Source organism: Dasypus novemcinctus, unplaced genomic scaffold (assembly GCF_030445035.2).
Source record: "Dasypus novemcinctus isolate mDasNov1 unplaced genomic scaffold, mDasNov1.1.hap2 scaffold_133, whole genome shotgun sequence".
NCBI classification, from domain to species: Eukaryota; Metazoa; Chordata; class Mammalia; order Cingulata; family Dasypodidae; genus Dasypus; species Dasypus novemcinctus.
The window spans coordinates 387,938-460,026 of record NW_026688152.1 but is presented as its reverse complement, the minus strand read 5'-3'; the positions used below and the strand labels follow the sequence as shown (position 1 = coordinate 460,026).

The 72,089-nt window shown below is 38.6% G+C and overlaps 1 pseudogene; it reads right to left on the bottom strand.

The window, feature by feature from the left end:
* Positions 1-28,331: 28,331 nt before the first annotated feature.
* LOC139438517 (olfactory receptor 2G2-like) lies at positions 28,332-29,259 on the bottom strand (annotated as a pseudogene).
* Positions 29,260-72,089: the final 42,830 nt, after the last annotated feature.

Below are 72,089 nucleotides of genomic sequence, written 5' to 3'. Positions count from 1 at the left end.
ATGCTAAGGGGAGGGGCCTCAGATGTTATTGACTACCTCACCAATGGTGGGGATCAATGGTGTGGCCTGTTTGGAATATCCAGGACCCCTCTCAATTCTCGGACCGTAAGGTCAAGTTCTTGGAAGTTTCTCACTGCCATGTTGTCTGTCAGCCAGGTTGTCTGCTGGGCCTGCTGCCTTTTCCCTTTCACTATACTAACTTGCCTCAACTTCTTCCTCAGAGAGTTCATGCCCTTATTCCTAAGGGAATTCTCAGGAGCATTGGTTATTCTTCTGTAGCTACTTCCTGTTGAAGAACCAACTTTTGATTTTGTTGATTCTATCTCTTATTGTTTTCTGTTTCATTGATCTCTGTTCTCATATTTAGTTCCTTTCTTCTGCTTACTTTGGGTTTAGTTTGCTTTTTTCCCCCTACTTCTTCTAATTTTGAGGTTAGGTCACGGATTTGAAGTATTTTTTTCTTTTTCAATGTAAGCATTTAGATTTAGAGTGTGAGGTTTACGTCGCTAAAATTTCTTGAGTCTGATAACTGCACTTAAGGTGATTAAATAAGTGAATATCCTTCCTAAGAGACATAAAAGGAAGAATTGTGTTTGAGGATTACATGTACAACCTGCTTGTGATCAATGCAGCCCTTGTGTGAACAGTCAAGAGAAAGATGAGAGTGAATCCAAAGATCACACAGACAGAATGTACATCCTTGAAATCTAATGACTTTAATATTCCAATATTTCTCAGGTTTTAAAGATGAAATTAGTAAAGTGAGTTGAATCTCTGTGCAGGGCCTGTCCTAACCCCTGTCATATTCATAACACACATTTCAAGGCCAGGCAGACACAAATTAAGGAGGGCACTGACAGTTGGAGTCTCATCTGATCACCATGCGCTGGCTTAGGTGTCCTAGGCCACAAAATGAAAAGTTTATGTGGCCAGCATTGGGGGTCTGCAAGTCCTCTACCATGAAACCTCCCAACAAATAATTCAGATGGTTACAGGTATGGGAAGACACTTACCTCTTTCTTTCCCTAGGCAGTTGGGAAAAATCTAGGGTGGCCATCCCTGCTAGCCTACGGAGCTTAGCCCATATCCCCTGGGTCATGAGATGTGATCACTGATTTGTGGGTCAAGGTGTGGGAAAGATGGAGGCATTGTTTTTCTATACCCCTTCCCCACCTCCCCTGAGGTCTGCCTTGGTTGCCAGGCAGTTGGATGTTCTGGGCAGGATGCTGACCATGGGGTTCTATCCCAGCAACCTGAGGTGACTAAGCAGAGGCCTTGGGAGCCTTGTATGATCTGCTGATAGTCATGATGCTCTGTGCAATCCCGATCTTGGTGACCTTGTGCCTGGTGTTGGCAGCTCTGCTAGAGGACTTTATACAAAGCCTAGATGTCCAGGGAATGCTGTGGAAATTGGTAGCTTGGATAGTTATAGTGGGGATTTTTATTATTAAATCTTATTATGATGGGAGGAGAGACAAAAAACTGGCCACTGACATTTCTGCTCTTCTAGAGGGAACATAACAAATTGTTGATAAGTTTCACCACATTGAAAAATAATTTGGAGACCTTAACTATAGTAGAAGACAAACTCAAGAATGAAGTATCAGAAATTGTATATGTGAAACCCATGAATAAAGAACTGGAAATCTACAACTCTTTACTTGGACTTAAAGTAGACAAGTCTAGAAAATCATGGAAACAAGAAACATCTAAATGTTTACAGGAAGTTCACCTGATGGTTGACACTACAAGCAAAACTCTGACCTTAGAAGACTCAACAAGGCAAATCCAACATCAAGTAGTTCCAACCAAATCCTCCTTCAAAATCTCTCAGGCAAATATAGAACAGCTTTCCACATCCATGACAGGAGCTTTGGAGGAAAATTCCAGGTTTGAAAGAAGCATAAAATTCTCTTCACAGGAATCTCAAAAACCGAAGGTAAGCTGGATACATTTACTAAAGAGAGAAAAATCTCAGGAAACTCTAAAGTACCTATGAAACCACTTCTTAGTAATAAAGTGGGTCAAATCAAACCTCCAAATGAGCACTTGCTTAAGATTTGTGATTCAGCTGCTGTTCTTGAGGAAAATAATATAGATCTTGGGAACATGGAATTGGATATGCTGAAGATATCAGAAAATGGAGACCTCATAGTGGGAGAATCCAAAGGAGTGTTGATTGATGCTGTGGAGTTAAATACTTACTTACAAAGTCTTAAGGAAAAAGAAAAGAAAGGCATGCAAAATTAGAAGAAGAAATTATAATAATCAGTGAACTTGAAAATCATATAGAAAGATTTCAAACTGAAAAAGCTTTGTTCCAGTTAGAACTCTCCTAACTGGAAAGGGAGAGGCAAAACCTCCAGCAGAAACCTCAAGTCCATCCACATCAAGAAAAGGAGATAAGTTTTAATCGAATTGTCAAGTTAAAGAGAATTTACCCCATAAAGATGGAGGAATATTTTTCCAAAGCAAATAAAGACATCAGCAATGGACGTGAAAAGCTGAAAACTTATAAAATTCAAACAGAAATCACTGCAGAAAAAAGTTGATAGAATCACTGAGTATTATGAAAGCCTTATTTCCCAGAGGCATAAAGCTCATGATATGGAAATAAGAGCTGTGATTCCTGGGAGAAACCAATTTCAACTGAGAAAATAAAACACATCCATGGCACAAAAACTAATCAAGGAAGAACATAAAGTTTCTGAAAATTATCATTCCACCCCTCATGTTTCAAATGGAGCATTTGGCAGAGTCCTGGAACCACAACCAGGACCCCTCTGGATCAACAGTTCCCCAAGGAAGGAGGAACATCAGGCTGAAATGGTAAAGCCATGCCCTGTGTCAACCAGTTACCACACCCCGGGGTCCCTGAAGTTGGGTCAACCCCATCCAGAGTCAGCAGGTGCCACAGGAGGTCAAGACAGATCTTGTCTTGTAGCTCCTTTCACAAGCAGAAGCAACTCAATAGAATCTTCTTCAGCCCTCTCACCTGATGGGGGAGCAGCCAACCCAGGCTCTGTTCTTCCACATTGCCCTCCTGTCAAATGTCAGAGGTTAAGAAGGAGTCCCAGGAGGAATGTTCTGAGAAGATGATATGTTGTGCTTCCCCCTATTCTGGAAAGTGAGGAGGAAACTCCCCAAGAGTCCATTTACTAAGGGAATTCCTTGGCTCAACACTAATCTCTACTGGTAACAACAATGTATCAACACCAACCTCTTGACTCCAGCTTCTGTTTATATAACCTGGAAAGAAATGTAGCACCTGCTCTGTGGATCCTGACTCCAATGAGTCGTTGTGTTGAATGTCTCAACTGATACATTTTATTTTTTCTCATTTAGTCTTATTCTAGTAAGAGATTATAAAAATGGTTTAATTGGATATTAGATAAGTTATAGCTATTAGTATATTTCATAACTGTATTATATAATATGAATCTATAAATTTATTCTATTCTATTTAAATATTGTTTATACTATTTATTTATTCCATTTAATTTTAATTATATTTCTAGGTAGGTTTACTTGTCATTTGTAACATCAACTGTAGTAGAGTTTCATATGAGAATGTTTATTTCTGTATATCAGGGGGTCAATACTCTCTGGTTATAACATTAATGAAATTTACCATTATAAAATTTGTATAATTAATAAAACAATGTTCATATAGCTTCTGTGTGCTGTTTTGATTAAACATAAGAAGGTGGGGTGTGTTTACCAATAATATACAACTTAATCCATTTTACTTACTAGAAAGACCTATGTTTCCTGAACAGTAATTCATCATGTGGTGACCTTTATTTATTTGTCATATTTCTGTATGTCTGCATTACTTAAAAGGTATTTTGGAAGAAGTCTATCAGGCACATGAAAAATGTTTCCACATGGACCACATATTTGTCCTGTATTTAGGTCCCATGATTTCAGGGAACCACCTGCCCTATTTATCCCTGTTTACCCAGCATCAAGAGTAGTTCCTGATAGGAGCAAGGACCCATAAATAATTGTTAAGTAAATGACAGGAATCAGTTTTTTAAGTGTGCAATACTTTAAACTCATCTTTCTGAACCCATTCATTTCCTTTCCCTAAAATATGTATAACAGCTTTATTGAGGTATGATTCACATACTGTTGTAGATTGAATTATCTACCCCAGAAAAACAAAACCACATTCCTAATACCAGTCCTGTTGGTATGAACCTATTGTAAACAGCACCTTTTGAAGATGTTATTTTTTTTTATTAAGTTGTGGCCAACTGAATCAGGATGGGTCTTAATCCTATTTTTGAAAACCATATAAAGACAAAGTCATGGGGAGAAGCAGGAAGTCAGCAGGAACACCCAGATATGAAAAGACAGGATATACCCTTGGGCTTGGAAAGCCAAGGAACCCAAGCGTTTTCAGATTGCCAGCCAGCCAGAATGCTACAAACTCCTCTTAGAGAAGGCAAGCCTTCTAGCCTCTGAAACATTCAGCCAGTATAAATTCCTGTTGTTAAGCCAACCTATTGTGCGGTATTTGTCATAGCAGCTGTGAAAACTAAGACACATATCATACAATTAATTTAAATTGTAAAATTCATTCTTTTTAATACAGTCTCAGAGGTGTGATAATGGTATCACTGTCAATTTTAGAACATTCTCACACTAAAAGAAACTATAAATTAGCAGTCCCTCCCCATTTCTCCCCAAGTCACCTAGTCCGATGTAAACTTTAGTGATTTCTATCCCCATAACTATACCTCTTTTGGACAATTCATATGAATAAAACAATACAACATGAGGTATTTGGTAGAAAATATTACAGAATTATAGGGTATGAGTTGAATGATTTTAAAACAGCTCTTACAAGGCAGAGGACTGTGTGGATGTGGGCAGAAATTATTTAGATTGGGGAATGTAGCAAGGACACTTTCTTGAAGAGAGTCTTGAGGGGCAAGCTCTTTGTCTTGATTCTTAAGCCGTTTAGATCTTTCACAGTTTTAATTTCCAAGAGCAAGTATTCATGGAGCATCCATTTACACTACTTTGGCTTGGTCTCAGTATTGTTTAACATAAGAGAATTATCTTGGCTTTAGTTATTAAGCCCTTTAATTTTTTTCCAATAAGATATCATTTTTATTTGTGTTATCTATATTAATTAGTGCCTCCTCATAATATATGACAAGGATGTGTTGTTTCTGATTTTAAAACAAATGCTTCCAGTAATTCCCTATTATACTCTTGGATTTATTTAAGGGTTCTATAATTAGTGAGTTTTCTTTTCTATTATACTTTTTACCTTTATTTTTATTACATATTTATTTTTATTACTACATGTATATTGTATTATTTGGAATATTCAATTAAATATTCATTATGGATTGCATCCTTTACTATTATAAAGTATACATCATCATTTCTTGGCTTTTTTTTTTTTGTCTTTTGTTTTTCTCTTTTTGTATTGCCCTGTATTCATCTTTTGGGAGCACCCCCTCCAACTCTCAGTTGACATGGTTTAAGTCAGTTTATTCCACATGTGGCTCCAGGGTGGTGATACCTTCCAAGGGTGACTGGTCAAAGTATGAGTAACTGCAACAGGGATGCAAATAGAAACAAAACTATAAAAGTGAGCAAGAGCACAGGGGATTTGATCAAAGAGAAATAGATTGTCCAATTTTTTTGTTGCTAAACTGGAAATTGATACTCCTAGAACCGATGGTGTTGGGTCCATCCTGCCTTATAAAGAAACCAATATAGATGTAAGCTTCAGAGAGAAGTAGATAGATCCTTACAACATTTCTGAGGAACTAGATCAAGTCACAACTTCAGTTATCAGTACCTTTTGACATTTAATCAATGTGATCCAATAATTACACTGCTTTGGGGTTGATTTGTGTTATTTACCACTAAAATTACCCATTTCAATACAAGAAGCAGTTTTTCTAGGGTCCTATTTTCCCCCTCAGTGTCAAAGATGTCTTCCACAGAACACATATCATTTTAAAATTCATTGAAAGTCTTTGGTTAACTTCTAGAATTCTAAAAATGTTGACTCTGACAACTTTTGCTGGGCTTTTTTTTTTTTTTTTTTTTTTGCTTTTATGGTGGGGTAAATTTTCAGAGGCTCTTAATCCACCATTTTTCTGATATCCTATACAAGATTGTTTATCATAGCATTGCTTATAATACAAAAAAAGAAGAAACATACAAATGCTAGTCAACTCATTTAACAACATATGAAGCCTTTAAAAATAATCATATATGGAAATATTTGTGATATTTTTTATCATGACTCAAGATTTAAGAAAATAACTTCAGCAACATTTATTGCTCACTTTCACATGTCAAACATGTGATACATGCTTTGCATGCATAATTCCATTTTATTTTCACAACAGTGTCATGAGGAAGATATTAAGATATCCATTTCACTGGTGATGACTGAAGCTTAAGGTTAAGTAGCTTTTCCAAGGTCAGAAAGGGAGCTAATGTCGGATCAAGTATCCAAACTGAGGTATGTATGACTCTAACAATGTCTCAATGTCTAAAACCCTAATCTTCTAGATTTCCCCACTCCTTTCTTCCATGCAGCCCTAGAGGCTCTTGCATTTCCCTCACAAGGTAGATATATCTATTTATCATAACTACTTAATTGTTAGACTTCCCATTAAAATATGGGCTTCCTAAAGAGATGAGCTACCTTGATCATTACAGTGTCTCTCAGATCAAGCACTCAACATGAATATTATAATTATTTTTGAGTTATCAACACCAAATAAGTAAATGAGTTAATGGGCATATAAAATTTTTATTAGTTTTGTGATTGGTAGCATCATCAAAATTGTATTCAATGATAAAATGCACTACTTGCAGATGAGAGGAAAAAGCATTTGAATTGTCTGCATGATATTATTAGCATGAAACATTCTTCAGGATTCCTAATAAAATAGGAGATAGCAGGTGCTGCTCTAGCTAAAGAAGTCTTAAGAGAGACTATTTGAGAGACAGATATACATTATAATAAGTGAGGTTTAGGGTGCAAACTATAAGGTGAGTTAATATCTAAGAGACAGAAAATGCCTCTCTGGTGAAAAGGTGATGTTTAAGTTGTGACCTAAATATAAATTGCCAGGGCAGCAAAAGAGAAAATTACTAACTGAGATAATAGCACATGCAGTGCTACTGGGGTATGAAAAAATGTAATAAACTTTAGGTACAAAAAATAGAGGGATATAAGAGGTGGAAAAGAAAACTGAAGTCTCAGGAGTAAGAAATGGCTCCCAAGGTTACATGGGGTCTTTATATGTTATTTTAAGTATTTTGAATTTGCTTTTAAAGACAGTGGAGGTCACTGAATGGGTTTAAACAGATAATTAACATTCCTAGAATTACATTTTAAAAAGAGCAACCTGGCTGCACCGATCCTGTAGAAATAAAAGAGATCACAAGAGGATACTATGTTGGGTAGAGACCCATATAATGAGAGTGAAGATAGACCCACAACCTGGGGAGGACTAATGCCATCAAATAGAGGGAACTGTATCTCTCAAGAGAAATGGTGGCTCCCAGGGCATTAGGGCAGTTGAGCAAGTCAAGCCCTCAACACTGTTGCAAGTATCTCTGAACATGGCTCCTCAAGAAATGAAGATTGACTGTTGTGGTCACCCCTCGGGCTGAAGTGTGGTTTGCTGGCCTGGCGAGGGGAGCGGCCGCGGTAGGCCTAATTCCACTGCCCCCATAATAGGGTGGCTGGTCGGACTCACCGCCACCCCTGAAGGGAGCTCGGCATGGGCGCAGAGTGCCCTTGGGTCTCCCCTTCTCGGCAGCCATGCTTCCGCGGCCGCCCCTCCTCCCAGATAGCGCCACACGATGCCTTCTTTCTCCCTGCGCAGGCGCAGGGCGGAAAATTCCAGTCTGCCCTTTTCCCCTCCCCCGACAGCAGCAACAGCCAGGCATGGGTGGAGAAATCCAGTCTGCCCTTTTCCCCTCCCCCAACAGCAGCAACAGCCAGGCGTGGGCGGAAAAATCCAGTCTGCCCTTTTCCCTCCCCCAACAGCAGCAACAGCCAGGCATGGGCAGGAAACTCAAGTCTTCCCTCTACCCCAGCAACAGCAGCCACCAATCCCTAAACCCTGCCCCTTCCCCCAGCAACAGCGACAGCCAATCCCTAACCACCACCCCTCCCCCATCCAGTACCGCCCACTGACCTTTCACCGGCAACCAATCAGAACAGGGCGTGGCTTTGACCAATCAGCCTTCCCCAGCCCCTATAAAACTGTTGCCTCTCCCTCAATAAAGTGGACTTCCGTGTTTACCTTGTCTCCACGGTAGTTCTTCTGCCGTGCACCCTCCAGTCCTGAGAGCCCCCGACAAGGGCCTGGCCTCCCCTGTCCCCAGTTCATCACCTGCTTCTCTGGGCAACCCCTTCGTCGCCTGCTTCTCCGGGCGACCCCTTCGTCGCCGGCTTCGCCGGGCGACCCCGTCAGCCGAACCGCGCAACCCCTTGTGAGACCGATCCCTCGTCTGCTGCTGGACTGACCCCTCATCCCAAGTGGGACCGACCCCTCATCCCAAGCGGGACCGACCCCTCGTCCAGAGCTGGACCGACCCCTCGTCCGCAGCCAGACCCCACCTCTACCTACCGAGCAAGCCGCTGCAGACTGTCACTGTGGGGCCCAAGGGGAGGGGGAAATAGATGTTGAATAGATGGAACCAACGTAACTGTGAGGGTAATAGAAATGTTTCACAAGAGTACACAAGGATGGATATAAAACATGTAATATTACACCAAAAACATATAGGGGATGACAGACTAATAATGTAAACCATAATGTAAAACATAGGATAACTAAAAATTTAGAAAACTGTATAGCCTAAAGTATAAGCCACAATGTAAACACAGATGTTACCTTGTTTGAAAGCTATTGTCTCAATATCTGTACATCAGTTTCAGTAAATACGATATGAATAAGTTAAAAGATTATCGCTGTGGAAGGGAAAAGGTTTTATAATGGATATGTGGGAGTACTGTATATTGTATATATGAATTACTGTGATCTAGGGCTCTCACGAAGAGAAGCTCAATAATTAGGAAAAAAGAAAAGAAAAAGATAGGATGTAGAATTTTTCCAAATCAATATGGATATTCTATATCTAACCTTTAAACTCATCGCTATATTCCATTTTACTATTAAGGGAACCTGACATTATATTGGGCTTCACTTTTCAGCAAGTTTTGGATCACAGAGTGGTTCAACAATGGCAGCAGAGGAATACTGGTATGGGATGTTATGGACAGGGGCCATATGGTTGACAAGGAGTTATACAGGTCATGTGTCCAGGGTGCATGGAAATGTTTGGATATACTCACAGTGGAAACAATTAAAAACAACAGTTGGGGAGATACTGGGTTCCTGCCTGGGAGGGGCTCTGTCATGGTCCCTAGGGGAGCAGCAGCAGTCCCCCAGGTGCAACGGCAAGGACCAGGAAGGAATGAGGGTCCAACAGTGATCCCCTGATACTAATGACTATGCTTGTGAGCCTATACACCTGAAATAAGAACAAGGCCTAGAGCAGCACTGTGCCTAAGAGTTCTCTCCTGACAGCCTCTGTGTTACTCAAATGTGACCAGTCTCCAAGCCAAACTCAGCATGTAAAGGCAATGCCTTCCCCTCAGCATGGGACATGACACCCGGGGATGAGCCTCCCTGGCACCAAGGGATCACTACCAAGTACCAGCTGATGATGTAACTAGAAAATGACCTTAAATTAAAGGTTCAACGTGGACCAGCAGAATACCCCTGTCTACATATAATAACAGGAGTTTAAAATGCTGTTTGACCTAAAGTAAGGGGGAAATGGAAAGGACAAATGAGTTTATATGGCTATGAGTCTCTTAAAAAGAATCTGGAGGTTGTCAGAAGGATTGCCCTTATGCACACCTGAGTAGAGTCTCAGAGACAGATAAAGTAGATACAACCCCAGGTATTGGTTCTTCTGAGGGCTAAAGAGGCACATAGGTTCTATGGTCATGGCAGATGGAGTTCACTGCCATGTCAGTTGGCCCTTCTTTGGAGTTGGTGTTTCTGCATGATGGAGCTGGACTCAGATGTGATCTCTTTTCACAAGCCTTTCATGCTACTTTACTGGAATTGTAGTTGGTGCTGGGGTTTAAGATATATCTAGGGGATTTGAATCTCTGGACTGACAATATGATAGCCAGGCCCTGACCTCAACAGACTTCAGCTCCTACACTCTGGTTTATTGGATTTACTCCACTCAGCTAAGATGGAGTTGAAGAATGTCAACATGGAGCCTAGAGTGCCTACAACTGAAAGCAGGAGGATTGCATCCAGTATCCATGTGGAATCTAAGCCCCCTCTTGACATAGATGTGGAATGGACACAACCAAACCAAGGTCCACAGGAAGGAGGAATACAGTAAGGATTAGAGTGGACTTAATGATATTCTATTCATGAACTACTGTAGTTAATAATCGATAAAATGTGGCATTGGTGTGGAAAAAGTGGCCATGGTGGCTGCTGGGTGCAGGGAATTGGAGGAAGAGATGAGATGTGGAGGCATTTTCGGGACTTGGAGTTGTCCTGAGTGGTGCTGCAGGGACAATTGCCGGACCATGTATGTCCTCCCATGGCCCACTGGATGGAACGTGGGAGAGTGTGGGCTATGGTGTCGACCACAGGCCATGGGGTGCAGCGATGTCCAGAGATGTACTTACCAGATGCAATGGATGTGTCATGATGATGGGGGAGAGTGGTACTGTGGGGGGAGTGGTGGGGTGGGGGTGGTGGGGGTCAATGGGGACCTCATATTTTTTGAATGTAATATTTTTTAAAAAATGAATACATAAAATAAAATTAAATTAAATAAAAAAGAGGATACTATGAATACTGTATACCAAAAAACTAGATAATATAGATGAGATGGAAAAATTCCTAGAAACACACAACCTACAACGACCCTAGAAGAAATAGAGTACCTCAACAAGCCACAAGTGAAGAGACTGAAACAGGCATCAAAAACCTCCCAAAGTTGAGACCAGATGGCTTCATAGGAGAATTCTACCAATCATTCAATCTAAAACCAATCTTTCACAAGCTCTTCCAAAAAAATTGAACAGGAAAGAATACTACCAAAGTAGTTCTATGAAGCCAACATCACTCTAATACCAAAGCCAGATAAAGATACAAGAAAAGAAATTTACAGACCAATATCTTTAATGAATATAGATGCAAAATACTTACAAACAGAATCCAAAGGCACATTAAAATAATTATACACCATGATCAAGTAGGTTTTTTTTCTGTTTTAGTCTTTTTTTTAAATTGATTTTGTAATAATATTACATTAAAAATATATATATATGAGGTCCCTTTGAACCCTAACACCCCCACCCCACCTCTCCCCCCCCCCCCCCAGCAACACTCCTTCCCATCATCATGACATGTCCATTGCATTTGGCAAGTACATCTTTGGGCACCTCTGCACCTCATGGTCAATGGTCCACATCATGGCCCATACTCTCCCCCATTCCATCCAGTGGGCCCTGTGAGGATTTACAATGTCCGGTGATTGCCCCTGAAGCACCATCCAGGGCAGCTCCATGTCCCAAAGACGCCTCCCCCTCTCATCTCTTCCTGCCTTTCCCCATACCCATCAGCCATCATGTCCACTTTTCTCAATCCAATGCCACCTTTCCTATGTGGACATTGGATTGGTTGTGTCCATTGCACCTCTATGTCAAGAGGAGGCTCAGATTCCACATGGATGCTGGGTGCAATCCTCCCACTTTCAGTTGTAATCACTCTAGGCTCCATGGTGTGGTGGTTGTCCTTCTTCAACTCCATCTTAGCTGAGTGTGGTGAGCCCAATAAGTCAGATTGTAGGTGCTGGAGTCTGTTGAGGATCAGGACCTGGCTATCACATTGTCAGTCCAGAGATTCAAATCCCCTAAATATATCTTAAACCCCGACACTAACTGCACCTCCAGCACATTAGCATGAAAGTCTTATGAAGAGAGATCCCATCTGAGTCCAGATTCATCACACATAAACACCATTTCCAAAGAGGGGCCATCTGACCTGGTAGTTAACCCCATCAGCCATGACCATAACTCCCATGGGTCTCTTCAGCCCTCGAAGGAACCGATATCTGGGGGTTGTATCTGCTTTATCTGTCTCTCAGACTCTGCTCAGTTGTGCATAAGGGCAATCCTTCTGACAGCCTCCAGACTCTTTTTTAGAGACTCGTAGCCATATAAACTCATTTCTCCTTTCCATTTCCCCCTTACATTAAGTCAAACAGCATTTTAAAGTCATGTTATTTTATGTAGACAGAGATATTCCGCTGATCCGCGTTGAACCTTCTGTATGAGGTCATTTTCCAGTTGCATCATCAGTTGGTAGTTGATAGTGGTCCCTCGGTGCCAGGGAGGCTCATCCCCGGGTGTCATGTCCCACGCTGGGAGGAAGGCATTGCATTTACATGCTGAGTTTGGCTTCGAGACTGGCCACATTTGAGTAACATGAAGGCTGACAGGAGGAAATTCCCAGGCACAATGCTGCTCTAGGCCTTGTTCTTATTTAGGCTTATCAGCTCACAAGCATAGTCATTAGCGTCAGGGGCTCACTGTTGAACCCTCACTCCCTCCCGGTCCCTGCCGCTGCACCTGGGAGACTGTCGCTGTTCCCCTAGGGACCACGACAGAGCACCACTGGCCAGGAATCAGTACCCCCCCTGCTGTGGTTTTTAATTGTTGCCACTATGAGTATATCTAAACATTGCCATGCACCCTTGACATATGTTCTGTACAGCTCCCTGTCAGCCATATATCCCCTGTCAATGGTATCCCATACCAGTATTCCTCCATTGCCTTTGTTGAACCACTCTGTGATCCAGAACTCCTGCAAAGGCAAGTTCACTCAGCGACCATCTTGCCTCCTCCGATCAAGTAGGTTTTATCCCAGGTATACATGGGTGGTTCAACACAAGAAAATCAATTAATGTAATAAACCACAATGATAAATTGAAGAAGAAAAATCACAGGACAATCTGAATTGATACATAAAATGCATTAGACAAAATACAGCATCCTTTCTTGATAAAAATATTCCACAAGATAGGAATATAAGGAAGCATTTTCAATATGGTAAAGTACATATATAGAAAGGCTACAGCTAACATTGTACTCAATGATGGAAGACTGAAGGCTTTCTCACTGATCAGGAGCAAGACAAGGATGCCCAGTGTCACAACTGTTAGTCAATATTGTGCTAGAAGCTCTAGCTAAAGCAATTAGGCTAGATAAAGAAATTAAAGAATCCCAAATAGAAAAGAAAGAAGTTAAACTTTCCCTATTCACTGATGATATGATCCTATATTTTGAAAACCCTTAAAAGTCGACAACAAAGTGACTAGAATAGATGAGTTCAGCAAAGTTGTGGGATACAATATTACTATGCAAAAAATAATAGAATTTCTATACAATACTGATGAGCAAACTGAGAAGAAAATCAGAAAAAAATTTCTGTTACAACAGCAACTAAGAGAACAAATATTGAAGAGTAAACTTAACTGAGGACATAAAGGACCTATTTCAGAAAGTTACAAAACATTGCTTAAAGGTACTGAAGAAAATTTAATGGGGATTTCCATGTTCATGGACTGGAAGACTAAATATTAAGATGTCAATTCTTCCCATACATATTTACAGATTCAATGCAATCCCAATAAAAATCCTAACAGACTTGTTTGCAGAAATAGAAAAACCAACTATCAAATTTACATGGAAGGATAAGGGGCCCCGAATAGCCAGAAATGTCTTTTTAAAAAAGAATAATGAAGTTGGAAGATTCTCATTTTCCAACTTTAAAACATTTTACTTACCTACAATGGTAAATACAGCATGGAACCGACATAAAGACAGAAAGATCGACCAATGGAACTAAACTGAGAACTCAGAGATCACCCTCACATCTACAGTCAAGTGATTTTTGAAAAGGCTGTCAAACCCTCCCAACTGAGTAAGAACAGTCTATTCAATAAACGGTTCTGGGAGACCTGGCTATCTGTAATCAAAAGAAAGAAAGAAGACCCCCATCACACACCTTATACAAAAATTAACTCAAAATGGATCATGGACCTAAATATAAAATTGATAATCATAAACTCCTAGATGAAAATGAAGGAAAACATCTTCAAGATTTTGTGGTAGGCAACAGTTTCTTAAACCTTAAAACCAAAGAATGAGCAACAAAAGAAAAAAAAAATAGATAAATGGGTCTTCTTCAAAATTAAGCAATTTTACATCTCAAAGAACTTTGCCAAAAGGTTGAAAAAGCCATCCACTTAATGGGAGAAAATATTTGGAAATCACATATCCAATAAGGGTTTAATATCCATAATATGCAAAGAGATGCTAAAATTAAGTATTAGAAAGGCAAACTATCTGATTAAAAAAAGGCAAAAGACACGAATAGACAATTATCCAAAGAAGAAACACAAATGGTGAAAAAACAAATGAAAAAATGTACAACTTCACTAGCTGTAACAGTTTGATACAGTTATGAATTCCACAAATAGATATTGGATTATGTTTGTAAACTGGTCTGTACCTAGGCATGATAAAATTATGATTAGGGCTTTGATTGGGCCATGTCAGTAGGGCATTGGCATGGCAAAGGACAGAGTTGGAGCATTTTGATGTTGAGGTTTTTAATGTTGGAGTTTTGATGTTGGAGTTTGATGCTGAAGTCTTTTTTATTTATTAATTTTTTACAGTTTTTAAATTAAAGTTAATAGATCACAAAGACCATTACATTAAAAAACATAAAAAACACAAAAAACATAAGAGCTTCCCATACACCTCACTCTGCACCCTTCAAACCATTATTTCTGTAAATTGTATTTTTTGAAAATAAATACATCACAAAAAAGTTACATTAAAAAATATAAGAGGTTCCCATTACCCCAACCCCCCACAACACTTCTCCCACACCAACAACCTCCTACATCATTGTGGCACACTTATCACACTCGGTAAGCCCATTTTGGAGCATGGCTGCATCACATAGATAATAATTTACACTGTAGTTCACACTCTACCCCAGTATATTCAATGGGTTATGGCAGGATATGAAAAGTCCAGCATCTGACCCTGCAGTATCATTTAGGACAACTCAAAGTCGCCAAAATGACCCCACATCACATCTTTTCTACCTTTTCCCTGCCCTCAGCAACTACTGTGGCCACTTTCTCCACCTGAATACTACAATTTCTTCTATTACTAATCACAATAGTTTTATACTAGAATATTATAAAGTCCACTCTAATCCATATTTTATTCCTCCATCCTGTGGCCCCTGGGATGGTGATGTCCCACTCCACCTCTAGATCAAGAGGGGGCTTAGATTCCACATGGATGATGGATGCAATTCCTCTGCTTGCAGTTGTTGGCATTCTGAATCCCTGGTGTGGTGGTTCACCATCTTCACCTCCCTGATAGCTGACCTGGGTAAGCCCAATGAACCAAAGAGTAGGAGTTGCAACTCTGCTGAGGCTCAGGGCCCAGATAGCACATGGACAGTCCAGAGATTCACATCCTCAGAGTATGCACCATCCCTAGCACCAACCACATGTTCATTAAAAGTGACAGAAGAGGCATGTGTAAGAAGGTCACATCTAAGTTCAGCTCCATCACACTCAGGAGCACAAATTCCAAAGTAGGGCCCTCTGACATGGCACAGAACTCCAAATCCATCTGCCATGACCATGTACTCTGTGGATCTCCATAGCCTTTAGGAGAACCAGAACCTAGGGTTGTATTCACTTTGGCTTTCTCTGGGGTTCTGCTGATGTGTTCATAAGCATGACACCTCTGGTGACCTCCCAGCTCTTTTTGGAAGACTCTTAGACATTTAAACTCATTTTTCTTTGCTATTTCCCACTTTTATTCTAGGTCAAAAAGCAGTTTTTAACACTTGATCCAACATGTATGCTGAGATATTCTGCTGGCCAGTGTTGACCCTTTTATTCAAGGTCTCTTTCTAGTTGCAATACCAGTTAGTGATTGGTAGTAATCCCTCGGCACTAGGGAGGCCCGTCCCTGGGAGTCATGCCCATGCTGGGGGTAAGGTAATGCATTTACATGCTGAGTTTGGATTAGAGAGTGGCCACATTTAAGAACATGGAGGCTTTGAGGAGGTAACTCTTAGGCACCCAGCAGCTCTAGGCCTAGTTCATATTTCAGGCACACAGGCTCGTAAACATAATCATCAGTATCAAGGGCTCATTATTGGGCCATCCTTCCTTGTTGGTCTTTGCCATTCCACTTGGGAGGTTATTGTTGTTCCATTGGGGAATGTGACAGAGCTCCCCCAGGTAGGAACTCAGCACTCCCTCAATTGGAGTTTGTAACTGTAACTACTGTAAAAACCCCAGAATATATCAGAACATTTTTATGTCCCCTATATACATGCCCTGGAGAACTCCCCCAACTCATGTGACCCCCATCAATAACACCCCACACCAGTGTTCCTCTCCTGCCATAGTTGAACCTCTCTGTCATCCAAACCTTCTTCAACAATGAATAATATATTGACAAATTCAATTAATAGGAAATTTAAACATAGTGATGGGTTTAAAAGTTTAGAAATAGAATACATAATAATTTAGAAATACTAAACTAGGGAAACGGACTTTGGCCCAGTGGTTAGGGCGTCCGTCTACCATATGGGAGGTCCACGGTTCAAACCCCAGGCTTCCTTGACCCGTGTGGAGCTGGCCATGCGCAGCGCTGATGCCCGCAAGGAGTGCCTTGCCACGCAAGGGTGTCCCCCGCGTGAGGGAGCCCCACGCGCAAGGAGTGCGCCCGTGAGGAAAGCCGCCCAGCGTGAAAAGAAAGAGCAGCCTGCCCAGGAATGGCACCGCCCACACTTCCCGTGCCGCTGACGACAACAGAAGCGGACAAAGAAACAAGACGCAGCAAATAGACACCAAGAACAGACAACCAGGGGAGGGGGGGAAATTAAATAAATAAATAAATCTTTAAAAAAAAAAAAAAGAAAGAAATACTAAACTAAAGTAAAAATAAATTGGTGTATTAATAAAATGAAAAATATTATAAAGCTTTGTTTCAAACATTTTGCCTTTCATCACTGTAATAGGTATTGCCCTGTATGTACAGTGGCAAGGAACTTTCTTTAATTTCTTCCTCAGTATCTACATCCTATCTTTTTTCCCCTAATGTTTAATTTTGTCTTCAAAAAAATTTTAAATCACAATAATTTACATACACAATACAGGGAACTCCCTTATATCCAACATCAAACCCTTTTCCCCTTTCCCCAGCAATGATCTTTTTACATGTTCATGTTTTATTTGCTGCAGCTGAGGTACAGATTTTGAAACATAGCTGTCAAACATCGTTTCATTTTGGTTGATATTATAGTTTTTATTTTAGACTGTACAAATTTCTAAATTTTTAGCTTCCTTATATTTTACATTATAGTTTACATTTTAGCTTACAGACTTTTATACACGTTTGGTGTAAGTTAACATGTCCTATATCCATCATTGCATGATCTTGTGGAGCACTTCCATTGCCCCCCAGTTGCTGTGCTTCCATCTATTCTATAGCTCTCTCTCCCTCCCCTCAGGGACAATAGTGACAATTTCCACTACTTGAGGGACCAGATTTACAGATACTACAACAATGCTGAGGGCTTGGCATACTAGATTGTCCTAACTAGTTGGGAGCCACCGATTCTCTTGAGAGACACAATTCCCTCTATTTTGGAACATCAGTTCTCCCCAGGTTGTGGGTACACTTCCACACTCATTGTATGGGTCTCCACCCAATGATATAACACACTATGACAAAATGAGCACTCACTCCCTAGAAGCTTGTCCCTGTATGAGATTCCCCCCTTAATCACCTTAAACACATAATCCTCCCTTATTATATTTTCTAAAGAGTTTTCTCAACATTATAGCTTCAAACATATACGTGACATTTTCCCATATTCAACTGTCCCCCCCAGACCTCCCCCAAATTCCTTGGGCCATATGACACTTCCACCCAACCCTAGCCCCCCTCAGGCCCCACCCAAAGGTATTCCCATGCCCCATCTTGTCCTTTCCCTGTTACAAATACATACGTCCAACTTATCATAGACTTTACCCATGTAAGCATCAGCTTGCAACCTTCCTCTCCCCCACAAATTCCTTTAAGCCTATCTTCAAGTCTCTAGCTCTCTGAGGCACCTTAGTTTGCTGGTTTCATATCAAAGAGTTCATATTGGATTTGACCTTCAATGTCTGGCTTGCTTCACTCAACATAAGGTCCTCAAGATTAGCCCATGTTATCACATGTGCTTGTACTGTATTCCTTCTTATAGTTAAGTAGTATTCCATTGTATGTATATTCTACATTTCATTTATCCATTCATCTGCTGATGGGCTTTTGAGTTGATTCCATGTTTTGGCAATAGTGAATAATGCTACTATGAACATTGATATTCATATAATGGTTTGTATCCTTATCTTCAGTTCCTCTGGGTATATACTCAGCAGTGGAACAGCTGGGTCATATGGAAAATCTATAGCTAACTTTTTGAGAACCGCCAATCTGTCCTCCAGAATGGCTGGATCCGTCTGCATTCCCACCAGCAGTGGATGAGTGCTCCCATTCCTCCACATCCTCTCCAGCACTTGTAATCTTCTGTTTTGTTTGATAGCTGCCAGTCATTTGTGAGTAATATTGTATCTCATTGTAGCTTTGATTTAGTCCCTAAGTCCCTGCTTGATTTTTTTCTTTTTATCGATCAATTCTACTATCTGTTTGATTTCAGAAGTACTGTGTTCCACATAATTAATTCTTGCCTCTGCCTCTTCAAATCTACTATTATTTCCTGAGAGTGTATTTTTTTATTTCTTGGATTGTGCTGTTCATCCCCATCATTCCGTTATCTTTTTGTGCATGATTACAATTTCTTCTGTATGCTCTGCAAGTGTTTCCTTAATATACTGAATCTCTTCCTTCACTTTACTGAATTGGTCCATGATACATGTTTTGAGAGCTTTAATTATTTGTTTGGTTTTCCACTTTTCTTCCTTATTTTTTAATTTGTTCATTGGACTGGGCCGTGTTTTCCTGATTAATGGTATGGTCTGTAGTTTTTTGTTACTGTCTGGTCATCATTATATCTTGTTGAGCTTATTCATTATTCAGTTGATTAGATTCTTCATCTTGGAATTTAATTGATGTAACTAGATAATGACCTTGAATAAAAGGGTCAACTTGGACCAGCAGAATATCTCAGTCTACATATAATACCAGGAGTTAAAAATGCTTTTTGGCCTGAATAAAAAGGGGAAATGGAAAGGACAAATGAGTTTATATCGCTATGAGTCTCCAAAAAGAGCCGGGAGGTTATCAGAGAGGTTGCCCTTATGCACACCTCAGCAGAGTCCCAGAGACAGATAAAGTAGATACAACCCCAGGTATTGGTTCTTCTGAGGGCTACAGAGACCCACAGGTTCTATGGTCATGGCAAATGGAGTTCAGTGCCATCTCAGTTGGCCCTACTTTGGAGTTTGTGTTTCTGTGTGATGGAGCTGGACTCAGATATGATCTTTGTCCACAAGTCTCTCCTGTTACTTTTACTGGAATTGAAGTTGGTGCTGCAGTTTAATGTATACCCAAGGCACCTGAATCTCTGGACTGACCGTGTGATAGTCAAGCCCTGAGCCTCAACAGACTTACAGGTCATACTCTGGTTAATTGGACTTACCTCACTCAGCTAACATGGAGGTGAAGAAGGTCAATCACCACACCAGGGAGCCAAGAGTGCCTACAATTGAAAGCAAGAGAATTGCATCCAGCATCCATGTAGAATCTAAGCTCCCTCTTGATATAGATGTGGAGTGGACACAATCATTCTAAGGCCCACAGGATGGAGGAATAGAGTATGGATTAGAGTGGTCTTACTAATATTCTATTCATGAACTATTGTGATTAGTAATCAAAGAAAATGTGGCATTGGTGTGGAGAAAGTGGCCATGGTGGCTGCTGGGGGTAGGGAGTGGGAGGAAGAGATGTGATGTGGGGGCATTTTTGGGGGCTGGAGTTGTCCTGGGTGGTGCTGCAGGGACAGTTACCGGTAATTGTATGTCCTCCCATGGCCCACTGGGTGGACTGAGGGAGAGTGTGGGCTATGGTGTGGACCACTAACCATGAGGTACAGTGGTGGTCAGAGATGTATTCACCAAATGCAATGAATGTCTCATGATGATGGAGGAGATAGGTGCTATGGGGAGAGGAGTGGGCTGAGGGAGGTGGGAGTTATATGGGGTCCTCATATTTTTTTAATGTAACTTTAAAAAAACAAATAAAGACAAAAAATAGTTGTTCTTTTTGCGTGTGTGCTAAGTCTTCTCTTTGTCACTTTGTTCTTATTCTATTTCCTTGCTGTTGGCTAAGTTCCCTTGAAGGAAAATATTAGGGACAGACAAAGTAAATGAGGTAAGAAAATAAAATGTAATAGTAGTATTGCTAGTGAATGTCAGCAGAAGAATCATGTGAGATCTGGGAGAATGGATATTGAACTCACATAAGCTGTGTATAGTTATAACCTAAAAAAATGGAGTACCTATAATGAGATAGTAAATTGAATATGGGGAGAAATATAGTATGAATTAAAAGGCCAGTATGGTGAGGAGAGAGCAAAAGAGAAAAGAAAGGATAGTAAAGGGTGAATAAAATAGAAAACAGATTAGAGATATTAGAGATAAAATGTCAGAAATATTGGGGGCTAAACAAAGAGAGGTGGAATGTAACAAAAACAATAAAGGATAGAGGATAGAATAATGTAAAGGAAAGGGGAGAGTGTTAGTAGCCAAAATCAGTATACAGAGAAGAGAGGAAACTGAAGATGAGGAAGCACAGCAAATAAGAAATGTTGCCTGCAGCACCTAATATAAAAAAAAAGAAAAAAGAAGAAAAAAAATTTCAAAAAAGCAAGCCAAAAAAAAAAAAAAAAAAAAAGAGAGAAAGGGAAAAAAGGGCCATGGGGAGATAAAGAGGAAAGAAAAACAAGAAAACTGACAAAAAAGACCGAATGAGGCCTCAGGCAAGGATTCCTCTTTGCAATTGAATAAACTGCTTAGGAGTCTGACCTTCCCCCTTTCTCCGTCCTCACCTCCCTCTCTCCTAGGGCCACAGCAAGGCTGCATGAGGGCTCCTGTAGGAAATCCAAATGGGTCCCTGGTGAACCAACTCACCTCAGAAAATAATGTCTCTTAATTTCTTGAGAGAGAGCACACACCCCTTGCCAGGAACCCTAAATATGCTATTGGAAGCCTGCATAGCACATCCTACTGTCCTTCTCCCTTAGGTGTGCTACAGGGGGGCTAATTAATTTTTTGATTCTACTTTCTTCCAGACCAAGTTTCCTATCCCAGGGCAGTTAGGTAAATCAGGGTCTCTCAGCAGATTCACCTCTTCTCTCTTCTTAGACTCTCCCCAAGTCAGCTGATATGCTCCTCCAAACTCAATCAAAGGGGGTGACCAGAAAATTGAACCTGCACTCTTTGGGCCCCTCTGAACCTCCTCCCTACACCTTCCCACTCCTGGAGTTAGTCCAGGACCAGAGAGGTAGGGCAATGCCAGATTTCTGGGAGTGCTGGGCTTGGGAAACAAAGGCCTGGGAGAATGTGGACTTGGGGTATGTAGGTCTGTGAAATGTGGGTTGAGGGATTCGGGCACCATGGGCTTGGGGTTCATGTATTTGGGGAACATGGGGCTTGGGAATGTTGCCACATGACCAGAAGCTTTCCTGGAGTGCTATGCCCTCAGCCCTAGGGGGAAGGGATTTACCTTCCAATGACTTCCAAGTTCAGTGTTAGAAACCCACAGTTCTTCCTTGAGCAAGCACTAATTCTGCTGCAGCCTCTCCAGATCAATGTCCAGATACCCCCTGCCATGTAGGTTCCTGAAACAGTCTGCTCCATCAGAATTCTGTCACCATACAGCCTGTCCTTTGCAGGGTAGATGATGACAGTGTACTTGGATGCCATCTTGCCCCACCTCCTGATGCTTAAGTCTCAAGCTGGAGCCCCAGAAAGTAAGCACACAGAGGAAAGAGAAGCAAGCCCCAAGCAGAGAGGAATACTGAGTCTAGAAAGAAGCATGCCCTGGGAAGAGAGGAACCCAGGAAGGCTGAGCCCTGGCATACACCAGCATCCATATTGCTCCAACACGTGGACATAGACTTTGGCGAGGGAAGTAACTTTTGCTTTATAGCTTGGTGTCTGTAAGTCCTACACAAAATAAATACCCTTTATAAACGTCAGCAGATTTCTTGTATTTTGCATCAGCACCCCTTTGGCTGACTAATACACTAGTGATTAGGAAAATGGACATCAAAACTACAATGAGATATCATTTCACCCCTATTAGAATAGCCACTATTAAAAAGTTGGAAAACTAAAAGTATTGGAAAGAATGAGGCTAGATAGGAAAGCTTATTCTTTGTTAGTGGGCATGTAGAATGGTACAGCCACTCTGGAGAACTGTTTGGCATTTTCCAAGTATGTTGAATATAGACTTGCCATGTGACCCAACAATATCACTACTAGGTATATACACAGAAGAATTGAGAGAAGTGACATGAACAGAAATCTGCACACAGATGATCATAGTGTTATTATTCACAGTTGTCAAAAGATGGAAACATCTCAGGTGTCCATCAATCAATAAATGGTTAAATTGTGTATACACACATTGGACTATTATGCAGCTGTAAGAAGAAATGAAGTCATGAAGTGTACTTACGACATGAATGAACCTGGAGGACATTATGTTGAGTGAGGTAAGCCAGACAAAAAAGGACAAATACTAGATGACTGCTATTATGAGCTAAATATATTGCATAATCTCATGGAGTTAATAATTAGAATATAGGTCACCAGAAACTAGAATAAGGGTAGAGAATGGAACGCTGGAGGTTAATCTGGGCAGAATTGGTAAAAAGGTAGTTTGTAAATCTTTAGAAATGAATAGAATTGTTGAAAGCACATCATACTGTTTTTAACTAGCATAGATAAGGGTATGACAGTGATTGAAAGGGAAAGTCTAAGGACAAGTATATTAGTAGCAGGAAAGCTAAAAAACTTAATATGGAAGTGTATAACAGTGAAACCTCATGTCAAATACAATCATGAGTAATAATGCATATATGACTATTTTTAAAAAATACAAATACTAACAAACTAAAGAGAAAGAAACAAAATAGCAACTATGTACAGCAGAAGCACAGAGAGATGAGAGGTGACTATTTTGTTTGCTTATTATTATTGATTTAATGAAAATACTTTCATACTGATTGAAGTAATAATGCAATGCACAACTATGTGATTGTATCAAATAACATTGTGCACTTTGGATGGGTTTATGCTTTATTAAAATGTATCAATAAAATTGATTGTTAAAAAATGTATCAAAGACATAAATATAAGAATCAAAACTGTGAATCTCCTAGAAGAAATATTAGGGAAGTATCTTCAGGACCTTGTTTTAAGCAATGGCTTCTTAGATGTAACACCAAAAGCATGAGTAAAAAAAGGAAAATTAGATGAATGGGATGTCATCAAAATTTAAAGCTTTAAGCATCAAAGAACTTCATCATGAAAAGTAAAGGACAACCTACAGAACGGGAGAAAATATTGGGAAATGATATATCTGATAATATTCTGAATATATATATAGAAATCCTACAATTCAATAACAAAAGATAAACAACCTTATTAAAAAATTGGCAAAAGACTTGAATAGTCTTTACTCCAAAGAAGATATACAAATGACCAAAAGTACATGAAAAGATGTTAAAAATCATTAGCCATTAGGGAAAACAAACCATAACCACAATGAAATACCATTTCACACACATATAGAATGACTAATATTATTTTAAAAATGGAAAATAACAAATATTGTAAAGGATTCAGAGAACTAGAACCACTTATTCATTGTTGGTGGGACTGTAAAATGCAGCTGCTGTGGAAAATGGTTTTTTAGTTCTGCAGAAAACGGTTTGCCAGTTTCTCAGAAAGTTATGTACAGATTTACCATAAGACTTGACAAGCCCACTTCTAGGTAAAAACCCCAAATAACTAATAGCTGGGACTCAATTGGTTATTTGCACACCAATGTTTAGAGCAGCGTTAATCATAATTCCTTAAAGACGAAAGCAACCTGTGTCCATCAACAAATGAGTGAATAAACAAAATGTAGTATATCCATACAATGGCATATTATCTAAGAATGAAGTTCTGATACATGATACACTATGGATGAACCTTGAAGACATCATTTAGAGTGAATTAGGCCAGACCAGAAGGAAAAATATTGTATGCTCTATGGATACAAATATGGATATGAAATAATTAGAATAAGCAAATTAGTAGACTCTGAAACAGGAATATGTTTTACCAGGTACCTTAAATCTGTTTAACTAGTTTCTCTTTTGGGTAATATACAGCTTTAGTAAAAAATGGTGGTGTTGATAACATAACATTTTGAATGTAATTAACACCACTAAAATATATAGTTGAATGTGGTTGAAATATTTTTAAATATTTTAAAAACCCTAAGACTGTATAACACAAAAAGTGAACCCTAATGTAAACTATGGACTCCAGTTAATAGTACAATTATAATAATATTCTTTCATCAGTTGTAACAAAGGAACCACACTACTAATGAAAAGTGTTAACAATAAGGAAAACTGTGTATGGAGGGTAATATATGGAAACTGTATTTCATGTATGAATGCATATATGTTTCTACAAGTAAAAGAAAGAAAGGAAGGAAGAGAAAGAGGGAAGGAAGAAAATGAATGAGATGATAATTAAATGCAATACATGATACTGGATGAGATCTAAGAATGAAGAAGCTCAAAAGGACATTATTGAGACATAAAAAATATTAGAGTGTACTCTGTTTTCACTGGGTGCAATGTTCTATATATGTCTATTAGGTCTAGTTGGTTTAGTGTATCATTCAAGTCCACTACTTTTTCATTGATCTACTACCTAGATGTTTTGTCCATTATTGTGAGTGGTATGTTAAATTCTCATACTATTTCTGTAGAACCATTAATTTATCCTTTCAAATGTGTCAGTGTTTGCTTCAAATTTTGTGGCTCTGCTGGTAGGTGCATATATATTTAAAATATTATATCCTTTTATTGAATTGTCTGCCTTATCAGTATATAATGACCATATGTATCCCTTGTGACTGTTTTGTCTTAAAGTGTATTTAATATTGATATTAGTATAGCCACCATAGCTCTCTTTTAGTTATTCCTAATGTGGTATATTTTTTCCCATCATTTCAACCTCAACCTACTTGTATTTTTTAATTTAAGATGAGTCTCTTGTAGACTGCATATAGTTGGGTCATGATTTATTATCTATTCTGCAAATCTCTGCCTTTTGGCTAGAGGGTTTTATCCATTGACATTTTAGTCACTACTGATAAAACAGGACATTCTTCTGCCATGTTTCTATTTAGCCTCTGAAGGTCTTACATAACAGTCTCTTCAACAAATGGTGCTGGGACAACTCGACATCCATAACAAAAAGAATGAAAGATGAGCCCTATATCACCCCCTTACAAGAACCAACTCAAAATTGATCAAAGACCTAAATATAAAAGCCAAGACCATAAAACTCCTAGAAGATAATGTAGCGAAATATCTACAAGCCCTTGCAGGAGGTGGCAGTCTTGAAAACCTTATACCCAATCTTAAGCAACTAAGGCAAACATAGATAAATGAGATCTCCTAAAAAATAAACACTTCTCCAGCAAAAAGGACAGTGTGAAGAAGGTAAAAAGGCAGCCTGCTCAATGGAAGAAAATATTTGGTAATCACACATCTGACAAGGGCCTAATATTCATTATATATAAAGAGATCCTGCAACTCAACAATAAAAACTCAAATGACCCTGATTAAAAATTGGCTGAAAACTTTGAATAAGCTTTTTTCTAAAAAAAAGAAATACATATGTTGAAGAAACACATGAAAAAAATGTTCAACCTCACTGGCTATTAGGGAAATGCAAATCAAAGCTACAATGAGATATAATTTCACACCTACTAGAATGGCCATAATTAACAAAACAGAAAACTGAAGGTGTTGAAGAGGATGTGGAGGGGCAGGAATGCTTATTCACTGTTAGTGGGAATGTAGAATCCCCACTGTGAGTCTGTTTAGTGGTTCCTAAGAAAGTTCATGTGAGCCAGCAATACCACTACTAGGTATATAACCCAGAAGAACTTAGAGCAGTGACATGGACAGACATCCACACACCTATGTTCATAGTGACATTATTCACAATTGCCAAAAGATGGAATCAAGTCAGAATTCCATCACATGGAATATTATTCAGCAGTAAGAAATAATGAGGTCATGGAGCATATGACAACATGGATGATCCTATAGAACTTTATGTTGAATGAAGCAAGCCAGGCTCAAAAGGACAACTATTGTATGATTTCACTATTATGAACTTTTAATAAATATAATGAGCAAAATCATGGAGTTAATAACAGCAAGAATATGTCACCAGAAAATAGAACGTTGTTGCAGAATGGAAAGCTGAAATTTAATCTTTGCAGAATTGGTAAAAATGTATTTTTAAATGTTTAGAAATGAATGAAAATGGTCAAAGAACATTTTAGGATTTATAATTCATTGCACTAGCATATGAGCATTATAGTGGATTGTTTTTTGTTGATTTTTTCTTTTTTCAAGAAATGAAAATGCTCTAAAATTGATTAAAATGATGAATGCACAACTCTGTGGTTATATCAAATGTCATTGTACACATTAGTAAATTGTATGGTTTATGAACAAAACATAATAATATGGTCAGTTTTGGGGGAAATACACCAAATGTAAGATATATACTATAATTAGTAGTCATCTACTATGATGCTTTTTAATAATTTGCTACAAATGTTTCACAACAATGCGAGGTATTGGTGGTGGTGATGTATGGGAACTCTGTATGATGTTATGCATGTTTATTTTCTAAGTTCACTACTTTTACTTTACACTTACTGTTTATGATTGTTCATGTAAGTATAACATACTTCAATAAAAATTTTAATGGAATAAAACAGCCTGTTATAGAGAAATACACAATTTAACATGAGGTTTTGAAGATTAGATGTCTGAGCTTAAAGAGAAAGCCAGGAGTCATTGTAAAGCCATATGCAAAGGTTTTATTTTAAATTGTAATTAAAGCATAATGTACTTGCTGTTCTCAAAAGCCTAGTGAGGGGGGAAGTGGCTATGCCTCAATAAGTTGGACTCTCATCTACCATATGGGAGGCCCTGGGTTTGCATCCCAGAGCCTCCTTGTGAAGACAGGCTCACCCACATGCTGCGGAGAGCTGCCGGCCCATGAGTGCCATGGAAAGCCAACTCAGCAAGGTGATGCAACATAAAAAGGGACACAAGCAAAAAAAGAAAAGGCAGAAGAGTGTGCAACAAATGGACACAGAGAACAGACAGTAAGCAAGCCACAAGGGGGGGATACATAAAAAATAAAAAAAATACAGACACAAAAGAATGCACAGAGAATGGACACAGAGAGCAGACAGCAAGCAAGCCACAAGAGGAGGATAAAAAAAAAAACAGTGAGGGAAGAAATACAAAAATCAGAAACTTATAATATAGCACTGGGTGTGCTCTAGAGGTGAACTCAGAGAGTAACGGCTTACAAATGGGACTTAAGGGTCTTAGAAATCCATAGTTAGAGTTGATAAAAGAATATCACTGAAGTTTAGTGTTTTCTATTTCTGTTTTGAGCAACTGGCCAAAATATTTTTATTTTTGTGAAAGAAAAATGATAAAAACTTTATAATAATTCAATAATAATTTATAAGCCATCTAAAATATAGCTGTGACTATTAAATAGAATAAACTTTATAAAAACAAGCTTTAAAAACAATAAAATCCTTTGAACAGTGATCTGTTTTAATTGGGTCTATTCCATTTTAGGTCCTAGTGTACGGCCTAGTTGAGAAATAATGTAATGGCAGTGGTGCAAATTGGCCAAATCCCACAGCTCCTCTGTGGTGAAATGGGCACTCAAACTCAGATTTTCATACTCTGAAATTCAAGCTCTAATTTATTCTCTTCTACTCAATCCCATTGACAGAGTCATGAACATAACCAAATTAGTTATTTAGTCACCCTTCATTAAATGATTCACCCTTAGTAAGTCTCTCCTAAATATTTCTGATAATCATGTCCCATTCAGTCATAGAGTTTCCCCCAAATTTTTTCCAGTGCTGCCTTTACTTCCTTGTTCCTCAGAATATAGAAGAGTGGGTTAAGCATGGGGATCACCACGATATAGAAGAGGGAAACAAACTTGCCCTGGGCCTTGGATCTACTCTTGGCTAGCTGCAGATACATGAAAATGATAGTTCCATAGAAGATGATGATCACCATCAGGTGGGAAGAGCAGGTCCCAAGTGCTTTATGTCTTCCAATGACTGACTTGATCTTCAAAACTGCTTGAGCAATGTACCCATAGGAGATTAGGATGAGTGACAAAGGCACCACCAGGAATAATACACTAGCCACAAAGAGCTCAGCCTGGTTGAATGTGGTGTCCACACATGTCAACCTGATGAGCACAGGGACCTCACAGAAGAAATGATCCACCTGGCCATGACGACAGAAAGGCAGGTGAAGGGTGAGTGTGGACTCAATCAATGTGGTGGCCACTCCACTGAGACATGCCATAGAGGCCAAGACGTGGCAGAGCCAAGGATGCATGAAAAAGTATAATGTAAAGGATGACAAACAGCAACAGAGCAAGCATAGAACATCACAGCCAGGATACCCTCAGTGTAGACCAGTGCAAGGGAAACATAGAGTTGAATCACATAGTCTACACATGTGATGGACTTATCTGAACCCTAGGGGTTGATTAGAAGCTGGGGAATGATACTGCTTGTGAAGCAGAGGCCCAGGAAGGAGAAATGGGAGAGGAAAAAGTACATAGGAGTGTGGAGTTTAGAGTACAAGATGGACACCAAGATGATAACAGTGTTGCCTAGAAAGGTCATGAGGTAAGGAACAAGATGATTCCAAAGAGTACCAGCACTAACTGAGGCTTGTATGAAAAACCTATCAGAATGAATCCAGAGGAGGCACTCTCATTGGTCCACTGCATTACTCTTGCTTTTATCTTTCACTTCTGAAAGATGAAATCATATCGTGTATTAACCTCAGGGATTTTATGATAAATCCATGACAATTAAGATTTAGTGCTGGCTTAAAATATGAGTGGTTATAATCCTATTCTCAAATTTCAGTAAGTAAAGGAAAATTCCTTGAAAGGTATGGAAAGATCTTTCCTAAATTATAATTAAAATAAATTAAGGTTTTGTAATATATTACAAAACCTAGCATTCAGTATGCTTTTAAGATTTTTCACAGTTTTAGAATTTTATTAAAGAAAAGAATTTTTAAACCTCCTATAAAAGAAAGAAAAAGAGCATTCCTGGAATAAAATATAGTGGTTTCAATTTTATTTAGCTTAAATGTAGTCTCCCTACATTTATAGAATACCAATTAAATAAACTAATATTATATTTATTAAATCTTTAAGATGATGAAAGTTCTAAATTCATGTTTAATAGAATAAAGTTAAAAAAGGAAATGTAGATCTACCCCTCTCTTCAATGAATAAAGTAAACTTAATAGGTAAAGAAAGATTTTGTGCTGGGAAATCAAACCTTGGAAATAGATGAAGAAAAAGGTCAAACTAGAAAATACTGGTGTGTGATTTCTTTGATTATCCCATGAACACAGTCTATTGGCCATAGATTTTCCAACTACTTTGAGACAAAACAAAAGGTCATAGTTATTATGAAGTTAGAATGTACAAAGTTTAAAGGTTCCTATTTGGAATGATGGAAAGGTTTTGGTAATGGATGGTGCTGATGGTAGCACGATATTGTGAATGCAACTAACACCACTGAAATACATATCTGATGGTGATTAAAAGGGGAAATGCTAGAATGTATATCTGGTAACAGAAAAAATTTTTAAAAATCCATGGACCTATACTACACAGTGACTGGTATGTTAAGCAATGGGCTCTAGTTAATAGTAAAATTTTAAAAATATCCTGTTATCAATTGTAAAAAAATTCCACACCAATGCAAGGCATTGGTTGCAGAGTGGTGTATAGGAACCCTGTATTTTGTGTGTGGTTGTTCTGTAAACTCACAAATTCTCTAATAAACAAGATTTAAAACACAAATAAATAAATTTGGGGGACATTATTGTATGTATTGACTAAATCAAATAACGGGATATGGTAATTAAAGGTAAGTTTGAGTTAATCTTTCAAAGACCTTAAATGCCAGTAAACCTTACTTGCATATTATTCATTAAGTAAAAGAGAAGTAAAGTCTTTATAAGAGGGATGTGGTTTTGTTTGAATTTTCTTTTTAAATATGTGTCTAAACAGTGAAGTAAAATTTAAAACAGAAACCACTTCAATCCAGAAAAGATGCTGAAAAAATAAATGGATAGACAACCAGCAAGATGACAGGAAAGTAAGGAGCCTAGAGTCAGCTCATGCAACAGGACAGTTAGTAATCACCCAGAGCTTTCTGAAGCTCTGGTTTGGGAGCTCCAGGAGACCAGAAGAGCATCCTCCAATATCCTTGAAAGAATGGAAAGAGGAGACTATCTACCTGCAGAGAAGATTTGTGAGTAGAGTACTCCATGTCCTGGAGGTGACAATCCTCCACTGACAGTAGAAGCCACCTTAGGAGCTAATCTGTGGCTAGAATTGGAAGCTCCACTTCCCAAAAACAGGGGAGGAAGAGACAGTTGGGTACCAACTTCAGCTACTGATTAGTAAATTTGGCAGGCTAAAGTATAACCTTAAGAACAGGAAAAGTTGGAACATGTCCAAGTCAGAAAGAGGCCAGACTCCATCCCTACCATGAGGGGAAGCAGGGTGCACTGAAAATCATAGTGCTGGCAAGGAAAGCCTTCTTTCCATCCAGATCAGATTGCAGCTCTAGCCTAAGCCCCAGCCCCGCCTCCAGCAGGGAGGGAGCTGGGGGCACCTGTGCCAGCCTCTCCTGTTAACTGCAGGTATATTTGGCTGGACAGAGTTGGAAATCTACCTTCCACCTGGGCAACTGTGGTGATTTTAGACCCAGACAGCATAGATTGCTGCCCACACCTAAAGCTCCATCCACACCTCAGGCAGGGGAGAAAGGGGCATGAAGGTTCATTAGTCTCTTATGCAACTATAGTCTAGGCCTGCATGACTTGGATTACAACACACAGCTGTGGTTCTGTTGCTACCCCTGGCAAAGGAGAAAGTTGGGAGAAGCTTCATTGGTCCCTGGGGCAATGAGGGAAGAATGAGCTTCTACAGCTTAACAGCACAAACTATATTCTTGGCACCTACTGCACAACCAGCAAGGGAGAAAGGGCAAGAAGCCCTAAACTAAAGAGAGAAACTGCACCAAGAATAAATGCATTTATTAAGCCAGATTGAAGGCACCAACAAAAAATTATAATTCACACCAAAAAACAGGAAAATATGGCTCAGTTAAAGGATTAATATAAGCTTCCAGATGACATAAAGTAGTTCAGACAACTAATCATAGACATTCAAAACAATCTCCTTAATAAATTCAATGAGATGGCTAAAGAGATTAAGGATATTAAGAAGACATTGAATAAGTATAAAGAAAAATTTGAAAGCTTACATAGAAAAATAGCAGATCTTTTGGGAATAAATGACATTAAAAATACAATGGAATCATATAATAGCAGATTTGATGAGGCAGAATAAAGGATTGTTGAGCTCGAAGAAATGGCCTCTGAAAGTGAACATACAAAAGAACAGATAAAGAAAAGAATGGAAAAAATAGAACAAGTTCTCAGGAAACTAAACAACAATAAGAGACATGAAAACATCCATATCATGGGTGTCCCATAAGGAGAAGAGAAGGGAAAAGGGGCAGAAGGATATTTCAAGAAATAGTGGTAGAAAATTTCCCAAACCTATTGAAGGACATAGGTATCCATGTCCAAGAAGCGCAATGTACTCCTATCTGAATAAATCTGAATAGACCAACTCTGAGACACATACTAATCAGAATTTCAAATACCAAAGACAAAGAAGGGCTTCTCAGAATAGCAAGAGAAAAGCAATGCATAACATAAGGGATATTCAATAAGTTTAAGGGCTGATTTCTCAACAGAAACCATGGAGGTAAGAAGACACTGGCCTGGTATATTAAAGATACAGCAAGAGAAAAACTTCCAGCCAAGAATCTAATATCCAGCATTACTGTTTTTCAAAAATGAGAACTAGTTTAGAATATTCTCAAATAAACAGAAACTGAAGAGTTTGTAAACAAGAGACCAGCTTTGCAAGAAATACTACAGGGTGTGCGATAGCCTGAAAAGAAAAGGCAGGACAGAGAGACTTGGAAGAGAGTCTAGAAATGAAGATTATATCAGTAAATGTAATTAAAAGTGTCAAGAGAGTGATAAAAATAATATATGACAGAAAAAACCCAAATATTTAGGAATAAATTTAACCAATGATGTAAAGCAACTCATTGGTTAAAAAAATAAAAACAAAACAAAATAATTAGAAGAACATTCCAATGTCACAGATTAGAAGACTTAATATCATTAAGATGTCAATTTTTAAAATAAAAAACATGTTCTACTCAAATTGATATACAGATTCAATGGAACCATGACAAAAATTCCACCAGCACTTTTTAAATAAATGGAAAACATAATTATCAAATTTATTTGGAAGGTTAAGTCATCCTGAATAGCCAGAGACATCTTAAAAAGGAAAAACAAAGCTGGAGGACTCTCACTTCTGGACTTTAAATCACATTACCTAGCTACAGTGGTAAAAACAGCATGGTACTGGCATAAAGACAGACACACAGACCAAAGGAACAGAATTATGGTTCAGAAACAGACGTTCACATCTAGGGTCAAATGATTTTTTTTTTTTAAGATTTATTTATTTATTTAACTCCCCCCCCCCACCCGTTGTCTGTTCTTGGTGTCTATTTGCTGCGTCTTGTTTCTTTGTCCACTTCTGTTGTCGTCAGCGGCACGGGAAGTGTGGGCAGTGCCATTCCTGGGCAGGCTGCTCTTTCTTTTCATGCTGGGTGGCTTTCCTCACGGGCACACTCCTTGTGCGTGGGGCTCCCCCACGCAGGGGACACCCTTGCGTGGCACGGCACTCCTTGCGCGCATCAGCACTGTGCATGGCCAGCTCCACACGTGTCAAGGAGGTCCGGGGTTTGAACCACGGACCTCCCATATGGTAGACGGATGCCCTAACCACTGGGCCAAAGTCCGTTTTAAATGATTTTTAACTAGCCTGTTAAACCCACCCAGCTTGAGCAGAACAGTCCAGTCAAAAAATAGTGCTGGGAGAACAGGATATCCATAACCAAAGGAAGGAAAGAGGACCCCTATCTCATATGTTATATAAACATTAGCTCAAAATGGATTAAAAACCTAAATATAACAACAAGAACAATAAAGCTTCTAGAAGAAAATGTGGGAAAATATCTTTAAGACCTGGTGGTAGGTGGTGGATTCTTTTTTTTTTTTTAAGATTTATTTATTTATTTAACTCCCCCCTCCGCCACCCTGGTTGTCTGTTCCCTGTGTCTATTTGCTGTGTCTTGGCATCTTGTTTCTTTGTCCACTTCTGTTGTTGTCAGCGGCACTGGAAGTGTGGGCGGTGCCATTCCTGGGCAGGCTGCACTTTCTTTCATGCTGGGCAGCTCTCCTTACGGGGTGCAATCTTTGCGTGTGGGGCTCCCCTATGCGGGGGACACCCCTGCGTGGCAGGACACTCCTTGCGCGCCTCAGCACTGTGCATGGGCCAGCTCCACACGGGTCAGGGAGGCCCGGGGTTTGAACCGCGGACCACCCATGTGGTAGACAGACACCCTAACCACTGGGCCAAGTCCGTTTCCCAGGTGGTGGATTCTTAAAGGAGATAAGAGGAGAGCTGAGCTGGACTACTGATGTTTAATATATGTGAAGGTTTTAATGAACTGTACTGTAAAAGTGTGGACATGTATAGAGTTGATGGTAACATATTATAGTGTGTAACACCTGGTTTATAAATAGGAATGTGGCTGAAAAGGGTAATCTAGGGATGTAAATACCAATTGAAAGAAAGCTAAAGAATAATTTAGGGACTGAATACTACAGTAAACCCAGAGGTGAATGAAAATTGCAGTTGATGGCACAGATTCAAGACTGTCCTTTGTGCGCTAGAGCAGATGTACATTACTATTGCTGGTTGGTGGAAATGTGGAGAAACGTGAAAAATACAACTGGAGTGACCTATGTAATGTGCTTAACAGTAATAATGTAATATTCATGCATCTATGCCAAAGATGTACTGTGTTGATAATGGGGGAGTATGGAAAAAGTGTGCTAAATGTACACTATGGGCCTGGTAATAACCTGATGATATTATTCATCTGTAAAAAATGTTCCACCACAGTGTGGTGTGTTGATAGAGGGGTATTGCATATGGGAATTCTGCACATGTGCATGATTGTTTTGTAAATTTATAACTTCTGTCATAAAAATGTATTTAAAAAATAATAATAGGATGGGTTAGGGGAAAATATACCAAATATAAGATAAGGACTATAGTTAGTAATAAGATTTTGACAATATTCTCTAATAATTTGTAACAAATGTCTCACAACAAAGCAAGGTGTTGGTTGGTTGGTAGATGGGACCCCTGTATGATGTTATGTATGTTTGCTTTGTAAGTTCAAACCTTTACTATACATTAATTGTTTATGTATGGTCATGTATAAATGATATAAAATAATATTAGGGTGTGTTGGCGGAAAGATACACCAAGTGTAAAATACTTTGGCTAGTAGCAATATTTTGAGGATGTGCTTTAATCATTAGTTAAAAATACTTCACAACAATGTGAGGTATTTATGGTAGTATGAAGTATGAGAGCCCTGTATAATGTTGTACATGTTTGTTTGTAAGTTCACAACTATCGCTATACTCTTATTGTTTATATGTGTATGTTTATGCATGAGTGGATATCCTTCAATAAATTTTTAAAAAATGGACGTATTTATACATATGAATGAATACATGAAGAGCTTATCATTAATTTTGAGATTATATTTTTTACTCTACTTAATTTTCACATTGAACTCCATTCATTTATAAACAACTTTTTAAGAGCACATTATACCTCTTAGAGAAATAATATTACTTAATTATTTGTCTTTGGACATGAAATCAGTTAATGTATCCATCCTTATTTATTTAGTGAATATTGTGTTTGAGGTCCTACACTTCATATCAGGAATATAAAATTAAAAATACATTGCAATCAAGAACTTTTTTGGCTACTAGGAAGAAACAAGCAAGCCCCCAAATAAGTAGAAGTTGTTTAAGGGTTAACCATATATTCTCCCATCCACACCTAATCATGGCACTGAAGGTTGATGGGTGTGAAATGGTTTCAGGCCATCTCTGTGAATTCTCTCTTCATAGTAACCATGTGCAGATAAGTACCTAGACATGTGAAGAAAGGTGAAGAAAGTGAGGAAACACCAATAAAGGTAAACACCAATAAAGGTAGAAATCTAACAAGCATTTAATCAGTATCATTAGATAGCAGTGTAGGGAAAAGAGTCAAGATGCATTTAGCAGAGATTTAAAGGGTAATTAACATGGTTTTGAAAGTGAGCATAACTCCTTAATTTCAGAGAAAACTTTCATAAAGCTCATCAGGTCATTTAAGAATGGCTATGCATAATGTTGAGGTTGACAGTTAGAATAGCTGGGTAACCAGTGTTTCATTGCATTCTACCTCAAGTGACCTGGTACATTTCCTCCTTGCAGGCAGCCAGTGGGAATCCTTCAAACTGGGCATCATTGAATATGCTTAGAAAAGCAGCCACTAAGCACTGAGTCACTTGGGGGTGGAGTGAAACCCTACTCTGTATCTGCAGGGGACTGTCCACCAACATAATCCTCTGAAAGAAGCCCCAGATCAATGGGAAGCTATACCAAATGTAAGCAATAGACCATAGTTACTGGTCATATTTCGATGATGTTCTTTATAATCTGTAACAAATATTCCAAAACAATGCCAGGTGCTGGTGGAGGGAGATGTGTGGGAATTCTGCACATTATGCATGAATTTTTGTAAACTCACAACTTCTCTAAAATATATATTATTTTAAAATGTTCACTTCTGGTCCAGGCAATCTGGAAATAAATCCAGTGGTACCTATCACATTGTCAAGCTTGTGAGCTGCTTCTCTCTGCACAACAGAATTCACTTCTGGTCTGGATGTTGGGCTCAGAAAGCTTCTGTCTACTCTGACCTATTTTGGAAAAGAGAAGTTTGCCCTGCCTTTTTATGCTTCATTTTTCCTGAGAGACTGCCAGGTTTGGAATGACAGCTACTTATAGAGGTTCAAGAGTGGGGTGATAAATCTGGATACTGTGCTCAGGGTAATCACTGACTCACTCACCATGGAAAATGATTCCTTTCCTCAGAAATAAGATTTTTCATATGTCAAGTGAGGGTGTTAATACCAGTTTCATTTTTGTCTTTATTTTTTAAATATTACATTAAAAAAATATGAGGTCCCCATATACCCCCCACCCCCTCCTCTCACTCCTCCCCCCATAGCAACAATCTCATCCATCATCTTGAGACATTCATTGCATTCAGTGAATACATCTCTGAGCATTGCTGCACCTCGTGGTCAGTGGTCCACATCGTAGCCCACACTCTCCCACGTTCTACCCAGTGGGCGCCATGGGAGGACATACAATGTCTGGTAACTGTCCCTGCAGCATCACCCAGGACAACTCCAAGTCCCGAAAATGTCTCCACATCTCATCCCTTCCTTCAATTCCCCACACCCAGCAGCCACCATGGCCACTTTCTCCACACCAATGCCACGTTTTCTTCGATTACTAATCATTATAGTTCATGAATAGAATATCAGTAAGTCCACTCTCATCCATATTCTATTCCTCCATCCTGTGGACCTTGGAATGGTTGTGTCCACTCCACATCTATATCAAGAGGGGGCTTAGATTCCACATGGATGCCGGATGCAATCCTCCTGCTTTCAGTTGTAGGCACTTTTGGCTCCATTGTGTGGTGGTCGACCTTCTTCCACTCCATGTTAGCTCAGTGGGGTAAGTCCAATAGATCAGAGTGTAGGAGCTGAAGATTGTTGAGGCTCAGGGCCTGGCCTATCATATGTTCAGTCCAGAGATTCAGATCCCCTGGGTATATATTAAACCCCAACACCAACTACAGTTCTGGTAAAAGTAACAGGAGAGGCTTGTGAGAAAAGATCACATCTGAGTCCAGCTCCATCACACAGAAACAAACTCCAAAGAAGGGCCAACTGACATGGCACTGAACTCCATCTGCAATGACCATAGAACCTGTGGGTCTCTGTAGCCCTCAGAAGAACCAATACCGGGCATTGTATCTGCTTTATCTGTCTCTGGGACTCGAGATGTGCATAAGGGCAACCCCTCTGATAACCTCCCAGCTCTTTTTGGGGACTCATAGCCATATAAACTCATTTGTCCTTTTCATTTCCCCCTTGATTCAGGTCAAAAAGCATTTTTAACTCCTGGTATTATATGTAGACTGAGATATTCTGCTGGTCCAAGTTGACCCTTATATTCAAGGTCATTTTCTAGTTACATCATTAGCTGGTACTTGGTAGTAATCCCTCAGCATCAGAGAGGCTCATCCCTGGGAGTCATGTCCCATGCTGGGGGGAAGGCAAGCAACACATTTCCATGCTGAGTTTGGCTTTGAGATTGGCCACATTTGAGCAATACAGAGGCTCTCAAGAGGTAACTCTTAGGCACCCTGCAGCTCTAGGCTTTATTCTTATTTCAGGTGCACAGGCTCACCAGCATAGTCATTAGTACCAAGGGCCAATACCAGTTTCTTGATGCATCTAACTTTATCTTGTCATGAGGAATTGAAAACACATTTGCTGCAAAATATGATAATTTAACAGAACCCATGAACTGTGAGTCCAGAAGATGGCTTTGAGTTCCTGGTGGCCATGATGATAAGAAGAGTCTTTTACATTGAGCTCACCAGGTGCAAGCTCTGTTCTGAGATCTTGACCTCTAAGAGACTATTTAGTGCAGTAACCCACCCAAGGGGACTTTAGAGGAGAGACAGAATTTGATCACAGGAGCTCACCTCCCAAAGTTCTCTGTTTTTCCCTAAATTCTATGTTTAGTGATAAATTGCTATATTTTGAGTTTTCATTTTAGGCTTTCCAGCCTATGCTGATACCTTGGAGAATATTCAAATATTCAGCAATTAAACTCTTGATCTTCCAATATCTTTAGGTGTCCTTAACACTACAAAACTGTAGATAGAAAACAGTGTTCACCTTGGTGCTTTAACAACTCCTATTTCACAAATGTGTAATGAATGTCCTGATTTCAGATAAAGAGAGGAAGGGATGTTGAATAGAAATATATTATGCAGACAGAACCAGAGGGAGGTAGTCTTCTGGTAAATATTAAGGGCAAGCAATGACATCAGGAAAGGCAAAAGGAGTTAAGATATGTAATTGTGGGAGAAGTAGTGGATATGATAAGCTTGGTGACTTATATTAGCTTACTCAAATGGTTGAGAAAAACTTGGCATGAATGAGGCCAAAATATAAAATTTAATCTCAGATATTATTTTCTGATTCACAAATGCTTACAAAGGACAATGGGGAGGGAGAGGTGTGGTAGTCCAAAAATATTTCTATCCTTAAACATGAGGAACCCAAAAATCTATAAGTCTAAGCATATCTACTCAAAAAATCAATGTGTATGGTTATGGATTGATTTTTTTAAGTACTTAAATGCTACTTATAGGATAAACTTGTAGAGGAAGTTATAAAATCATACATAAAATTCTAAGGACTTACATGTAATTGGTTACCTGAACTTCCCACTGGAAATCCATAGTGGAACTTTGCTCTTGTAAGGGAATACAACATCATTACTATATAACAGTCATATAAAATGATCTCTGTAATCATGTACCTTTTTTTGAGTTGAGTAGTTCTCACTTTCTCCTAAAGTGGAATAAGAGCATAGAGAGGAAAATTGAACAAAAATGTAAGTCTTATCAGAGCCACAATTTAGGCATTCACATGGGAAAGAGTGGAGTTGCTAACCATTGTGTTTGAGTATTGTGTGCATCCAAATTAAGGAGCTATAATTAAAAACATACTGTTGTGAGCACACAATCCGGCAGAAGAAGATCTCACATTTTCAAATTCACACAAAGGCAATGCCATGATGTGAAGTCACTCAGCAGTCATCTTTCACGTACCCACAGACCCTTTTTCTCTGGAAGCACATGACCCAGTTACCAGTTACTCTGCTCCATGTTGACACTGATCCAAAATGCTTTGGCCACCAGTTCATTGCTGGTTCTTGAACTCATGCTTTCATCTTTACATGTTTGTGCTTTCTTCCCTGGAAAATGAAAATTAAAAATAAAATGCTTTCTGGACATGCTCTATGGAAAAATTAAAATCATTTTTAAAGTCAACAGATAGTACATTATTAATAAAGCAAAAACAGGGCTCAGAAATAAAATTGCTACAGTCACCTTAGAAAAATGTCTCTGAAGTAACATAATTATGATCACAATGAGATAGCAATCAAATGAACTCCCTCATTATATCCAACTCTAAAATCATTGGAATTTCCCTTAAGCTAGTATGTTAGTTCAACCACAAGATTCCTTGGAAATGGATTGTCCTTCCAGATTTTGGAATACTCCAAATTTCTAGAAAATGGTGGCAATAAAAAATGCTATATTTTTAACAAACCACATTTAGAGAAGCACAACTTGGTAGTAGGTAAAGATATTCTGCTACCTCTGATCTCTAGAGAATAAACATGTTTTATTATGAAGTTGTCAGTTTCCCTGAAGCATGGATGCTTGCATTCTCTATAGACACCTCATGGGTTGTTCCCTTGGGATGTCAGGCTCCACTAGGAAATTCTTATTTAATACAAGATGGCCAAAGAAGAGCGTCCTAGGAGACCAATGTATTGTAATCCCTAAAGTCATAAATTTCATCACTTGATACATTATTTTTTAGACTATGAAATTTCAATAGTAATTCCAAAAATGCTCTCAAGACTTAATTGAACACATGTGCACAGTCCTTTATCCATCCATCAACCTATTCATCTATCCATCCACCATCCATCTATGTATCCATCCACACAACTTTCCATCAGTGATCTTCATTTAAATCCCAGTAATGGTTTCCTGTTATTTTTAACAAAGTTCCTACTACAGATTACAATGCCCAGTGGTAATAATTTCCCTTTGCCTATTTCTTTGGTTGTAGTTACTCCAGTCTTGCTTAGTCTTTTATTTATGTTCCTCACATTTCAATTTCTCCCCCATAATGAGACACTTCAGCCTACTCTACTCACACTGGAATATTCTTCTCACAGTGTGTCTTGTCTTGCACAAACTGCCAGGAGGAAACAAATCCATTTTTATTGATGCTGCTTATTTTACTTCCTACCATGTAAAAACAATTGAAAAAAATTACATATCAATTTTTAAAGCCTGGCTTCCACTCTAGATTCTGAATTTTGTGCTGGCAGGAAATGAAAATATTTGTATGATCTTATTTCTAGTGCTGAGTGGAGTGTCTGACATAACAATTGTTCAATAAATATTGTTAACTGAAGGAATGATTTGAATCCCACTGTCCATATTGCTATTAAATCAACCAACATTTACTTCAAATTTGAAATATTTTATCATGCACTTATTTAAAACTAATAATATGACATAACTATTTGTGTAAATATGGTACTTTGTAATAATAGCCCATAAAATCTGTGTCATGTCTCCTAACGATTTTATGCCTCAATAACTAAAATTACATGTTGGATTAAATCAAATAATGAGTGACTGAAATGTATTTAGCCATTATTATCCAAATGTCATTCCACAGTCATTTTTAAAATTGTATTTATTTGAAAATACATAGATCACAAAAAATGTTACATTAAAAAATTTAAAAGGTTCCCACATACCCCACACCCCCACTCTTTGCACATCAACAACCTCTTTCATCATTATGGCACATTCATTGCATTTGGTGAATACATTTTAGAGCACTGCTGCACCACATGTACTATAGGTTACATTGTACTTTACACGCTACCCCAGTACATTCAGTGGGTTATGGCAGGATATATAATGTCCAGCATCTGTCCCTGCAATATCATTTAGGACAACTCCAAGTCCCAGAAATGTCCCCACATCACATCTGTTCTTCCCTCTCCCTGCCCTCAGCAACTACTGTGGCCACTTTCTGCAAATCAATGCTACAGTTTCTTCTATTACCAGTCACAATAGTTCTATAGTAGAACACCTATTAGTCCACACTAATCCATATTTTATTCCTCTATCCTGTGGACCCTGGGATGGTAATGTCCATTCTACCTCTATATCAAGAGGGGACTTAGACCCACATGGGCATTTCTTGTGTGCTTATCTTCTTCTGGTCACTAAATGGAGATGTGATGATGAACTTGTCTTCAGGTGGATCACACACTAGCAAAAGAGAGAAAAAAGCTTTGTAGCCTATGTAGTACCACATATTATGTTACCATGTAAGAAAAAAAAGCAGGCATTATTTAAGAGTCAAAAAAGATCTGAAAAAGAGAATATATTTTGAGAGTTTTGAGAGAGAAGTAAAAATTAGCCAGCACTATCAGGAAATGTAGAAAAGAAACATTTCATGGAAAAGAATTATAATGGACAAAAATATCTGTAAGGGAAAAGCATATTATGTTTTCAAGTAGTTTTACAAGGCTGGACCTTAAAGAGAGCATGTGAGTATTCAGAAAGTGACAAGTATATAGTCAGAGTATGAGAGTCTTAGGATGTTATTTGACATCATCCTATATTGAATAAGCTCAACTTGAAGAAAATGGAAATATTGTAAGTTTTGCTTATTTTAATAGAAAATTTATACTTCGTTTCTGAGGAAAGAAAGAGAGATCCTATTGCACTTAGGAGACTCAAAGCTATACTCTATCTTAAGTTGGGTGGTAGTGACATGGATATTTAATCATAATTATTATATATATATGGCTACTATGGATAAATAAATTAGAACTGCAGAAAAATAAGGCATATTGAGTGCATGGAATTATCTCCTCCACTTCTCAATGTCACCATTATGGACTTTAAAGTTTTTAACCAACGAGAATTAAAAGAGCAGGAGAAAGTTTTTTTTTGGAAATGAATAATGGATACAAGGAGATAACAAAATCAAATAAAAGTAGGTCTCAATGAGTCTAAATTTTAAATGGAAATGGAATGGAAAAAGTAAAACCCGTTCTGAAAAAGAAGAAAAAGGTAGAGGAACCAGTTGTACAATAATATGGAGACATCCTATAATTACAACTGAATGTGTGTGATATCAGGGCACAAATAGGAAAATAATCCAATGGAAAGAAGGAAGAGCCCTGAAACAGGAACACCCATCCATGAGTTATGACCAGATTGGCACTGCAGATCAGTGGAGGAAGGAAAAAAATTTAAAATTCTTAGTCCTGGGACATTTAGGTATGTATATAAAATTTAATTGTACACCTGTCTCAATATTACACAGTAACATGCAAGGTCAATTACGTGCAAAAAGTTGAAGGAAAGAATATAAAGATCTTACAAAATATTATTGGTATTTATCATCATATGTTGTTTCTTCTTAAACAAGACACAGATGTTAATAACAACCATGAATAAGATTGAGAAATTTATGGCAGAAAAATTAATAAGATCCAGTTAATGAAAGACAATATAAAGAAAGTTAAAAAGACACTAACTGCTTAGAGAAGACTTTACAACATACATAAATGACAAAAGACTTGTGTCCAGCATATATTAATACATTCTATAAATCAGTACAAATATACAATCCTATAGGAAAATTGGACAAGATAATTGAACAAATACTTCAAAACAGAAATAATTTAGTAAAAGAAAGGTACTCAGAGGGAAATCTAAATTAAAACTAAAAGGTGATACAATTGCATACCTACATATGAGATTTTAAAAAGCTGACAACATAATGTGCAAAAATTATGTGAAGCAACAAATAGTATCATATTAGGACAATATAATAGACTGTTCAGGAGTCATTTTGACTTTTTGTAACAAAATTGAATATCTGCATTCAATATAGTCAACAACTATGACAACAAATTCCCTAGAGAAACCTAGGCATGTGTACACGATGATACACGCAAGAATACATGCATACAGGGGAATTGTAGGAAGATGGTGGAGTAGAATACTCCAGGAATCATTCCCTTAACCAGAACAACTAACTATTAAATAGTGAGGAACTGTCTGAATCAACTATTTCAAAACTCCAGAGTCCAGAAGAACACTGCAGCAACCAGACAAGAGTTGGAGGAAGATGTGTCTGCTGGTATCTCCTTTCTATTTCAGGTGTCCTTGTTTCCAGCTTCTTGCTTCTATCTGAATTTCATTCTCTTCTCAAGGACTCCAGTAAGAGGATTAGTACCTATCCTGGATGAGGTGAGTCACATCTTTTTTAAAAAAAACATTTATTTATTTATTTATTTATTTATTTATTTATTTATTTATTTATTTATTTATTTATTTTTCTCCCTTTCCCCCCGCCCCGGTTGTCTGTTCTCTGTTCTCTGTATCTATTTGTATCTTCTTATTTGTCCACTTCTGTTGTTGTCAGCGGCATGGGAATCTGTGTTTCTTTTTGTTGCATCATCATGTTGTGCCAGCTCTCCATATGGGCAGCAACATTCCTGGGCAGGCTGCACTTCGTTTTGTACTGGGTGGCTCTCCTTACGGGGCATGCTCCTTGTGCGTGGGGCTCCCCTACACGGGGACACCCCTGTGTGGCAGGGCACTCCTTGCACGCATCCGCACTGTGCACAGGCCAGCTCCACATGGGTCAAGGAGGCCTGGGGTTTGAACTGCAGACCTCCCATGTGATAGACAGATGCCCTAACCACTGGGCCAAGTCCGCTTCCCTAGTCACATCTTAATTTAAGATTCTTCTCACCAAGTTTCTACTTATACTAGGTCCACATCCACAGGAATGGGTTAACGTGAAGAACATACTTTTCTGAGGTACATACAACTACAAACCATTAGACTGCTCTTCCAATTTTTGGAAAATATTAGGATTGGTCTTAATATTTCTTGGAATATTTGATAAAATTCCCAATGAAGTAATATGGTTTCATTGTTGGGAAGGTTTTGATAACTAATTTCTTTACTAGTTATTATTTGACATCTGTATCTTGAGTCAGTCTGGTACTTTGAGTGTTGCTAGAAATTTTTCCATTTCATCTAGCTTATCTAATTTGCTGTTGTACAGTTTTTCACATTATCCTCTTCAAGTCCTTTTTATTTTGGAGGGGTAATAAAAAGGGACAGTAATAATGTTCCTCTTTTCATTTCTGATTTTAGTTCGTTTTGCCTATTTCATTTTTCTTTGTGTTTAGCTAAAGGTTTGTCAAATTTATTGATTTTTTAGTTGATGACATATATTGTTTTTTGATTCTCCATTTAATTCATCTCCATTTCAAGCTTTGTTATTTCTTCCTTCTGCTCCCTTTGGGTTTAATTTCCCCTTCTTTTACTAGTTCTTCCAGTATTAATTAATTAATTAATTAATTAATTTATTTATTTATCTCCCCTTCCCCCCTCACCCCAGTTGTCTGTTCTCTGTGTGTATTTGCTGCATGTTCTTCTTTGTCCACTTCTGTTGTTGTCATCGGCACGGGAATCTGTGTTTCTTTTTTTTGCATCATCTTGTGTCAGCTCCCCATGTATGTGGCACCATTCCTGAGCAGGCTGCACTTTCTTTCATGCTGGGTGGCTCTCCTTATGGGGTGCACTCCTTGTGTGGAGGGCTCCCCTACACTGGGAACACCCCTGCATGGCATGGCACTCCTTGTGTGCATCAGCACTGCACATGGGCCAGCTCCACATGGGTCAAGGAGGCCTGGGGTTTGAACCACGGACCTCCCATATGGTAGGCGGATGCCCTAACCACTGGGCCACCTAGTTCTTCCAGTTTTGAGGACAGCTCTCTATTCAGAAATCATTCTTTTTTCTCATCTTCTTTTAAAAAAAATTTTTATTAGAGAAGTTGTGAGCTTACAAAACAATCATGCATAATGTGCAGAATTCATATACATCACCCATCCACCAAAAACTTACACTGTTGTGAGATATTTGTTACAGATTTTGAAAGAACATGATTAGACTATTATTGCTAACTATGGTACATAGTGTACCTTTGGTATATTTTTCCATACATTCACTGTTATTAACAGTATGTATTAGTATTGTACATTTGTTATAGTTCACAAGAGAACACTCTCATATTTGTACTGTTAACCACAATCCATCTTTCACCACATGGTTCACTGTGTTATACAGTCCCATGCTTGTACATTCTATCCAAAATTTATACTCAGGGGTTCTTGCTTTCATCACAGAGTTGTACAATAATTACCCCAGTTAACCTTTGATCTTCTCCCTTATTCCAAAAGAAAGAATCTCATACCCCCCAATATTGCCCCATAGCACTAATATAACACCTTCTTTAACAACGATGCAAGAATATCACAATATTCCTGTTCACCATAGTACATAATTCATATTAATTGTATTTTTACCTTGCATCACTATATTCTTACAATATTATAATAGTGATGTACATTTGTTCTAGTTCATAGAAGAACATTCTTACATTTGTATTATTAACCATAATCGCCATCCACCTCCAGGTTCACTATGTCATTCAGTCCCAAGATTATTCTCTAGCTTTATTTCAGTTGACATTTACATCCCTAGACTACCCCTTTCAGTCACAAACCCTCTTTCTTCTTTTTTAATGTTAGTATTCAGAGCTATAAATTTCTCAGCACTATCTTTGATGAATCCCTTAAGTCTTGGTACATTGTATTTTCATTTTCTTTTACCTCAAGTTATTTCTTAATTTCCCTTGTGATTTCCTCTTTCACCTGTTGGCTGTTGAATAATACATTTTTTAATTTCCACAAATATGTAAATTTTCCATTTCTATCTCTGTCATTGATTTCTAGCTTCATTTCATTGTGATCAGAGAAGATAACTGCTATAATTTCAGTATTTTGGATTCATAGGGACATTTTTGTGACTTAATATATGGTCTATCCTTGAAAATGATCCATGTGCACTTGAGAAGAATGTATATTCTGTCAAGTGAAGTGTTCTATACATGCCCAGTAGATCTAGCTGATTTAGAGGATCATTCAAGTTTTCTATTTCTTTATTGATCTTTGTCAAAATATCCTATCCATTGTGGAAAGTGGTGTGTTAAAGTCTCCAACTGTTAGTGTAGAACCATTTCTCCCTTCAAATCTGTATTTCATCTATATATTTTGTTACCTTCCTCTTAGGTGCATATATATTTATTATCATTGTATCTTCCTGCTGAGTTTTCTCTTCTAACAGTTTTAGACTTAAAATCTATTTATCATATTATTATAGCTACTCCAACTCTCTTTTGTTTTATACTTGTATGGCATGTTTTTTCGATCCTTTCACTTCCAGTGCACTTATACCTTTTAATTATAATTATTTGGTAAACAGCATATAGTTGGGACATACTGCTTTATCCATTCTGCCAGTCTGTGCCTACTGACTGGAAAGTTTAATCCATTTACATTTAAAGTATCTATTGATAATTCAGGACTTACATCTGCCATTTTGCTATTTAGTCTTTGTAAGTCTTATGCCTGTTTTGTCACTCACTTCTTCCATTAATATCCAATTTATATATGAATTTCATATTCATTTGATTTTTTTGTATTATACCATATTAAGTACCTTCTCATTTCTTTCTCAGTTTATTTTTCATATGTTTTCCTATGGTTACCATAGGCTAAAATTTAACACTCTAAATATGTAGCAATCATATTTGATTTGATACCAATTTGACTTTTATAGCTTACAGATAGAGTGTTCCTATACCCCACCATTCCCCTACCTATTTTGTACTTTTACAACTCATATCATTGTACATTGTTTTTAAAATAAAATCCATAGATATATCATTAGTTTCATTGCATTTGCATTTTAACACCTTTAGTATATGAAAAGAGGAGTACATACTAAAACACACAATACAATAATACTCTTGTTTATAATTATTCTTATGGTTTGCTTTATCTGATGACTTTATTGCTTTATGCCACTTTGAATTACTCTCTAGTCTCCTTTCCTTTCAGACTGTATAACTAGAACTTTAGCAGTTCTAGTGTTGATAAAGTTCCTCAACTTTTGTTAATCTGTGAATGTCATAATCTTTCCCTCATTTTTAAAAGAAAATCTTTCCGGATATAAAATTCTTTGTTGGCAATTATTTCCTCTCAATATTTTAATTATTTCAACCCACTACCTTTTTGACTTCATGTTTCTTATGAGAAATCACCACTCCATATAATTGAATTTCCCTTTTTCATAATGTGTTATTTTTCTCTTGCAGCTTTCTGAGTTCTCTACTTTCTTTTGCATTTAATAGTTTGAATAGAATGTGAGAGGACATATTTCTCTTCAGGTGTATATTGCCTGCTTTTCCCTTGGCTTCTTGGATGTACATTCATGTCTTTTGCTAAGTTTTGGAAGTTTCTGTATTATATTTTTGAATATTCATTCTGCCTCTTTGTCTCTTCTATTCCTGGGAATTTCATAATGTATATATTGGTACACCTGATGATATCTCACAGGACTCCTAGGCTGTTTTCCCTTTTTATAATTCATCTTTCTCTCTGCTTATCAGCCTTACTCATTAATTTTCTTGTCTTCAAATTCATGAATTCTTTCTTCTGCCAGTTCCAATCTGCTTTGAGATGCTTCTGGGAAGTTTGCATTTTAATTATTGTGGTCTTCAACTCCAGTAGTTCTGTTTGGTTCTTTATAAACATTTTTATTCTTTAGTTTTTTCTCTGTATTTTCCTTCATCTCCTTGAACATATTGAATGACGTTTTTATAAAGAATCTGTCTGGTATGTCCAGAGAAGCCTGGTGTTCATTGCTGTTTCTAGAATTTTTTTCTCTTTCCTTATGAGTTCCTCTGTTTACAGGCCTTTGAATGTCCCTCTGGACTTTCACAGAAGCAGACCTTCTTCCTTCTCCAGGTGTTCCACTGTAGGATTTAAAGCAGGTAACTTTTTGTCCCAGACTGTCTACCTAAATTGTTTTTCACACTGCTTTAGTTGTCTCAAGTTGCTTTTGCCTGTAGGACAAATTCTGGGAGGAGGGGCAAGCTGGATAGAGTTTCCCAAGAAAGTCTTTTCCAGTTTGATCAAGACCAGGAACCACAAAACCAACACCAGCCAGAGTAGCTTTCAGGGTAGAGGATCAGATAGGGGCCAGAAAGTATTTCAGGGACTTCTTTCATAGCTCCACAAAGCTGTACTTTCTTGACTTGGTACCTTTCTACAAAATATAGTCCAACTATCTTCTGCAGGTCTGAGGAAGCATTCTTTCTTTTTTTTAATTTTTTTTATTGACTTTGTAATAATATTACATTAAAAATATATATGTGAGGTCCCATTCAACCCCACCCCCCCCCCCGAGGAAGCATTCTTTCTTTAAGTCTCCTCTGTCACTTTTGTTGAGGATGGGGAGGCATGGAACCGTAATTGCCCTTAAAGTCATGCCCCCAGAGACCCAAAGTAGCTAATCAAAAGCAGTGGGAAGCTTTGGGCCTGTGCTGTACCCCCTTCAATCTTGGGAACCAGGTTTTATATGTCTCTGTCTGGCACCAGCAACCTATGGCAGTGGCTGGATCCCACTGCTGCCTAATGTGAGAGTGGGGGGTGGGTGTTAGTAACCAGTGAATAAAGAGAGCAATTTCCTAATATTTACAAGGAATAAGTTTAAGAACATGTGTTTCTGGGGTACATATAGCTCCAAACCACCACATCATTTCAAAAATGGGCAAAAGACTTGAATAGACATTTCTCCAAAGAGAATATACAAATGACCAGAAAGCACATGAAAAGACATCCAAGTCATTAAAGATGCTTAGCCATTAGGGAAATGCAAATGAAAAACACAATGAGATACCATTTCATGCCCACTAGAATGGTTACTATTTCAAAAACTGAAAATTACAAGTCTTGGAGAGGATGTGGAGAAATAGGAATATTCATTCATTGTTGGAGGGAATGTAAAATGGTGCCACCGTGGAAAAAAAAGAATTAACATTTGGTCTGACAATCACACTCATGGGTGTATAGCCAAAACAATTTAAAGCAGATATCTGCACACCCATGTTCTTAGTAGCAGGATGCCAAATGATGGAAGGACCCCAAGTGTGCATTAACTGATGAATGGATAAACAATATGTGGTATATACAGAAAATTGAATATTATTCAGCCACGAATGGGAGTGAAATTCTGATACTGGCAACAACAGGTTGTACCTTGAAGACATTATATTGAGTGAAATAAACCAAACACAAAAGAGCAAATATACTATGATCTTATTGATATGAAATACATAATGTAAGCAAACTCATAGAATCAGAATTTAGGATGTAGGTTAACAGGGTGGAGGTAGAAAATAGGGAGTCAATGATTAAAATGTACAGAGATTCTTTTTGGGATGGTGGATAGGTTTTGGTAATGGATGGTGATGATTTTAACACATTGTGAACATAATTAACTTCACTGAGATATATTTGAATATGGTTAAATGGAAATGTTAGATTGTATATATGGTAAAAGAACAAAAGAGCAAAATGTAAGGCACAAATAAATATATAAGGCACTTCTTATAGAAAGTCCAAAAAACAGGAAAAACTTTGCAATATTGTACAGGTGCTTTAAAAGGTGGTTAAAAAGTAAAAACAGGAATTCAATTCCTATAATGTCAGTTGTGTGGTAATTCCTGGGAAAAGTAAAGTATTGACCATTGGGATGGATTTGAGATATTGGCAATATTTTCAATTATATTGGTGTTTGCTTTATAATTACTGTTTAAATTGACCATTTTGTTCTATGCATTTTTATGTTTACAAAAGAAAAAAATGGTTAATAATGTGACTCTGGAAGGGTAAAAATGTGCAAGCTCTGTGGAAAACATTTTGGTAATTTCTTAAAAATTTAAACAGAATTACCTATGACAGCAGCCATTCTCCTAGGCATACACTCAAAAGAAATGAAAACAGAGTTCCTAACATACTCTTATACATGAATGTTCATATCACCATTATTTAAAATAACCCAAAGGTGGAAACAACTTAAGTGTCCATCAAAGGATAAAAGGCTAAATGGAACATGGTGTGTGTGTGTGTATTTATAAAAAACATATTTAATAGAATAATAATATTGGAATAATATTCAGTCAAAAAAAGGAATGAAACTCTGATCCATGCCACAACATGGATGAATGAAACTATTATGCTGAAATAACCAGATACAAAGGACAAATATTCTATGATTCCACTTACATGAATAAACTAATACATACAGGCAGAAAGTTGATTAGAGATTATCAGGGGTAGGGTGGTGAACTTGGCCCAGTGGTTTGGGCATCCATCTACCACATGGGAGGTCCATGGTTCAAACCCCAGGCCTCCTTGACCCACGCGGAACTGGCCCATGTGCAGTGCTGATGCATGCAAGGAGTGCTGTGCCACGCAGGGGTGTCCCCCGCATAGGGGAGCCCCATACACAAGGAGTGCACCCCATAAGGAGAGCCACCCAGCATGAAAGAAAGTGCAGCCTGCCCAAGAATTGTGCCACACACAGAGAGCTGGCACAACAAGATGACGCAACCAAAAGAAACACAGATCCCTGTGCCACTGACAACAGAAGCAGACAAAGAAGATGCAGCAAATAGACACAGAGAACAGACAACCGGTGGGGGGGGGGGAGAAATAAATAAATAAATCTTTAAAAAAAAGAGATTATCAGGGCCTGTGTTGGGGAGAATGGAGAGGTATTGCTTAATGGGTATAGAGTTTGTATTTGATGTGAGGAAAAATTTAGGTACTCGTTGGTAGTGATGGTAGCATAACATTATGAATTTAATTAATATTTCTGAATTGTACACTTAGAGTTTTTATTGTACCCATTCCTTTTTTCTTTTTTTACCCTATTCCCTTCACCAAGTTTTCAACCTCCTTGGGGATTCCAATATAACTCTTCAAAATATGGAAAAATACCCCAGGAAAACCACAGACTGAGTAACTTAGATGCTGCCTTATTCTCTCAATTGTGCATAAAGTATTTTGGCTTCATTCAAACATAGAGAGCAGTTTTTATGTGTTTTATATCATATAACATATTTTGTAAGAAGAAGCTATTATGCCATGCAAATAATGAATATATCTTTGCCTAAAACTCTAATGTCAAGTTATACTTATTACATATTTTTAATATGTTTCAGGGTAGTAAAATGCTGTTATATCAAAAAGAACTTGTCTGAAAAGTGATATAAATTTTCAAAAGACATTGTGGTATTATATGGAGCAAGTTTAAGTCTCTTACCATCTCCATGGTATGGTGCTTTTCCTGACCACCATCATCTCTACTGGATTCCTGCATGAGATTCAGTCTGTTCCTCTGCTTCCAACACCAGTCCATGTATTTCATTCACAATGTAGCAAAGACATTTTTAAGATAAGTCATACAAAAACTTCAAAACTCTCCATTGGCTTTCCATCTCATTCAGAATAAAATCCAAAATCCTTTAAAAAGCCAGTATGTATTTTGGGGATATTAAAGTCTTAAATGGGAAGTTAAGACTTAAGCTGTACAAAGTTCCTATTTGGAACAATGGAAATGTTTTGGCAATGGATGGTAATGGTGGTAGCACAAGACCATGAATGTAATTAAGAGCTCTTAAATATATATCTGAATGTGGTTAAAAGGGGAAATGTTAGCTTGTATACATGACAATAGAATATTTTTTAAAAATTAATGAATCTATACTACACAAACAGTGAACCCTAAGTTAAATCACAGACTTTAACTAATAGTACAATTTTTTAATATGTGCTTTCATCAATTGTGACAAATGTACCACACTGGTGCAGGGTGTTGAGAGTGGCATGGTATATGGATATCCTGTATTTTATGCACCATTGTTTATAATCCCACAACTTCTCTAATAACAGAAAAATTGGCCAGTAGGTTTCTCCCCAAACTGACTTCACTTTTCCTCTGCACCCCATCTCATCCTGAGCTCTCACTTGCTAATTGGGATCCCTCCACAATGTTTTGCATCTTTTCCATGTACGTGCCAGGAATGTTCCCACCTCAGGCCTGTATGATTGGAATACTTGTTCTCATATATTTGCAGGATGAATTCCTTCACCTCCTTCAAGTGTTTTCTCTGTATGTCTGTCTTTGTTTGGCAAAGGAATACAGATGCAAAGTAACAGAAATCTGTTGACTTTTATAATGTGGATTTATTTGGGGTAAAATCTTACAGTTCTAAGCATGAAAAGCCCAACTCAAGGCACCATAAGAGATGCTTCCCCAACAAAGTCAGCTGCCCCATGTTGAAGCAAGAAGGTGAGTGACCTCTACCTGGATCTCAGGCCCAGCTGCTCTGCTGTCTTCACAAGTTCAGCTGTAAGCTCTCAGGTAAATGTCTCTTCTTTCCCCAGGGTCTCAGCTGTTTTAGCATCTCCTTTCTGTCACATGGCAGGATAAGAAATGAGAGCTCTTCTTCCTGTGTCTTAGCAAATGTCTATTTATATCAGACATAGCAAAGGGGTGAGGACTCAGATGAGTCACACCTACTTATGTAGTCCAATCAAAAGCCCTAAAGCAGGTGTTTTTTACAAGGAGTCAATGAGCTTGAATTTAAATTTAAAAAACATTATTCTTGTGGGGATGTGTTGGTATATTTATGATAAATTTATGAAAATGTATGTATGGTATATGTGTGATATATTTATTAAATAATACACCTTATAGTGTGGACTTATAGGAGTCTGTGGTTTTCACCCGAATGGCAAACAGGTACATGGAACAAAAAGGTTAAGAACCCCTGCCCTAAAGCAAGCTCACAAAATAATTTAATAATTATTTAATGCAATCAAAGGGTATCACATCCAGAGGAATAGATTAATTTACAAACATAGTCCTTCTCTTTTTAGAGTGCAAAAATTAATCTCAAACTGCCACAATCCTGTCTTAATGAGGTCCTCCCTGGAATCCCATTTAAAATTACACAGCTTCCCAACATCCTGTTCTCCTAATTCTTAATTAATTCTTAATTAATTCTTGTTTTTCATAACATTGATAATACAGTCATACTATATAATGGTTATTTAATGAATTTATTGTAATACCATAAAGAAAAATACTATAGCATACGTTATGATGTTTGTTGCTTATTTAATACCTTTACCTGCTAGAATGAAAACTCCACATGGTAAGGGATTTATGTTTCTATTTAAACTTCATACATCATAGGTCCCAATAAGGATTTGTGGAATAAAGAAATGGAGAGGGGTAAGCAGAGTTGGCCCAGTAGTTAGGGTGTCAATCTACCACATGGGAGGTCTGTGGTTCAAACCCTGGGCCTTCTTGACCAGTGTGGAGCTGGCCCACACACAGTGCTGATGCATGGAAGGAGTGCTGTGCCATGCAGGGGTGTCCCCCGTATAGGGAAGCCCCATGTGCAAGGAGTGCACCCTGTAAGGAGAGCTGCCCAGTGTGAAAGAAAGTTCAGCCTGCCCAGGAATGGTGCCGCACACATGGAGAGCTGACACAACAAGATGATGCAACAAAAGGAAACAGATTCCCATGCTGCTGACAACAACAGAAATGGACAAAGAAGAACATGCAGCAAATAGACACAGAGAACAGACAACTGGGGGGAGGGAATATAAATAAATAAATAAATAAATAAATAAATAAATAAATAAATAAATCTTAAAAAAAAAAAGAAATGGAGAATTTGAATGAGAGAATTTCAAGACCTGAGAATACTTGTAACAGGGGAATGCAAAGATTTAACAAATGCTAGGCACAGGAACGTTAATTAAGTCTATTTAATGAAGTTGGAGGTCTTTAGTCCTTCTTCATACTACACCCAGGAGACTAATTGCCAAATAACCACCCTTCAGTGGATACTGGAGGATTCTCTTTTGGAGAAACATCTATAGGGAAATGGTTCCCCAAAATGAGTGTTCTATAAAAAAATGACCAGTCCACCTTTTGATCATATAAGAATGAACCTTTAAAAATTTTCAACAAGGAGGGGGCAAGATGGCGGCTGAGTGAACATCCCTGTTAGAGTCTTCTGCAGGGAATCGGCTGGGCGGTGTTGGAGACTCTTTGGGACCGGATTGTTTCGGGATTTTTGCTGGTCCGGAGGTGTCTGGACATCGATTTGGAGGGAAGTATACAATAGGTGCTACAGGGAACACCTCACATTTACTGGGTTTTCCCATCCTCCACAGCCTCATTTCTGTGTGAACTGATTTAGGCTACCTACACTATCCCCCTTCCCCTGCATCTTGATATCCACTATCATCTACTGTCTCTCCTATATTCCACCCCCACCTCCCGTTCTTTGATCCACAAAGTGTCTAACTCTTAATTTCTAATACCTTTGTTCTGTTTTCTGTCTATTATCCACTCTTGAAACTATTACCTTTCTTTTCTTTTTCCCTCTCTCATGAAAACAATAGCTGTGTAGTTCATACCATATTCCTCCCAAATTCAGTCATCTACTTCATAAAAGGTACTCTACCTACAGCTATAACTCTATACAATCTACATGAATCTAACCTCCATCCTTCCAGATCTCATATTCTTGCTTTATTAACATACATCACCAATACAACTTTACACTTTTCCCTTGCTTACACAATTGCCTTTCCCCAACACTAATACTTTCCTCTAAAGTGAACTTAACCAACAACAAGTAACTAGAATAAGAAGAAAAAAGTGACAAAGAGAAGATATAACACCTGTGCAAAAATAACAACTAATTAACCTCCAAGAGCAGACAAAGAAGCTAAGGAACTGATTAAATTCGTCAAAATAAAGAGATGACCAGAAAGCAACAAAAATCTATGAACCAAACCAATAATCAGGAAAACATGGCTGAATCCAATCAACAAACCAATAATCACGAAGGGGAGCAAAACTTGGCACAAGCAATGAAAGATCTCAGAACATTTATCACCGACAAATTTGATGCAGTAATGAAAGAGGTTAACAACATGAAGACATCACTTGGAGGGGAAATTGCAGACATACGCAAAAACATAACAGATATGATGGGAATGAACACCACAGTTCAAGAAATCAAAAATACACTTGCAGCAAATATCAGCAGACTAGAAGAGACAGAGCAGAGAATTAGTGATGTGGAAGACAGTACATCAGAAATCAAACAGATAGTAGAAGGGGTCAATAAGAAGATAGAAAAAATCCAATTAGGATTTAGGGACCTGAATGACAATGCAAAACGCTCAAACATACGTATTATAGACATTCCAGAAGGTGAAGAGAAGGGAAAGGGGTCAGAAAGAGTGTTGCAGGAAATAATGGCTGAAAACTTCCCAAATCTACTGAAAGAGACAGATGTACATATCCAAGAAGCACAGCGCACTCCACAAGTCATAAACCCCAACAGGCCCACCCCAAGACATATACTTGTCAAATTATCCAATGCTCAAGACAAAGAGAAAATCCTAAAAGCAGCAAGAGAAAAGAAAACCATCACATACAAGGGAAGCTCAATTAGATTAAGTGCTGATTTCTCTTCTGAAACCATGGAGGCAAGAAAACAGTGGTATGATATAGTCAAGGTACTAAAGGAAAGAAATTTCCAACCAAGAATACTTTATCCAGCTAAACTAGCATTCAAATATGATGGAGAGTTCAAAATATTTGCAGACAAACAGAAACTGAAAGAGTATACCAACAAGAAACCTCCCCTTCAAGAAATTCTAAAGGGAGTGCTGCAGGAAGAAAGGAAAAAACAGGAAAGGCAAAGTTGGAGGAGAGTATAAGACCAACAACAACAACAAAAAAGACAAAAAAAATATACAAACAAAATATGACAAACACAAATCCAATCAAAGTATGGCTAACACAAATAATTCCTTGATAGTAATAACACTGAATGTCAACGGATTAAACTCACCTATCAAAAGATTCAGACTGGGACATTGGATAAGGAAATATGACCCATCCATATGCTGTCTACAAGAGACACATCTTAGACCCAGAGACGCATGGAGATTGAAAGTGAAAAGCTGGAAAACAATCATACAAGCTAACAATAACCAAAAAAAGGCAGGAGTAGCTATATTAATATCAGACAAAATAGACTTTAAATGTGAAACAATTGTGAGAGACAAAGAAGGATACTACATTTTAGTCCAAGGGAAAATCTGTCAAGAAGATCGAACAATCATAAATATCTATGCCCCTAACAAGGGTGCCTCTAAATACGTCAGGCAAATGCTGGAAAAACTAAGTGAAAGAATAGATACATCTACAATTATAGTGGGGGATTTTAATACACCACTATCAACTCTGGACAGAACATCTCAAAAGAGAATCACCAAAGAAACAAAACATCTGAATAGTATATTAGAGGAGCTCGATCTAATAGACATATATAGATCGCTACACCCAAACACAGCAGGATATACATTTTTCTCAAGCGCACATGGATCATTCTCCAAGATAGATCATATGCTAGGCCACAAAGAAAGGCTGAACGAATTCAGAAAGATTGAAATCATACAAAACATTATCTCTGACCACAGTGGAGTCAAGCTGGAGATTTGCAAGGGAAAGAAGCCCAGATTTCACACCACGATTTGGAAATTAAACAACACACTCTTAGAAAAACAGTGGGTCAAAGAGGAAATCGCAAAAGAAATCAATGACTACCTTGAAACAAATGATAATGATAACACAACATACCAAAATTTATGGGATGCAGCAAAAGCAGTACTGAGAGGGAAGTTTATAGCCATAAATTCATATATCAAAAAAGAAGAAAGAGCAAAAATTGAAGAACTAACTGCACATTTGAAGGAATTAGAAAAACAACAACAAAGTAACCCAACAGGAAGAAGAAGGAAGGAAATAACAAAGATAAGAGCAGAACTAAATGAAATAGAAAATAAGAAAGCACTTGAACAGATAAACAAGACCAAGAGCTGGTTTTTTGAGAAGATTAACAAAATTGACAAACCTTTAGCAACACTAACAAAGAAAAAAAGAGAGAAGATGCAAATACACAAAATAAGAAATGAGAAAGGCGATATCACCACTGACCCCACAGAAATAAAGACTATCATAAGAGGATATTTTGAAAAACTATATTCCAACAGAAATGACAATCTAGAGGAAATGGACAAATTCCTAGAAACACATAAACAGCCCATATTGACAAAAGAAGAAATTGATGATCTTAACAAACCAATCACAAGCAGAGAGATAGAATCAGTTATTAAAAATCTCCCAACTAAGAAGAGCCCAGGGCCAGATGGCTTCACAGGTGAATTCTACAAAACATTCCGGAAAGAACTGACACCAATCCTGCTGAAACTATTCCAAACCATCGAAACAGAAAGAACATTACCCAACTCCTTCTATGATGCCAACATTACCCTAGTACCAAAGCCAAACAAAGACATCACAAGAAAGGAAAATTACAGACCAATTTCTCTAATGAACCTAGACGCAAAAATACTTAACAAAATACTTGCTAATCGTATTCAACAACACATTAAACGAATTATACACCACGACCAAGTGGGATTCATCCCAGGTATGCAAGGATGGTTCAACATAAGAAAATCAATCAACGTAATACACCATATAAACAGATTGAAGGAAAAAAATCACATGATTATATCTATTGATGCAGAAAAAGCATTTGACAAAATACAGCACCCTTTCTTGATAAAAACACTCCAAATGATTGGAATACAAGGAAATTTTTTGAACATGATAAAGAATATATATGAAAAACCTAAAGCCAATATTGTTTACAATGGAGAAATCCTAGACTCCTTCCCTCTAAACTCAGGAACAAGACAAGGATGCCCACTGTCGCCGCTCCTATTTAACATTGTCTTAGAAGTACTTGCTCGAGCACTGAGGCAAGAACCAGAAATAAAAGGCATTCAAATTGGAAAGGAAGAAGTCAAAATTTCATTATTTGCAGATGACATGATCCTATACATAGAAAACCCTGAGAGATCTACAACGAAGATTCTAGAACTCATAAATGAGTTTAGTAAAGTCGCAGGTTATAAGATCAATGCGCAAAAATCAGTAGCATTTCTGTACACCAATAATGAGCAAGATCAGGAGAAAATCAAGAAACAAATACCATTCACAATAGTAAATAAAAAAATCAAATACTTAGGAATAAATTTAACTAAAGAGGTAAAGAACTTATACACTGAGAACTATACAAGATTGTTCAAGGAAATCAAAGAAGACCTAAATAAATGGAAGACTATTCCTTGTTCATGGATAGGAAGACTGAACATTATTAAGATGTCTATCCTACCAAAATTGATCTACACATTCAATGCAATCCCAATAAAAATCAATGCAGCCTTCTTTAAGGAACTAGAAAAACTAACTATGAAATTTATTTGGAAAGGAAAGAGACCCCGAATAGCCAAAGACATACTGAAAAAGAAAAACGAAATTGGAGGAATCACACTACCTGACTTCAAAACATACTATAAAGCTACGGTGGTGAAAACAGCATGGTATTGGCATAAGGAGAGACATATAGACCAATGGAATCGAATTGAAAGCTCTGATATAGAACCTCACATATACAACCACATAATATTCGATAAAGCCACCAAACCCTCTCAACTGGGAGAGAGTGGCCTATTCAACAAATGGTGTCTGGAGAACTGGATAGCCATATGTAGAAGAATGAAAGAGGATTACCATCTCACACCTTATACAAAGATCAACTCAAGATGGATCAAAGACCTAAATATAAGAGCCAAGATCATAAAAACCTTAGAAAGCAGTGTAGGGAAACATCTACAGGACCTTGTAATAGGTAATGGATTTATGAATATCTCACCAAAAGCACGAGCAGCAAAAGAACTAATAGATAAATGGGACTTCCTCAAAATTAAAGCCTTCTGCACCTCAAAGGAGTTTGTCAAGAAAGCAAAAAGGGAGCCCACACAGTGGGAGAAAATATTTGGCAATCATATATCTGATAAGAAACTTATAACTGGCATATATAAAGAACTCCTATATCTTGAAAATAAAAAGATAAACAACCCATTTAAAAAATGGGAAAAAGACTTAAACAGACACTTCTCCGAAGAAGAAATACAAATGGCAAGAAAGCACATGAAAAAATGTTCCAAATCTCTAGCTATCAGGGAAATGCAAATCAAAACCACAATGAGATACCATCTTACACCCATAAGATTGGCAGCTATGAAAAAAACAGAAGAATACAAGTGCTGGAGAGGATGTGAAGGAAGGGGAACACTCATCCACTGCTGGTGGGAATGCAGAAGGATCCAACCATTCTGGAGAACAGTATGGCGGTTTCTCAAAAAACTAGCCATAGATTTGCCATATGACCCAGCAATACCACTGCTGGGAATATACCCAGCAGAACTGAAAACAAGAACACAAACCAATATATGTACACCAATGTTCATAGCAGCATTGTTCACTATTGCCAAAAGTTGGAATCAACCCAAATGCCCATCAACAGACGAGTGGATCAATAAAATGTGGTATATACACACAATGGAATACTACTCGGCTGTAAGAACAAACACACTACAAACACATGTGATAACATGGATGAATCTTGAGAACCTTATGTTGAGTGAAGCAACCCAGACATTGAAGGACAAATACTACATGACCTCAATGATATGAAATAAACAAGCTGCCCTAGATAGCAAGAGACTGAACGATAGGCTTGCAGGAAATCGGAGGGTGGAGGAAGGATATGAGCCGATGTCTGCAGGGGTGGAATTTAAGACGAGATGGTGGTAAGTATGAACACAAAGAAGAGATAAAAGGGGGGCAAGGGGTTGCCTTTGCTTGGGGCTTTGCGGGTTTGAGGGTGGCTGGGGAGGGACGGATGGGTAATGTTGCCCAAAAGTGGGGGGAGGGAGGGGTAGCATATGAACCAGGAGAGGGTCAGGTGTTGGTGGAGAGTAAAATGCCGAGAAAATCATATCAAAATATAATAAAGAGGGTTACCTGTTTAGAATGCTCGGAGGGGAGGGTCTGATGCAGGACGGGCTCCTGGGGAATGTCTAAATGCTCATTCTGCCAGAGTGGGTGACACCATGGGGTAGAAACCCAAGTAGTGAGAGTGGGGGTGGACCCACATCCTGGGGAGGACTAATGCCATCCAATAGAGGGAACTGTATCCCTCGAGAGAAAGGGTGGCTCCCAGGGCATTGGGGCAGTTGAGCAAGTTAGGCCCTGAACACTATTCCATCTATCTCTGGAAGTGGCTCCTCAGGAAACGGAGGTTGGCTATCACTGAGGGCACCAAGGTGGAAGGGAAAATGGACGTTAAATGTGTGGAACCAAAGTAAATGGGGGGTAAGAGAGGAGTTTCTTGAGAGTACACAAGGATGGATATAAAACATGTAATATTACACCATAACATATAGGAGATGACAGACTGATAATGTAAACCATAATGTAAAACATAGGATAACTAAAAATGTAAAGAACTGTGTATCCTAAAGTATGCACCATAATGTAAGCACAGATGTCACCTTGTTAGAAAGCTAATGTCTCAGACTCTGTACATCACTTTAAGTAAATATGATATGAATAGGGCGTAAGAGTATCACTGTGGAAGGGAAAAGGTTTTCTGGTGGATGTGTGGGAGTGCTGTATATTATATATATACATTGCTGTGGTCTAGGACTCCTGTGAAGAAAAGCTGAATAATTGGGGGGGGGGGGGGGGAAAGAAAAAAATAGGATGTGGAATTTTTTCAAGTCAACATTCTTTATCTAAGTTCTTTATCTAACTTCATCCAAGTTCTTTATCTATCCTTTAAACTCATCGCTATATGCCATTCCCTAGTAAGGGACCATGACATTATATTGGGCTTCAAATTTCGGGGAGTTCTGGATCATAGAGTGTTTCAACAATGGCAATGGAGGGATACTGGTATGGGATACCAATGACAGGTGATATATGACTGACAGGGAGCTGTACAGAACATATGTCCAGGGTGCATGGTAATGTTTGGATATACTCATAGTGGCAACAATTAAAAACCACAGTAGGGGGGGTACTGGGTTCCTGGCCAGTGGTGCTCTGTCGTGGTCCCTAGGGGAGCAGCGACAGTCTCCCAGGTACAGTGGTGGGGACCGGGAGGGAGTGAGGGTTCAACAGTGAGCCCCTGATACTAATGACTATGCTTGTGAGCTGATAAACCCAAAATAAGAACAAGGCCTAGAGCAACTTTGTGCCTGGGAATTTCCTTCTGTCAGCCTTCATGTTACTCAAATGTGGCCAGTCTCGAAGCCAAACTCAGCATGTAAATGCAATGCCTTCCCCCCAGCGTGGGACATGACACCCGCGGATGAGCCTCCCTGGCAACGAGGGACCACTATCAACTACCAACTGATGATGCAACTGGAAAATGACCTTATACGTAAGGTTCAATGCGGATCAGCAGAATATCCATGTCTACATAAAATACCATGACTTTAAAATGCTGTTTGACCTAAAGTAAGGGGGAAATGGAAAGGAGAAATGAGTTTATATGGCTACGAGTTTCTAAAAAAGAGTCTGGAGGCTGGCAGAAGGTTTGCCCTCATGCACAACTGAGCAGAGTCAGAGAGACAGATAAAGCAGATACAACCCCCAGATATTGGTTCCTTTGAGGGCTAAAGAGACCCATGGGAGTTATGGTCATGGCCGATGGGGTTAACTACCAGGGCAGATGGCCCCTCTTTGGAAATGGTGTTTATGTGTGATGAATCTGGACTCAGATGGGATCTCCCTTCATAAGACTTTCATGCTAATGTGCTGGAGGTGCAGTTAATCTTGGGGTTTAAGATATATTTAGGGCATTTGAATCTCTGGACTGACAATGTGATAGCCAGATCCTGAGCCTCAACAGACTCCAGCACCTACAATCTGATTTATTGGACTTACCACACTCAGCTAAGATGGAGTTGAAGAAGGACAACCACCACACCATGGAGCCTAGAGTGATTACAACTGAAAATGGGAGGATTGCATCCAGCATCCAGGTGGAATCTGAGCCTCCTCTTGACATAGAGGTGCAATGGACACAACCAATCCAATGTCCACATAGAAGAGGTGGCATTGGATTGGGAAAAGTGGACATAATGGACAAAGGGTATGGGGAAAGGCAGGAAGAGATGAGAGGTGGAGGCGTCTTCGGGACATGGAGCTGCCCTGGATGGTGCTTCAGAGGTAATCACCGGACATTGTAAATCCTCACAGGGCCCACTTGATGGAATAGAGGAGAGTATGGGCCATGATGTGAACCAATGTATATGAGGTGCAGAGGTGCCCAAAGATGTACTTACCAAATCCAATGGATGTGTCATGATGATGGGAACGAGTGTTGTTGGGGGGGGGAGAGGGGGGGTGGGGGGGTGGGGTTGAATGCGACCTCACATATATGTATTTAATGTAATATTATTACAAAGTCAATAAAAAATAAAAAAATTAAAAAAAAATTTTCAACATTGTTAAATATAAATGGATACATTGGTAAGCCAAAAAGGTACTGATGCAAAGTACCAGAAATCTGTTGGCTTTTATAAAGGATATTTATTTGGGGTAGAAGCCCACAGTCACAATGCCTTAAAGAGTCCAACTCAAGATACAATAAAAGGTCCCTTTTTACCCAAAGTCATTTGCCAGATGTTGAAGCAAGATGGCAGGTGATGTCTGTGGGGTTGATCCTTTCTTTTTCCTCAAAAGACTCTGTGGTCCCTCAGCTGTAGGCTGGCATAAGGCTTGTCTCTCAGGGTTTCTCAGGTACTCTCTTCTCCTCAGCTGCAAATTGTCAGGCTCATCTCTCTTCCCAGGGCCTCTTCCATGTCTATTTGCTGTCTCTCTCCTCTTCCTTCTTCTCTGTGTCTCTACTTCTCTGGTCTTGATTGAGCATCATCTAATAGCCCATCAAGGGGATGGGGACTCAGCCCTGCACACCCAGATGACATGGCTGAATCAAAGCCTTCATCTTGACTTAATAAAGTAAAAGTGAAACTTCTGAAGTTAATACAAAGTGGTCTCATACCCAGGGGAACAGAGCAGTTAACAGACATATTCAATACCTCTTTTTGGAATTCATAAATAACATCAAACTGCCACATTCTGCCCTCTGAATTCCAAAAAGACTTTGCCATATTAAAAATAAACCCAAAACCTTAAAACAGTAATAATGCTAAGTACAAAATCACATCATAATCAGTTTATAGAAATACGGTTTGTCTTGGGGCAAAGTTCTGCCTGGCTGTTGGCCTCTGAAATTTACAAAACAATTTATCTGACTCCAATATACAAAGGAACAGGCAAAGGTAAACATTTTCAATACCATACAGAGGATTTGGGTGGGAAACATGCATCACTGGTACTCTACAGTTCCAAAAGCCTATAGGGTATACTTCATTATATTTCAAAGTCTGAGAGTCATTCTTTGTGTGTGTGTATTTTTTAAATATGTTTCTTATTTTTAAAAAACATAAATGTTGCATAAAAAGTAAAGGGGATTTCCATAAACCCTGCTGACTACACCCCCCACATTTTTCCACATTAACAACATCCTTCAATTGATTAACACATTTTGGAGCATTGCCACTAAGCATGGATTATAGTTTACATTGTAGTTTTCACTCTCTCCCACCCAATTTTGTAGGTTTTGGCAAGATATTTAATGGCCTGTATCTGTCATTGCAATGTCATTTAGGACAATAATATGTTGTTTCTTTTCCCTGGGGTCTCATGGGTCCCACCCTTTCCATAGGCTTGTCAAATGGCCATTTTCCTGGTTCCACACTCATCGAGCATCTGGGTGATGGCTCCAGAACTCACCATCCGAGTATGTTAGGGTGATGGCCACACTTTACCCAATCTCTTGAGGAGGGTAGTTTCAACTCTTAGTACAGTGAGGGGCTGGCAACCGTCTCCCTAAACTCTGGAGTACAGGTCCAACTCTCTCAGAGAAATAGATTAGCAACCTCACCTTCCCTCATCTATGGGGGACATGCCCACACTTCTCAGACCTATGGGGTGTTGAACTGCAGAATATTCTCCACCCTCTCTGTAGCCTGGGGCAGCAAAACTCTGCCTAAACAGGATGGAACATCGACCTTCTTCAGCTGCTGGGGAAAACTCACCCTTTCTGTACACATAGGTGGGTTTCCTCTCTCGGACCAAGGAGATGCCTTAATTGCAGACCTCAGCTTCCATGGTTTTCCTCTTAACACTGCTTTCCCTTTCATCTTTCCCCTTCATTTCCCTTTTAGTCCAGGCTGACTGTGTTTTTCTTCATATAGCTCTCTCAATAAGCTTGTCAGTTTAGTATGCAGGAAGCAGGGGACCAAGCCATCAGACAATAAAACTTTCCACAAGTCTTTCTTAGACAGCTGCATTTTCAATCCTGACTTAAAAGTTCCATGTTTAGTTAATTCCTCAAAGAGGACACTATCTTCAGGGGGCTTGATTGTCATAGGCTTGAAATTTCTGGAATCGGTTCCTGTTTTCTTTGTGTCCAACAAGTCAGCTATCATCTTATCTCTTTCCTCTAAAATTTTGTTATAAGCTGCAGGGATAAGCCAGGCTATATTTTCCACATTTAATTCGGAAATATCCTTGTCTAAATGTCCAAGTGTGTAGATTTCAAATTCTTTCTTCAATCACCATCAGGAGTCAATCTTGCTAAGTTATCTTTGACTTTAAAACATGGATTGCCTTTCATCCAGTTTCCAATGATAGTTTCATCATTTACTTCTAAGGCCTCATAAAAAGTCTCTTTAGCATCCATATTCCTACAAAAAGTCTCTTCAAAGAAATCTAGGCTTTTTGCATCAAGCATCTCACAATTCCTCCAAAAAAAATACCCCTTCTCCATTTATAAAACCTTTCCAGCATTTTGGTAATTGCAAAATCACCATTGCACTCCTGGTATCAAATTCTATATTTGCCAAAGGGGTGCCATGCAAGGTACCAGAACTTTATTGTCTTTTATAAAGGGTATTTATTTGGGGTGGAAGCTTACAGTCACAAGGCCCTAAAGAGTCCAACTTAAGGTACCATAAGTGGTACTTTATCACCCAAAGTCATTTGCCACATGCTGAAGAAAGATGGTGGGTGATGTCTGCAAAGGTTCAGCCTTCTTTCTTCCTCTTAAGGCTCCATGGTTTCAACTTCTTCTGATCTCAGCTAAGGGCTGGCATATGGCTTGTCTCTCAGGCTTTCTCAGCTGCTGTGTTCTCTTCTGCTTCAGGCTATTGGGTTCATCTCTCTTCCCAGGGCCTCTGCCATATCTATGGAGCTGTCTCTCTTCCTCTGTGTTCTTCTTCCTCTGTGTTCTACTTCTTTGTTCTTGACTGGGCATCCATTTATATAGCCCATCAAGGGTGCAGGGACTCAAACCTTCATACCCTAACAGGATGGTTGAATCCAAATGCTAATTTTGATTTCATAAAGCAAAAGTGAAACCTCTGAATTTAATACAAAGGTTTATCACTCCCAGAGGAACAGACCAGTTTACAAACATAACATATATCTCTTTTTGGAATTCATAAATAGTATAAAACTGTCATGGTGGACCAGCAAGTATTTGAGGAAATTCTATAATATGGGAGACAGACTGCAAAATCAAATACACAGGTATTAAAAAAGAACTCACAGGAAAAAGAGACAATTCATGTGCAGTAGAAGATGGTCCACCTAAAATAAAGATTTAATTTCCTTAGAGGGAGAATTATACTGCATTCATAAAACAAGACCAAAATTCTATAAAAGAGAAACAATCTTAGAGGAAAAATAGTTACTAAAGTTTAAATAATGAGAGCTGAAAATGTATTTAATGTAAGTTTCTAAAGATAAGCAGAAGGATGATTCAAAGTAAAATAAAATTAATAAAAGGGGAAAAGAGATATGAAAACTAGGAAATCAGTTAAAATAGCTAAAGCTCTATTAATATGATTTCAAAGTGCCATATATTTATGGTTTATATTATGGCACAGGCCACTTCCAATTCACATTTCTCCTTTAGTTGTGGTGAACTAGGTAGGCTTCAGCAACAAATTGACCCAAAGTTATAATGAATTAAATGTAATAAAAGTTTATGTCTTATTCAAATAACAGTGTAGTTTGTTACCAGATCAGCAGGAGTGGGGACAGACTTCAATTCATGCATAAATTCAGTCCTCAGGTTGACCAAAGTTCTGCATATGCAATAAACATAAGTCATCCAGAAATAGATCTGAATATTAAGTGAAACCCTGGGAATTTTCTATGAGATACACTTGGAAATTTCAGTCATCATTCCACTTATGCTCAATTGAAGAAGAGATATGATGTGGGGGCATTATCAGGACTTGGAGTTGTCCTGGGTGTTACTGCAGGGACAGATGCTGGACATTGTATGTCCTGCCATGGCCCACTGGGTGGACTGGGGGAGAATGTAAGCTACATGTTAACCATTATCCATGTGGTGCGGCAGTGCTCCCAAATGTATTCACCAAATGCAATGAATGTCCCACAATGATGAAGGAGGTTGTTGATGTGGGAGGAGTGGGGTGAGGGAGATGGGGGGTATATGGGGACCTCATCTTTTTTTAATGTAACATTAAAAAAAGAAAGAGAGAAAAAACAAAGAAGTCTGGGAAATATATCTTCAGAAAAAAGGAAAACCAACTTTTATTGCAGTTGCTTGCACATTTCTATTCCATGCCCTATTCTATTCTTTGGAGACCCTACTAAGCCTTTGCTCTGATTTGCTATCTCCTTCATCTCAGTCTCATTAATAATCCAGCTTCATAGATCCTGGTGGTAGGGAGGAAGTTGAAGACTCCACTATGTTCTCTGCAATAGCCATTACCAGAGCACCCTAAATAATGACGTTAAATTCACCCATTCTGACCCACTTGGGGAAAATCACCAAAATGCTAAAAGGAATAAGAGCAAGCACAACCAAGAACTTAGGTGTCATATTCTCTATTTGCAAAACCATAATTTGAGCATCTGATAAATTCGGTTAGCTCAAGTTCTTCAATATATCCCCGACCTGCCAATTTGCCCCACCCCATCATTATCAACATAGTTTAAACCACCATAATTTTTTATGGAACAATTGCCTGATAACAGCTCTAGCTATTTCTATTTTTTGCCTCCAGTGCAATTCATACACAGAAAACAGAATAAACAAGTTTTTTTAAATTCTCAATTAACCAATAAGTAAATAACCTTAAATAAATGTATAGAGATTAGTTAACGTCACATCACAACAAAGTTGTCACAGTTGAAGTATTAATAGTGAACCATAAGGTAATGGTATATCAATTATAACAAATGTACAATGCAAATGCAAGGTTTTAATAATAGGGTAGTATATGGAAACACTGTATTTTATACATGAGTTTTCTGTAAACCTACAAATTTTCTAGTAAAAAAGTATATATGTAAATGAGTATTTTAAATTTATATATTTACATTTAAATTTATATATTTTGAATTTGAAGATAGCTTTCTATTTATTTCTATATATCTATATCTTTTTTCTCTCTCTCTATCTCTACTTCTCTTCCCTCTCTATTCTTGAGTACTTCTCTAAATAGAACAGTGAATTTGGATAAGACCTTTTTCTGATGGCTAATTACATGTGTCACCTTGGCCAGCTTATGGTGTACAGTTTTTTGGTCAGGCAAGCACTGATCTGATTGTTACTGTGATGGTATCTCATAGATGGGTTAGTATCTATATCATTTGATTGCATCTAAGGCTGGTTGCATCTACAAACAACAACAGAGATTGCCCTTAGAAATGATAGCAGTTTCCTCCTCCAATCAGTTTTCTGATTAGTAAGGCAGATTAGGATTTCAGCAGTCAAAAAGTATGTCTATGTCTACATCAGTCAACCTATTTCTCCTGCAGAATGCAACTTCAACTTCACCGAAATTTCTAGCTTGTGGCCTGTCCTATGGAATTCAGACTTGTTCATCCCTGATCACATGAGCCAATTCCTTTAAAAATTATATATGTATACACATCATATTGGTTCTCTTTCTCTAGAGAACCCCAATACTATCTTTATAACTTCAGAGTAGGGAAATAAATCTCAGACAAAAAAACAAAAAACAAAAAGAACAAATCATAATGACAGCAATAAATTTACTAAAGTAAAACCTGTCCCCAAAAGATACCAAAATTAAAATGCAAGCTATGTCCTGTTATTTATATTTTCAGCTCATACTTGAGACACTTAAAACTCATTTGTATGCAGAATGCATGAAGATTACACTCAAATCAGTAAGAAAATGAAAACAACCAATAGAAATATATGCACTGGCAATGGCAATTCACAGAACAGGAAAACTGAACTTCTAATAGCTATATGAAAAGGTGTTCAACATAATCTAATCAGTGAAATGCAAATTAAAGCAATAATGAGATGCTTTTTCACAAATATCTGATTGGTGAAAATTTAAAAGGGGAGGAATGGGAATTATCTGCCACTGCTGATGGGAGTATAAATTGATCTCCTTTGAAAATCATTTGGCGGGAAGAGGACTTGGCCCAGTGGTTAGGGCATCAGTCTGCCAAATGGGAGGTCTGTGGTTCAAACCCCAAGCCCCCTTGACCCGTGTGGAGCTGGCCCACACACAGTGCTGATGTGCACAAGGAGTGCCGTGCCACACATTTGTGCCCCACACAGGGGAGCCCCACGCATAAGGAGTGCATCCCATAAAGAGAGCCGCCTAGCATGAAAGAAAGTGCAGCCTGTCCAAGAATGGCACCACACACATGGAGAGCTGACACAAGATGACACAACAAAAAGAAACACAGATTCCCATGCCACTGAAAACAACAGAAGCGGACAAAGAACACACAGCAAATAGACACAGAGAACAGACAACTGGGATGGGGGGGAAGGGGAGAGAAATAAATAAATAAATCTTTTTTAAAAAAATAAAATCAGTTGGCTACAGCAAGTAAGTTGAATAAACACATTTCTCACAACTCAGTAATTCCACTCCAAGAATTATACTTTGTTGGAATATGTATAGATATATACAAGGAAACGTGTATCATTAATTACCACAGCATTGTTGGAAGTAAGAAAACATTTGAAACCACTTTGTTTTAATTTTCTAAAAGCTACTAGGAACAAAATACCAGAAACTAGGAACAAAATACCAGAAAAATGTTGGCTTAAAATAAAATGGGAATGCATTAGGTTAAAAGCTTACAGTTCTAAGGCTTTAAAAATGTCCCAATCAGGGCATCTTCAGAGATGCTTTCTCACCTAGGGTTGGCTGCTGGTGATCCTGAACTCCTGCCATGTGACAAGGCACAATGGTGGCCAGTCTCTGCTGAGTTCTCTGCCTTCTCCTCCAAGTCCACTTTTCCCTGAGCTCCACTGTGGGTGATCAGGCATATGGTTTGTCTCTCCCCTCTCCTCTGGGCCTTATCTCTCTCAACCTCTCAGGGGCCTCTTTCCATGCCTCTGTGCTCCACTGATTCCAGCCTCTTGGGGTCTCTGTTTCTGCTGCTTTTCCCTGCATGTCTCCTCTGCCAGTCCCTCATTTATAAAGTACTCCAGATAGAGGGTCAGGACCCATCCTGGGACACGCCTCATAGAAGCAATCTGACCAAAGTGCCCCACACCCACAGGAATGGATGAGCTCCAAGAACATGATCCTTTCTGGGATCCAGAAATAGCTCCAAAATGTCACACACATCAATGGAAAAAAACTATTTATTTATACATTTTAGTTAAAAATCTATGAATTAGTGATCATTCATGATGATTTTCTTCTCCTCCTCTCTCAAACTCTCCATTTTTTCTCTCCTTTTACCTCTTTGTGCTCAGTTCAGATCTATCTTCCATTTCATGAATTCTCCCTTCAGTTGTGTCTAATCTATTTAATCCATGAAGTTTTTATCTTCTATGACTATTTCCATTAGATTTTGATTTGGACTAATTTGATAGTATCATATATTTTCTCACATTTTCCATTCCTTATTTTATACATCTAATCACCTTAACGAATGTTTTTTTTTCATGGCCTCTCTTGGCTAGCTCTATTCTGAGAGATTCTTCGGGATCTAAACCTGTTATTTGTTTTTTTTTTTTTTTTTCTAATTCTTACTAGAGTTATTTGCCCATTCATTTCTGAATTTCATATTGTGAGCTCAATTTAGCCATAGCTTGATCTATAGGAATTATTTAAAAATATAACTGCAGTACCATTTTCCCTAAGAGCACCACCAGTTCAGATTCTTTTATTTATGATTTATATATTTATTTTTAAGAGATTTATTTATTTCTCTCCCCTTCCCTGCCCCACCCTGGTTGTCTGTTCTCTGTGTCTATTTGCTGCATCTTATGATTTATTTTTATTTATTTCTACCCCCCTTGTTGTTTGCACTCACTGTCTTCACTGTCCACTCAATGTGTTCACCCAGAGAGAAACCCAGGCCTCGCATCTGGTAGGCAAGTGCTGAACTGCTTGACCCACATCTGCTTCCCTCTTTTATTTTCTAGTTTTCTGTAATCTGCATGTAACATGTGTCCATTTGCTGTGTTCTTCTGTCACTGCTTCTATCCTTATCAGTGGCACCAGGAATCTGCATTTCTTTTTGTTGCATCATCTTGTGGTGTCAGCTCTCTGTGTGTGTGGTGTCATTCTTGGGCAGGCTGCACTTTTTTTCACACTGGGTGGCTCGCCTTATGGGGTGCACTCCTTATGTGTGGGGCTCCCCTATGTGGAGGACACAAATGTGTGGCAAGGTACTCCATGCACGTATCAGCACTGTGCATGGGCCAGTCCCACACAGGTCAAGGAGGCCCAGGGTTTGAACCATGGACCTCCCATGTGGTAGGTGGATGCCCTACCCATTGGACCAAGTCTGCTTCCCTGCATGTAACAATTTTTAATTGGAGAAAAAATGTTTGGTCATTTTGTGTCTGTTTTTTCTCTTCAGCAGCCTCATTGCTTGGCTCAGATTCACAAGCCCTACCCAGCTTGGGGGAGGAGGCAAATAAAAACAAGCAGGGCAAGTGCCTGTCACCCCCTCTGTGGCAGGCTGGGGTCAGGGAGCAGGGGGAGGTGCAAACAAGCTGAGGACCCTTGGTCTCAAAGCCAGAAGCCCAGATTCCTCAGGTTCCTGAGAAAGGAGAGAGCCACACCTGCAGCCCAAATGGGCTCACCTGCTCCAGGCACCCCAAACAGAAGGAGGCCAGAGCTCACAGTTCATAAACACAGGGCTAGGAACTGAAAGAGCCACTGCACTGCTCAAAGGGTCATACTTCCTCCCCACAGCACTAGGCCAGATGCCCAAGAAGGGGTTGGTGTGCAGGGCCCCAGGGAGCCCAGGGAGCCCCAGGAAACCATCCCCCAGATGGCACAGCAGTCTCAATGTCCTGGGAGGGATATAGCCATAATTCCACCTGCTGGGCACTGATCCAGTCTCTTCCAACCCTTTGTAACAAGGCAGTGGCACTGTGGGGGCAGAGCTCACCCAGGCCAGAATCCAGGCTGAGCCCCCAATGCCCACTCAGGCCCCACGGCAGCCTTATGAAGCTGCCCACTACCTCCTCCCATCACTTCCCATGGCCCCACGAAGCC